Genomic DNA, 70,569 nt, shown 5'->3' with positions numbered 1-70,569 from the left:
TAAGAAAGTCTCGCAGGCATTCATACCATGCTCTTGGGGCTTGCTTGAGCCCATAAAGCGCCTTTGAGAGCTTATAAACATGGTTAGGATACTCACTATATTCAAAGCCAGGAGGTTGCTCAACATATACCTCTTCCTTTATAGGGCCATTGAGGAAGGCACTTTTCACGTCCATTTGATAAAGCTTAAAGTCATGGTAAGTAGCATAGGCAAGTAATATACGAATTGACTCAAGCCTAGCTACGGGTGCATAGGTTTCATCAAAATCCAAACCTTCGACTTGTGAATAACCTTTTTCAACAAGTCGGGCTTTGTTCCTTGTCACCACACCATGTTCATCTTGCTTGTTGCAGAATACCCACTTGGTACCTACAACATTTTGGTTAGGACGTGGAACTAAATGCAATACCTCATTCCTTGTGAAGTTGTTGAGCTCCTCTTGCATTGCCACCACCCAATATGGATCTCTTAGTGCATCATATATCCTGTATGGCTCAATAGAGGACACAAAAGAGTAATGTTCACCAAAATGTGCAACTCGAGATCTAGTGGTTACCCCCTTATGAATGTCACCAAGAATGGAGTTGACGGGGTGATCTCTTTGAATTGTTTGATGGACTCTTAGGTGTGGCGGTCTTTGATCCCTAATTTCTTGATCATCTTCCTAGTCTTGATCATCTTTATCTCCCCCTTGATCAATGTCCTCCTCTTGAGGTGGCTGATCGTCTTGATCTTGATCTTCATCTTCTTCTTCTTCTTCTTCCTGAGCCTTGTCCTCATCTTGAGTTGGTGGAGATGCTTGCATGGAAGATGATGGTTGATCTTGTGCTTGTGGAGGCTCTTCGGATTCTTTTGGACACACATTCCCAATGGGCATAATCCTTAGTGCGACGCACGGAGCCTCTTCATCATCTAGTTCATCAAGATCAACTTGCTCCACTTGGGAGCCATTAGTCTCATCAAACACAATGTCACAAGAAACTTCAACTAATCCCATGGACTTGTTGAAGACTCTATATGCCCTTGTGTTTGAGTCATAACCAAGTAAAAAGCCTTCTATAGCTTTAGGAGCAAATTTAGAATTTCTACCTCTTTTAATAAGAATAAAGCATTTGCTCCCAAAAACTCTAAAATATGTAACATTTGGCTTTTTACCAGTAAGGAGTTCATTTGATGTTTTCTTGAGAATTCGATGAAGGTATAACTGGTTGATGGAGTAGAAAGCGGTGTTAATCGCCTCAACCCAAAACCGGTCCGGTGTCTTGTACTCATCAAGCATGGTTCTTGCCATATCCAGTAGAGTTCTATTCTTCCTCTCCACTACACCATTTTGTTGAGGTGTGCAGGGAGAAGAGAACTCATGCTTGATGCCCTCCTCCTCAAGAAATCCTTCAATTTGAGAATTCTTGAACTCTGTTCCATTGTCGCTTCTAGTCTTTTTGATTCTCAATCTAAACTCATTTTGAGCCCATCTTAAGAATCTCTTTAGCGTCTCTTGGTGTCGGCGTCTCGAGACCGGGGGGTCCCTCAGGCCGACGAGTGAGTGTGCCGCGTGCCCCAGCCCAGATGGGTCGAGCGCGTGGGCGAGCGCGAAGGGGGGAAGCGAGGTGGCCGGAGACGGGCGTGAGAGAGGTGGAAATCTCGCGGCCTTCATGTTCGTCCCGCGCCCAGGTCGGGTGCGCTTGCAGTAGGGGGTTACAAGCGTCCACGCGGGTGAGGGAAGCGAGCGGCCCCAAGAGAGCGCCTGCCCCGTCCTCGTCCCCGCGCGACCAACCTTCTCTAAGAAGGCCCTGGTCCTTCCTTTTATAGGCGTAAGGAGAGGATCCAGGTGTACAATGGGGGTGTAGCAGAGTGCTACGTGTCTAGCGGGGGAGAGCTAGCGCCCTAAGTACATGCCAATGTGCCAGCCGGAGAGATCTTGGCACCCTGCTGGTGTGATGTCGTGGCTGTCGGAGGAGCAATGGAGCCTGGCGGAGGGACAGCTGTCGGAGCGGTTGAGTCCTTGCTGACGTCCCCCTGCTTCCGTAAGGGAGCTGAGAGCCGTCGTCGTCACAGGGCTAGCGGGGCGCCATCATTGCCTATCTGGTGGAGACAGCCAGATGGGACTCCGGTCTTGTTCTCTGCGGCCCGAGTCGGCTCGGGGTAGGGTGATGATGGCGCTTCCTGTTGACGTGGCGGGCCTGTGCCCTAGGTCGGGCGACGTGGAGGCTCCTCCGAAGCCGGGGTCGAATCTGTCTTCCATGGCCGAGGCCGAGCCCGAGCTCCTAGGTCGGGCGAGGCGGAGGTCGTTCGGCAGAGGCCAGGGCGAAGTCCGAGCCCTGGGGTCGGGCGAAGCGGAGTTCGTCGTCTTCTGGGGCTGAGCCCGAGTCCGAGCCCTGGGTCGGGCGGAGCGGAGTTCGCCGTCTTCCGGGGCCTTAGCCTGAGTCCGAGCCCTGGGTCGGGCGGAGCGGAGTTCGCCGTCTTCCGGGGCCTTAGCCCGTGTCCGAGCCCTGGGTCGGGCGGAGCGAAGTTCGCCGTCTTCCGGGGCCTTAGCCCGAGTCCGAGCCCTGGGTCGGGCGGAGCGGAGTTCGCCATCTTCCGGGGCTTAGCCTGAGTCCGAGCCCTGGGTCGGGCGGAGCGGAGTTCGCCGTCTTCCGGGGCCTTAGCCCGAGTCCGAGCCCTGGGTCGGGCGGAGCGGAATTCGCCGTCTTCCGGGGCCTTAGCCCGAGTCCGAGCCCTGGGTCGGGCGGAGCGGAGTTCACCGTCTTCCGGGGCCTTAGCCCGAGTCCGAGCCCTGGGTCGGGCGGAGCGGAGTTTCCTATGGCGCCTTTGGCAAGGCCTGACTGCCTGTCAGTCTCACTCTGTCAAGTGGCACTGCAGTCGGAGTGGCGCAGGCGGCGCTGTCCTTCTGTCAGACCGGTCAGTGGAGCGGTGAAGTGACGGCGGTCACTTCGGCCCTGCCGGGGGGCGCGCGTCAGGATAAAGGTGTCAGGCTACCTTTGCGTTAAATGCTCCTGCGACTCGGTCGGTCGGCGCGGCGATTTAGTCAGGGTTGCTTCTTAGCGAAGGCAAGGCCTCGGGCGAGCCGCAGATGTGTCCGCCGTTAAAAGGGGGGCCTCGGGCGAGACGGAAATCCCTCGAGGTCGGCTGCCCTTGCCCGAGGCTAGGCTCGGGCGAGGCGTGATCGAGTCGCTCGTATGGACTGATCCCTGACTTAATCGCACCCATCAGGCCTCTGCAGCTTTATGCTGATGGGGGTTACCAGCTGAGAATTAGGCGTAATGAGGGTACCCCTAATTATGGTCCCCGACAGTAGCCCCCGAGCCTCGAAGGGAGTGTTAGCACTCGCTTGGAGGCTTTCGTCGCACTTTTTTGCAAGGGGACCAGCCTTTCTCGGTTGCATTTTGTTCTGGTGGGTGCGCGTGAGCGCACCCGCCGGGTGTAGCCCCCGAGGCCTCGGAGGAGTGGTTTCACTCCTTCGAGGTCTTAATGCCTTGCGTAATGCTTCGGCTGGTCTGGTTGTTCCCTCATGCGAGCAGGCCGTAGCCCGGGTGCACGGTCGGGGCCCAAGTTCTCGGGCTGGTATGTTGACGCTGTCAACGGTTCGGCCGGAGCCGGGTTTGCGAGAGCAGCCCCCGAGCCTCCGCACAGGGCGAGAGGGCGATCAGGGACAGACTCGGCTTTTTTACATACGCCCCTACGTCGCCTTTCCGCAAGGAGGAGGGGGGAGAGCGCCATGTTACCCTCGATGGGCACCGAACATGGTGTCTCCGGTGAGCTGCAAGCGGGTAATCCGAGTGGACGTCCGTGCCCCGTTCGTTGGGGGTCGGCTAGGGGCCCAGAGGCACGCCCAAAAGTACCTGCGGGTGATCTGCCGGACCCGGTCCCCTGGCGACGGGGTCCGAGGGCTTGATGCCTCCCTCCGATGGGATTCCGTTACAAGATCGCTCCCGCTGGTCTCGGAAATGTCCTAGGGTACCTCGGGAGCGCAGCCCGAGCCTTGGTTATGTATCGAACGTACCCCTGGTCATCCCTCGCTCGGCGTCTGAGGCGACTGTGAACCCTTCGGGGGCCAGCCTTCGAACCCCTGATCAGTAATGGGCGCGGAGCCCGAGTAGCCTGAGGCGGCCGTGGAACCCTTCGGGGGGCCGGCCTTTGAACCTCTGACCAGTAGTGGGTGTAGGGCCCACGCGATCTGAGGCGGCTGTTGAACCCTTCGGGGGGCCAGCCTTCGAACCCCTGATCAGTAAGGAGGCTCGGAGCCTGGTTCCTTCACGGGGAAGGATCCCTTTCGGGGTATCCCCCTTTCCCGGTCCCTGTCGCAAGAGATAGAGAAAGAGGAAAAAAGGAAAAAGGATACGAAACCGAACGACGCGGCGTACCTTTTTTGGCGCGGTTGTTTCGGCGAAGGCGAAGCGTCGCCCGCTGCTCCTGCCAGAAGCGCCGCCTGTCCAGCCGCGGAGTTAATGCGACGGGGCGAGTAGTTGGCGGGGCAGCCGTTGCGCGTGCGCGAGCCGTTCGAGGAACGGATCACGGGCGCGTTGTCTTCACGCCGTGAGAGGGGGTTCTCTTGCTGCCCCCGGATGGGACGTGAGCTTGGCTGACGACGTGACCGCTGCTCCCGCGCGCCTGCCACCGTCATTACTGCCGGCCCACTTTTGGGCGCGTTGGCCGCCGCGTCAGGTTGGCGCTGCTGGGTCGCGCACTGGGTCGCCTCGAGTCGCGGTATTAGTTCCGCAATCGAGGAGGCGCGGTGGTGGCGCAGGCGGTGCGGTTGCTTGCATGCAGCATCCGGCGCGCCGGTTGCGCGACGCGTGGGCCTGGGCCTCCATGCTGGCGTGTCGGGAGTCGGAGAAGCGCGTCCACTTGGCGCGGTTGCATGCCGCCTGCATGGCTGCCTGCCCCTTTCGCCCGTTGGTCTGGGCAAAAGTGGAGGGTCACTTGTAACCGCTGGGCGGTTGCGTGCACCACGTGCGGCGGTTTGGCTTCTTCTGCTCGGAGCCGGTCTGCATGACATGTGGGATCCAGCCCCCGCGCCGCAGGGGAGGGCTTTGGAGCGTGTTGGAGAAGACTCAGCCCGTGACGGTTGGGGGCGCATGTAGGGAGAGTTGCCTTTAAAAGGAGGGCGACCCCTTTCGGAAGGCGACCATGTCTTCTTCCTTCCTTATGTGTCGCGTCTTTCCACCTTCCAAGCCCCCGGATGGGGGATACCCGCCGTCTTTTTGCCTCGTCGTTGGAGGGACGCGACTCCGTGGGAGTTGGTACCTTTCAGCCATCGTTCGGCTTCAAGGATTTTCATCACACAGCCCGGTTGCTCCCCTCCGCTGGTGGTCACCCGAGACGGTGACCACCAGCTCCTGGGTGGGGAGGAGCAAGCCGGGCTGCGATCTTGGTCCCACCCTCAGCTTCAAGGATGTTCATCATCCTCGCTAGGGTGGGTGTCGGGCTGAGCCGGCGCTCTACCTCCCGCGCGGGTTCGTGGGTCATCCTCTCCCGCGGCATTCGAGGGAGAGGGCGCTCACTGGCCCTGCGGGCGGCCCGGACTTCAACAACGCGGGGCTAGTCGACGGCAGGCGTCGTCACCTCCAGCGTGTCGGGTTCGTCGGCTTGGCTCCCGGCGGCCCCTTCTGCAGGAGGGCGGCTGCCGCGCCGTGTACACGGGAGGACCACCCTAGATGCCGCGCGCTGCTAGGGCGGCGTTCGTGTTCTGGGGTGGTCCTGCCTTTGCACCGGGACGGCGCCTTCACGCGGAGGCCGGCACCCCACTCGTCCGGGAGGATTTGAGTGGGGATCTGCCGGAGGGCTGATGGCTCCTGCCGTCGGTGCCGAGGCGGAGGTGGCTCGAGAAGTCCCCGTCGCCGACGGGATCACCGCCACCATCCGCGCTTCGGGCCTCCGGCTCTTTGTACTTGTCCTCGCCCCTCAAGCGTCGGCGTGGGCGAGGGCAAGACTGCAGCAGTGCCTACCCTGAGGCCTGCGCTGCTGCGGTTCGGCCATCCGGAGTGGGGGCCGTTGTCGTCGTAGTCAGAGCGGGCGGCGGCGAGCCGCTCGTCAGTCTTCTGTAGCCCTGCAGGCCCGCCCCTATCGAGTGGGGTTGTTCGTACCTGCGGAGGGGGAACCGGAGTTCCGTTTGTAATGGCACTTCGAATGCCAGTGTTTTTGTTCATTACGGCTTTCGGGGCCTGAACACGTATGTAATTACGGCACGGAGCCGCGTTTTTTCCTCATTTTTGAGCGCTAAGACTCGTCTGTTGATTATCTGAACCGCTTCACCAAGCATGAGTCGCCCCGTGTCAAGGTGACGAGTGAGGTATCCGTATCCCGGAGGCGTAGGAGTCCCTCGGCTCGGTCGGCCTTGCTGTCCGAGGCTTCTCTAGCTTAGTTAAAGAGACCCCTCGACCGCTCTTCGACGAGCCGAGGCCAGGGGTAGCGATATCAGTATGAACAGAGGCGGAGTCGGCTCGAAAATGAAACCTGGTTGGCCGGAGCCTAGCCGGGTTGTCCGTTGGCGGGACCGACGTCGGAGTTGATCAGCCGAGGCCTCGGACCGGGCTGGCGCCCTTGGAAGATGGTTGGCCGAGGCCCCAGGGGTAACCGGCCGAGCCGCCTGCTCGGGCCGGATTCCCGGAGAAGTCCCTGGCAGCGATTGCCCGGGCGTGGTGATGACGTCGTCCTTCGGAGCGGAGAACCTCGGACCGCGTCGCCGTCCGAGGCTAGGTCGGGCCTCGCCGAAGGTGTCGTCGATGCCGAGGGTGTTGCTGCCCCCTTCCAGCGTCAAGACCCGAGCCTGCAGGATCAGATTGTCTTGTAGCGTGTGCCTTGTGCGGCCGCCGAGGCCAGAACACACACCCTCGCTGCGTTGTAAAGCTGTGTCTCTTTTCCTCTTGTTTCGAGTATCTGGACTTTTTGTCGGTAACAGGGATGTTTGTGCGAGCGAGAGTTGCTTCTCGCGGAAGGTGATGAGTGAGGTATCCGTATCCCGGAGGCGTGGGAGTCCCTCGGCTCGGTCGGCCTTGCCGCTTACGCGTACTTTCACCCGTCCATGAGGCCCTGTCACCGACTCGGTCGAGAAGGCTCGAAGGATCGCTTCGGCAGAAGGGCTTCCGAACGTAAAGACTTGTTCGATCCGCGGAGCCACTTTATCCGAACGCGAGTTACTTATCGCAGAAGGTGATGAGTGAGGTATCCGTATCCTGGAGGCGTAGGAGTCCCTCGGCTCGGTCAGCCTTGGCTGCTTACGTGTACTCCGTCGTTTCCAGGACCCACTTTTCGAAGTAGTCAAAAAGCACGAAAGATATTCTGGTAAAAGAGATCTTTTTTCGAGGAAAATTTTGACGCAGAGGGGGTTTCCCCCCTTTTAGCCCCCGAGGGAGGGTCGGGCTTTGCCGAGGCGAGGCCGACCCTTCCTTGTTGACTAAACTTTGTGTGGGTGCGAGGTATATGAACAACTTGGAAACATCTTAAGGGTAGAAGCGACGTAGCTGTTGGATGTTCCAAGCGTTGCCGTAGACCTCGCCTTGACTGTTGGCCAGCTTGTACGTTCCGGGCTTCAGAACTTTGGCGATGACGAATGGCCCCTCCCAGGGGGGCGTGAGCTTGTGCCTCCCTCGGGTGTCTTGCCGCAGCCGAAGTACCAGGTCGCCCACCTGGAGGTCCCGGGGTCGGACCCCTCGGGCGTGGTAGCGTCGCAGGATCTGCTGATACCGCGCCGAGTGTAGTAAGGCCCTGTCCCGAGCCTCTTCCAGCTGGTCCAGCGAGTCTTCTCGGCTAGCTTGGTTGCTTTGATCGTCGTAGGCCCTCGTCCTCGGGGAGCCGTATTCCAGGTCAGTGGGCAAGACGGCCTCGGCCCCGTAGACCAGGAAGAACGGCGTGAAACCCGTGGCTCGGCTCGGCGTTGTCCTCAGGCTCCAGACCACCGAGGGGAGTTCCTTCATCCATCGCTTGCCGAACTTGTTGAGGTCGTTGTAAATCCGAGGCTTGAGCCCTTGTAGAATCATGCCGTTGGCACGCTCTACTTGCCCATTCGTCGTGGGATGAGCCACGGCGGCCCAGTCCACCCGGATGTGGCGATCCTCGCAAAAATCCAAGAATTTTCTGCCGGTGAACTGGGTGCCGTTGTCGGTGATGATGGAGTTTGGGACCCCGAAGCGATGGATGATGTTGGTGAAGAACGCCACCGCCTGCTTGGACCTGATGCTGTTCAGGGGTCGGACCTCGATCCACTTGGAGAATTTGTCGATGGCGACCAGCAGGTGCGTGTAGCCCCCGGGCGCCTTCTGCAAGGGACCGACGAGGTCCAGACCCCACACAGCAAAGGGCCAGGTGATGGGTATCGTCTGCAGAGCCTGAGCGGGCAGGTGGGTCTGCTTCGCATAGAATTGACACCCTTCGCAGGTGCGGACAATTCTAGTAGCGTCGGCCACCGTCGTTGGCCAGTAGAAGCCTTGCCGGAAAGCATTCCCGACGAGGGCTCGGGGCGCTGCGTGATGGCCGCAAGCCCCCGAGTGTATCTCTTGCAGGAGTTCCTGACCTTCGGCGATGGAGATGCATCGCTGGAGGATGCCCGAGGGACTGTGGTGGTAGAGCTCCTTCCCATCGCCCAGCAGGACGAACGACTTGGCGCGTCGCGCTATCCGCCGAGCCTCGGCTCGATCGAGGGGCAGCTCTCCTTGGCGGAGATATTGCAGGTACGGGGTCTGCCAATCTCGATCAGGCGTGGCCCCGCTCCGCTCCTCCTCGATGTGCAGCGCCTCGCCCTCGGGGGCCAAGGGTACCTCGGGCTGAACCGAGGACGCCTCAGGCTGGACCGAGGATGCCTCGGGCTGGACCGAGGGTGCCTCGGGCTCGGGCGTGTCGTTGATCTTGACGGAGGGCTGATGCAGATCCCGGGAGAAGACGTCCGGGGGAACCGTTGTTCGCCCCGAGGCTATTTTTGCCAGCTCGTCTGCAGTCTCGTTGTAGCGCCGAGCGATGTGGTTAAGCTCGAGCCCGTAGAACTTGTCTTCCAGGCGCCGAACCTCATCGCAGTAGGCCTCCATCTTCGGGTCGCGGCAGTGGGAGTTCTTCATGACTTGGTCGATGACGAGCTGCGAGTCGCCGCGAGCGTCGAGGCGTTGGACCCCTAGCTCGATGGCGATTCGCAATCCGTTGATCAGAGCTTCGTACTCAGCCACATTGTTGGATGCCGGGAAATGGAGGCGTAGCACGTAGCGTAGGTGTTTCCCGAGGGGCGAGATGAAGAGCAGGCCCGCGCCGGCTCCCTTCTTCATCAGCGACCCGTCAAAAAACATGGTCCAGAGCTCCGGTTGGATCGGAGCCGTCGGCAGCTGGGTGTCGACCCATTCGGCTACGAAGTCCGCCAATACCTGGGACTTGATGGCCTTTCGAGGCGCGAACGAGATGGTCTCGCCCATGATTTCCAGCGCCCACTTTGCGATCCTGCCCGAGGCCTCTCGGCACTGGATGATCTCCCCTAGGGGGAAGGATGACACCACAGTTACCGGGTGAGACTCGAAGTAGTGTCGCAACTTCCGCCTCGTCAGGATCACTGCGTACAGCAGCTTCTGTACTTGTGGGTAGCGGATCTTGGTTTCGGACAGTACCTCACTGACGAAGTAAACTGGCCTCTGATCGGGCAATGCATGCCCCTCTTCTTGCCTCTCGACCACAATCGCGGCGCTAACCACCTGAGTGGTCACGGCGACGTAGACCAAGAGGGCTTCTCCATCAGCTGGGGGTACCAAGATAGGCGCCTTGGTGAGGAGCGCCTTCAGGTCCCCGAGAGCTTCCTCGGCCTCAGGGGTCCAAGTGAAGCACTCGGCCTTCCTTAACAGGCGGTACAGAGGCAGACCTCTTTCGCCGAGGCGTGAGATGAACCGGCTCAGGGCCGCGAGACATCCCATGACCCTCTGTACACCTTTTAAGTCCTTGATGGGCCCCATGTTGGTGATGACTGCGATCTTCTCCGGGTTGGCTTCGATGCCCCGCTCGGAGACGATGAACCCCAAGAGCATGCCTCGGGGCACCCCGAAGACACACTTCTCGGGATTGAGCTTGACGCCTTTCGCTTTGAGACATCGGAATGTCACTTCAAGGTCGGAGAGGAGGTTGGAAGCCTTCCTTGTCTTGACTACGATGTCATCGACGTAGGCCTCGACTGTGCGACCGATGTGTTCGCCGAACACATGGTTCATGCACCGCTGGTACGTCGCGCCCGCATTCCTCAAACCGAACGGCATGGTGACATAGCAGTACATGCCGAAGGGCGTGATGAAAGAAGTCGTGAGCTGGTCGGACTCTTTCATCCGGATTTGGTGATACCCTGAGTAGGCATCGAGGAAGGACAGGGTTTCGCACCCAGCAGTGGAATCCACGATTTGATCGACGCGAGGTAGAGGGTAGGGAACCTTCGGACATGCTTTGTTGAGACCAGTGTAGTCTACACACATCCGCCATTTCCCCCCTTTCTTTCTCACAAGCACAGGGTTGGCAAGCCATTCGGGATGGAATACCTCTTTGATGAACCCTGCTGCCATTAGCTTGTGGATCTCCTCGCCTATCACTCTGCGCTTCTCCTCGTCGAATCGGCGCAGAGGCTGCCTGACGGGTCGGGCTCCGGCCCGAATATCCAGCGAGTGCTCGGCGACATCCCTCGGTATGCCGGGCATGTCCGAGGGACTCCACGCAAAGACGTCGGCGTTTGCGCGGAGAAAGTCGACGAGCACTGCTTCCTATTTGGGGTCGAGCCTGGAACCGATCCGGATCTGCTTGGAGGTGTCGCCACTGGGGTCGAGAGGGACGGCCTTAACCGTCTCCGCTGGCTCGAAGTTGCCGGCATGTCGCTTCACGTCCGGCACCTCTTTGGAGAGGTTCTCCAGGTCGGCGATGAGGGCCTCGGACTCGGCGAGGGCCTCGGCGTACTGCACGCACTCCACGTCGCATTCGAACGCGTGTTTATACGTGGGGCCGACGGTGATGACCCCGTTGGGGCCCGGCATCTTGAGCTTCAGGTAGGTGTAGTTGGGGACGGCCATGAACTTCGCGTAGCATGGCCTCCCCAGCACCGCGTGGTAGGTTCCTCGGAACCCGACCACCTCGAACGTCAAAATCTCCCTTCGGAAGTTGGAGGGCGTTCCGAAGCAGACGGGAAGGTCGAGCCGTCCGAGGGGCTGGACGCGCTTCCCAGGAATGATCCCGTGGAAGGGCGCAGCGCCTGCTCGGACGGAGGACAGATCGACACGCAGGAGCCTGAGGGTCTCGGCGTAGATGATGTTGAGGCAGCTGCCCCCATCCATCAGGACCTTGGTGAGCCTGACGTCGCCGACGATGGGGTCGACGACGAGCGGGTATTTCCCCGGGCTCGGCACGTGGTCGGGGTGGTCAGCTTGGTCGAAGGTGATGGGCTTGTCGGACCAGTCCAGGTAGACTGGCGCCGCCACCCTCACCGAGCAGACCTCCCGGCGCTCTTGCTTGCGATGCCGAGCCGAGGCATTCGCCGCATGCCCTCCGTAGATCATGAAGCAGTCGTGGACCTCAGGGAACTCTCCTGCTTGGTGATCTTCCCTTTTGTTGTCGTCGCGGGCCCTGCCACCCTCTGCGGGTGGCCCGGCCTTGTGGAAGTGGCGCCGAAGCATGACGCACTCCTCGAGGGTGTGCTTGACGGGCCCCTGATGGTAGGGGCACGGCTCCTTGAGCATCTTGTCGAAGAGGTTAGCACCTCCAGGGGGCTTCCGAGGGTTCTTGTACTCGGCGGCGGCGACAAGGTCTGCGTCGGCAGCGTCGCGTTTCGCTTGCGACTTCTTCTTGCCTTTCTTCTTGGCGCCGCGCGGAGTAGACGCCTCGGGAGCCTCTTCCGACGGGCGGCCCTGGGGCTGCTTGTCCTTTCGAAAGATGGCCTCGACCGCCTCCTGGCCAGAGGCGAACTTGGTGGCGATGTCCATCAGCTCGCTCGCCCTGGTGGGGGTCTTGCGACCCAACTTGCTCACCAGGTCGCGGCAGGTGGTGCCGGCAAGGAACGCGCCGATGACATCTGAGTCGGTGATGTTGGGCAGCTCGGTGCGCTGCTTCGAGAATCGCCGGATGTAGTCCCGAAGAGACTCTCTCGGCTGTTGTCGGCAGCTTCGAAGGTCCCAGGAATTCCCGGGGCGCACGTACGTGCCCTGGAAATTGCCGGCGAAGGCTTGGACCAAATCATCCCAGTTGGAGATCTGCCCCGGAGGCAGGTGCTCCAACCAGGCGCGAGCAGTGTCGGAGAGGAACAGGGGGAGGTTGCGGATGATGAGGTTGTCGTCGTCCGTTCCACCCAGTTGGCAGGCCAGGCGGTAGTCTGCGAGCCACAGTTCCGGTCTCGTTTCCCCCGAGTACTTTGTGATAGTAGTCGGGGGTCGGAACTGGGCCGGGAACGGCGCCCGTCGGATGGCCCGACTGAAGGCCTGCGGACCGGGTGGTTCGGGCGAGGGACTCCGATCCTCCCCGCTGTCGTAGCGTCCCCCACGCCTGGGGTGGTAGCCTCGGCACACCCTTTCGTCGAGGTGAGCCCGACGGTCGCGACGATGGTGCTCGTTGCCGAGGTGGCCCGGGGCCGCAGGCGCGGTGTTGCGCGTGCGCCCGGTGTAGACCGAGGCTTCCCGCATGAATCGGGAAGTCGCGGCATGAGGTTCCGAGGGGTATCCCTGCCTTCGGGAGGCAGAGCTCTCGGCCCGTCGGGCCGCAGCGCCTTCCAGAAGATTCTTGAGCTCTCCCTGGATTCGCCGACCCTCGGTGGTTGATGGCTCCGGCATCGCGCGGAGGAGCATCGTCGCGGCTGCCAGGTTCTGACCGACCTCGCTGGATGCGGGTGGCGGCCTGACCCTGACGTCGTTGGCGACGCGGTGCTGGAAACCCTGGGGCAGGTGACGTATTTCTCCGGCCGGGGGCTGGCCCGCCCATACCTGCCCGACGTCCCAGCGGATCGACTCGAGCGCTCCTGCTCCCTCGTCGAGCCTGGCCTGCGCACCGCGGACTTGCTCGAGCTGTGGGTCGTGACCCCCCGCCGGAACGGGGACCACAGCTAGCTCCCGTGGGATGTCGGCGCGAGGCACCGGCCTAGGGAGATCACCGTCCTCCGGCATGCCGAGGTGGTTGCCTTTGGAGGGATCCCCTAGCTCGACGTGGAAACATTCACGGCTCGGGCCGCAGTCCTCGTCGTCAAGGCTGCGGCTACCGTCGGAACAGTCGGAGAGGCAGTAGTCACATGCGGTCATAAAGTCCCGCATGGCACTGGGGTTGCCAAATCCAGAGAAATCCCGACAGATGCTGGGATCGTCACCTTCCTCGGACCCAGAGGGTCCGTAGGTCGAGACGTCCGTCAATCAGTCCCAAGGCGACCGCATACGAAACCCCAGAGGGGTTGCACTCGCCTCAACGAGAGCGCCCGCCAAAGCGAGGTCGCTAGGCGGGTTGAGGCCGAGTCGAAATGACGTAGGATGGGAATCAGTCAGTACCTTTTGGTTGACGAGGAGCGACATAGTCACGTCGGGGGCTGATCGCGCCGTCGTCTTAGGTACGAGGGCGACGTCCTGCAGGCCCTCCGCGAGCGCGCTGGCGTCGTCCACTTGCTCGGGATTGGCGTGTCGCGGGGGGACGGCGCTCGCCTTCGTCTCAAACGCGAGGTCGACGCCCGACGCGCCCCCCGTTGGGGCGCTGGGGACGTCGATTCGCTCGACAGCCGACGAAGCACGGCCTCCCGCTTGGCCTTGGTTGCCCCGCCTCCTCCTCCGTTGGCGGGGGAGAGGACGGGGCGAGCTCGAATGTCGTTCTTCCACCATGCGGGGAAGATGTCGTCGATTCCGCCGCCGGCGGGCGGGTTGTCGGCCGCCATTGTCGTCGTCGCGCGGCGGTGGAAGGAGTATCATGTCGTAGCTGCCGTCGAGGGACATGAACTCAAGACTCCCAAAACGGAGCACCGTCCCGGGTTGGAGAGGTTGTTGGAGACTGCCCATCTGGAGCTTGACGGGAAACTGCTCGTCAACACGCAGCAGGCCCCTACCTGGCGCGCCAACTGTCGGCGTCTCGAGACCGGGGGGTCCCTCAGGCCGACGAGTGAGTGTGCCGCGTGCCCCAGCCCAGATGGGTCGAGCGCGTGGGCGAGCGCGAAGGGGGGAAGCGAGGTGGCCGGAGATGGGCGTGAGAGAGGTGGAAATCCCGCGGCCTTCGTGTTCGTCCCGCGCCCAGGTCGGGTGCGCTTGCAGTAGGGGGTTACAAGCGTCCACGAGGGTGAGGGAAGCGAGCGGCCCCAAGAGAGCGCCTGCCCCGTCCTCGTCCCCGCGCAGCCAACCTTCTCTAAGAAGGCCCTGGTCCTTCCTTTTATAGGCGTAAGGAGAGGATCCAGGTGTACAATGGGGGTGTAGCAGAGTGCTACGTGTCTAGCGGGGGAGAGCTAGCGCCCTAAGTACATGCCAATGTGGCAGCCGGAGAGATCTTGGCACCCTGCTGGTGTGATGTCGTGGCTGTCGGAGGAGCAATGGAGCCTGGCGGAGGGACAGCTGTCGGAGCGGTTGAGTCCTTGCTGACGTCCCTCTGCTTCCGTAAGGGAGCTGAGAGCCGCCGTCGTCACAGGGCTAGCGGGGCGCCATCATTGCCTATCTGGTGGAGACAGCCAGATGGGACTCCGGTCTTGTTCTCTGCGGCCCGAGTCGGCTCGGGGTAGGGTGATGATGGCGCTTCCTGTTGACGTGGCGGGCCTGTGCCCTAGGTCGGGCGACGTGGAGGCTCCTCCGAAGCCGGGGTCGAATCTGTCTTCCATGGCCGAGGCCGAGCCCGAGCTCCTGGGTCGGGCGAGGCGGAGGTCGTTCGGCAGAGGCCAGGGCGGAGTCCGAGCCCTGGGGTCGGGCGAAGCGGAGTTCGTCGTCTTCTGGGGCTGAGCCCGAGTCCGAGCCCTGGGTCGGGCGGAGCGGAGTTCGCCGTCTTCCGGGGCCTTAGCCTGAGTCCGAGCCCTGGGTCGGGCGGAGCGGAGTTCGCCGTCTTCCGGGGCCTTAGCCCGTGTCCGAGCCCTGGGTCGGGCGGAGCGGAGTTCGCCGTCTTCCGGGGCCTTAGCCCGAGTCCGAGCCCTGGGTCGGGCGGAGCGGAGTTCGCCATCTTCCGGGGCTTAGCCCGAGTCCGAGCCCTGGGTCGGGCGGAGCGGAGTTCGCCGTCTTCCGGGGCCTTAGCCCGAGTCCGAGCCCTGGGTCGGGCGGAGCGGAATTCGTCGTCTTCCGGGGCCTTAGCCCGAGTCCGAGCCCTGGGTCGGGCGGAGTGGAGTTCGCCGTCTTCCGGGGCCTTAGCCCGAGTCCGAGCCCTGGGTCGAGCGGAGCGGAGTTTCCTATGGCGCCTTTGGCAAGGCCTGACTGCCTGTCAGTCTCACTCTGTCAAGTGGCACTGCAGTCGGAGTGGCGCAGGCGGCGCTGTCCTTCTGTCAGACCGGTCAGTGGAGCGGCGAAGTGACGGCGGTCACTTCGGCCCTGCCGGGGGGCGCGCGTCAGGATAAAGGTGTCAGGCTACCTTTGCGTTAAATGCTCCTGCGACTCGGTCGGTCGGCGCGGCGATTTAGTCAGGGTTGCTTCTTAGCGAAGGCAAGGCCTCGGGCGAGCCGGAGATGTGTCCGCCGTTAAAAGGGGGGCCTCGGGCGAGACGGAAATCCCTCGGGGTCGGCTGCCCTTGCCCGAGGCTAGGCTCGGGCGAGGCGTGATCGAGTCGCTCGTATGGACTGATCCCTGACTTAATCGCACCCATCAGGCCTCTGCAGCTTTATGCTGATGGGGGTTACCAGCTGAGAATTAGGCGTAATGAGGGTACCCCTAATTATGGTCCCCGACACTTGGGTTTGAGATTTTTCCTGCAAAAAGAATACCCAAGTGAAGCGAGAATAGTCATCCACAATTACAAGACAGTACTTACTCCCGCCGATTCTTATGTAAGTGATTGGGTCGAATAGGTCCATGTGGAGTAGCTCAAGCGGCCTGTCAGTTGTCATGATGTTCTTGTGTGTATAATGGACTCCAACTTGCTTCCCTGCTTGACATGCCCTACAAATCCTGTCTTTCTCAAAATGAACATTGGTTAGTCCTAAAATGTGTTCTCCCTTTAGAAGTTTGTGAAGATTCTTCATCCCAACATGGGCAAGTCGGCGATGCCAGAGCCAACCCATATTAGTCTTAGCAATTAAGCAAGTGTCTAGTTTAGCTTTGTTATCATTAAAATCAAATAAATATAACTAACCAACTAACACTCCCTTAAATGTTATTGAATCATCACTTCTTCTAAAGACAGTAATACCTATATCAGTAAAAAGACAGTTGTGGCCCATTTTGCATAATTGAGAAACAGAAAGCAAGTTATAATCTAAAAAATCTACTAGAAAAACATTAGAAATGGAATGGTCAGGGGATATAGCAATTTTACCCAAACCTTTGACCAAACCTTGATTTCCATCCCTGAATGTAATAGCTCGTTGGGGATCTTCATTTTTCTCATATGAGGAGAACATCCTTTTCTCCCCTATCATGTGGTTTGTGCACCCGCTATCGATTATCCAACTTGATCCACCAGATGCATAAACCTACAAAACAGGTTTAGGCCTTGTTCTTAGGTACCCAAACGGTCTTGGGTCCTTTCACATTAGAAACAAGCACCTTGGGTACCCAAACACAAGTTTTTGGATTCTTGTGTTTGCCCCCAACATATTTGGAAACTACTTTGCCTGATTTGTTAGTGAGCACATAAGAAGCATCAAAGGTTTTAAAAGAAATATTATGCTCATTTGATGTACTAGGAATTTTCTTTTTAGGCATTTTGATGAGTGGTATGCCTAGAACTGGAAGCCTCATTTTTATACATAAAAGCATGATGAGAAACATTGTGAGGCTTTCTAGCATGAATTTTCCTAATCTTGTGCTTAGGATAGTTTGCAGGATATAAAATGTAGTCGTCTCTATCCTAAACCATGGGAGTCTTACCCTTAACCAAATTAGATGATTTCTTGGGGGCATTAAGCTTGACATTGCTTTGGCTCCCATGTTGGAAGCCAATGCCATCCTTAATGCCAGGGCGTCTCCCATTATAGAGCATGCTTCTAGCAAATTTAAACTTTTCATTTTCTAGCTCATGCTCGGCAATTTTAACATTCAATTTAGCTATGTGATCATTTTGTTCTTTAATCATGGCAATGTGATCATCAATAGCTTCAACATTAATATCTCTATATCTAGTACAAATAGTAACATGCTCAACAGAAGATGTAGAGGGTTTGCAAACATTTAATTCATCCATCTTAGCAATTAAATTATCATTCTCAATTCTAAGACTAGAAATTGAATCATTGCACATGCTAAGCTCCTTAGACAAATTTTCACATTTTTCTACTTCTAGAGCATAAGCATTTTTCAACTTAACAATTTTTTTGTTTTCCTTGACGAGCAAGTCCTCTTGGCATTCCAAGAGATCATCCTTCTCGTTAATGGTTTCTATTAATTCATTTATTTTTTTTCTTTTGGTCCATGTTAAGGTTGGCAAAGAGAGAAATTATATCATCTTCATTATCGCTAGAGCTACCCTCATCATCGGATGTAGTATATTTAGGGGTGGCTCTAGAGTATACCTTCTTCTTCTTATCGTCCTTAGCCATGAGACACTTGTGGCTGGTGTTGGGGAAGAGGAGGCCTTTGTTGATGGCAATGTTGGCGGTGTCCTCGTCGGTGGAGCTCTCGTCAGAGTCCCATTCCCGCACCATGTGCGCCTCGCCACCCTTCTTCCTGTAATACTTTTTTCTCCATCTTCTTTTCCCCTTCTTGTTGTCGTCCCTCTGATGTGACTTGATGGAGGAAGAGGATTCCTCCTTGTACTTGTTGCCGGACTCCCTTGATGGAGTCTTCCCCGAACCCGTGGGCTTGTCGTCGGTCACGATCTCCCTCTTGGCGTGATCTCCAGACATCACTTCGAGTTTGTTAGACTCTTAATGAAGCACTGGCTCCGATACCAATTGAAAGTCGCCTAGATGGGGGTGAATAGGTGAAACCTGAAATTTATAAACTTAAACACACACTAAGGTCGGGCTTAGCGTTAGAATTAAATCTAAGGCGGAAGATTGTTTCTCTTGCCACGAGTTGCTCAAATGATGCGAATGACGTTTGGGAGCAAACTCAAATCAATATTGGCAAGGAAACTTTAGAGAGAGGAAAGAGGACAAACAAATCAAATGGAAATCAACACAAGTGGACACGATGATTTGTTTTACCGAGGTTCGGTTCCAAAGAACCTAATCCCCGTTGAGGAGGCCACAAAGGCCGGGTCTATTCCAACCCTTTCCCTCTCTTAAACGGTCACTTAGACCGGATGAGCCTTCTCCTTAATCACATGGGTCACTAAGACCCCGCAAGGATCACCACACACTTAGGTGTCTCTTGCTAGCTTTAAAAAGCACTTAAGAATAAGAATGGGGAAGAAGAAAGGCAATCCAAGCAACAAGAGCACAAATGAACACAAATGACCCTCTCTCAAGTTTCTAAGCACTAGAGTTGATTTTGGAAACTTGGAGTGGATTGAATGCTTTGAATGTGTTTTTGAGTGTTGGCTTTGCTCTTGTATTGAATGGGAAGTTCAGAATACTTGGATAGCTTTGAATGAGGTGGTTGGGGGTATTTATAGCCTCCAACCACTTCCTAGTCGTTGGCTGTTTTTGTTGTCGATGGGCGCACTGGACAGTCCGGTGGTGCACCGGACACTGCACTGTTCATTGTCCCGTGTGCGCCACGTCAGCTATCCGTTAGGGTTTGGAGCAGTTGACTGTTGGCATCTTTTGTCTTCAAACGACACCGAACAGTCTGGTGGCACACCAGACATGTTCGGTGACCTCTGACTTCGCTGCTCTGATTTCTGCGTGGCACTGTTTATCACTGTACACTTCTGTAGTTGACCGTTGGAGCGCAGGGAGTCGTTGCTCCGCAGGCTCACCAAACAGTCCGGTGAATTATAGTGGAGCGCGCCTCGTGAATACCCGATAGTGGCCGGTGCACCACTTGGCAGCACACTCTCTTGTCTTGCTCCAAATTTGATTGTGCCCCCAACTGAATTTCTTTCTTGGTTTGTGTTGAACCTTATGCGCCTGAGATAATGGACATCTAGACAAACTAGTTAGTCCATGTGGTTTGTGTTGGTCGTCAACCACCAAAATTGATTATAGGAAATGATTAAGCCCATTTGCCTTTCAAAATCTCCTTGTGTTGTTGACTTGTGGATGACTTAAAGGACTACTTCAATTCTAGATTTACGATCGATTCAAGTAAGATTGGGTCATTATCTATTGCATAGATTGAATTCTAGAGAGTCACAACCTAAGATTATTAGACCGTATCCAGTACACCCATATGGTCACCCAAAACACTGTTTTGCACATTCTAGATTGCTTATTTGCATATGTTTTGCTCTAGGGATTTAATTGTGGGCTTGTTTGGAGAATAGTTTTTAGAAGTCCTCATTCACCCCCTCTTAGACGTCATTGTTTCCTACATTGACTAAGACGGGTGTAAGGATTGCTGTTAATAAACGGCACCCTATTCTACGTACCCCGTGCCGGACGCTGTAGTATAATACGAGGGTGGTCCGGTCGTAAAGTCAGACGGTCCGACGTGATATGTTGATGGTCCGAGCATGTTAGTTAGACCTTGCATGGAGTGTGGTGGTCTCGACACAGATCTCGAGGCCAACCGTCACTGGCCCAGACGGTCCGGTCGTGCGTAGGCTCATGGATTTATCCCAAATTGTTGGAGGCGGATGTGGTTGCCGGGTATAGGAGTTCAACGCTATACCATACGATGGTTGGGGATATTAACACCCATTTGCAGCCGATGATTTTTGTGTATCGTACCTAGCATCAACATCATATGATGGGAAATTAGGAATGGGAGATTTTTCTAATGCAAACACTAGTCTCCTGTAATCCTCTTGCATACCCTTAATGCTTGTTGCATTTGCTCTTGATGCTCATCTATGTAAGATATAAGAAATTGGTCGTCATCTATGTTACTAACATTAGGGGTTGATGTAGTAGGTCGGAGCGATGCCTGGTTAGTCTCCCGTTGTCGGACGACTTTCTGATGCCTGTCCACCTTGAAATTGGCTAGGTACTTCGATTAGGCCTCCTTGATTAACTGCTTCTTGTGCTCCTCAAATTCCTGCTGATCTTTAGCCGATAGTCTCTCCATAGTCGGCTCGATGATGACGCTTGGAGAGATGTGAGAGTGATCCTTTGAATCGGTCATATGGGGTTGATCTCTACTAGGCCACACCTCTTGTCCCCAACGAAGTCACAAAAAGTGTGTTGGCTCCAATTCGAGGCCAAACATTAGGGGTTGTACCGCCTGGTGGTATTCTCTGCGGTGGCATGGATGATCGCCTCCTGAGAGGGACCCCGTCAGGGGAGGAGAGTTCTAGGGGTGCCCCGTGATCGATAGTCCACTTGGGACGTCCCTAGACGACATGCGAGGGATTAAGATTTAAGATTAAGGAAAGCTAAGCTAGATCTAAGTTACGACTACTCCTAATGTGATGAAGAACAAAGGAAATAAAGTAGATAGATTGATTGGTTCGATTGGTGATGCCCGCAATCGGTCGTACCCCTTCATATATATAGGGAGAGGTATGGACCCGTTCCTAGACAATCTCCAAGAGAATCCATATATTTAGTTGGATAAACACGCATGAAAAAAGGGGCATTCTTTCCTGATCTGATTTAATCGCGGACCATTCGAGCTAACCCGAGGCCCTTCTGAGACGCGGACGGAGCGTCCAACCTTCTCAGGTGCCACATAATGTGCTCAACGGTTTGTATCTACAATACAAATGTACATTAATCATTATTATTTACAACCTTATTGACTATGAATTTAATTATAAAGTTACTGAAAGGGAAATGTGCCCTTGGACTATTTCTATAAGTATTTTGGTGATTAGATGTCCAACACATATTGAGTGAGTTCTTATGTGCCAAATGAGTGAGAAGTGTGAAATCAAGAACAAGGTATGTTTCTAGACTTAGTGAATTGTTTTTGAATACTAACATGGCTATCTAAGTGCTAGAAACAGTGCCAAGAAAAAGAAGATTTGAATTGGAGAAGAGTTAGCAAAGTACAGCCAACACCAGCTCGGGCCTGGCACACTGGACTATGATAGGTTCATTACTTTATCTTTGTGCTAGTAGACGGGACATTATGCTTAGTGTATGCATGTGTGCTAGATTTCAATCCGACCCCAAGGAGTGTCACCTTGTGGTCGTTAAGCGAATTCTTAGGTATTTAGTTTCTACGCCTTGCTTCGAGATTTGGTATCCAAAGGGGTCTACCTTTGACTTAATTGGATACTCAAACTCCGACTATGCCGGGTGAAAGGTTGATAGGAAGACCACATCAGGGATGTGCCAATTTCTAGGAAGGTCCCTGGTGTCCTGGAGTTCCAAGAAACAAACATCCGTTGCCCTATCCACCGCTGAGGCCGAGTACGTTGCCGCAGGACAGTGTTGCGTGCAACTGCTTTGGATGAGGCAAACCCTCCGGGACTTTGGCTATAATCTGAGCAAAGTCCCACTCCTATGTAACAATGAGAGTGCAATCCGCTTGACGGATAATCCTATTGAACACAGCCGCACTAAGCACATAGACATCCGGCATCACTTCCTGAGAGACCACCAGTAAAAGGGAGATATCGATATTTATCATATTAGCACCGAGAACCAGCTAGCCGATATCTTCACCAAGCCTTTGGATTAGAAAACATTTGCAGGTTGCGTAGTGAGCTAAATGTCTTAGATTCGCGTAACTTGGATTGATCTATAGCATACATGTGTTCTATGCCTTGATCATCTTACTTTGAGCATTTAAATCAATTATTGTTTGTTTGTGGTGCTCAAGTTGTACAAGTCATCCCCGGACCTCAGAAGTTCGTATGCAATGATGCACATGTTTAGGGGGAGATGTGCTACAACTTGACTCCTTTGAGACTAACTTGTTTGCTTGAGTACACTTGAAGTAGCCTCGAAGGACCATTGAAAGGGAAAATGAACTTGGACGATGAAAAGACTTCCACCGCACTCCAGTATCAGTGTATTTCATTCCAAGTTCATACTAATGTTCTCGTTGCCTTTCTGCTCTTAATTGACATTTTGGTGAGGCAATGGGTTAAAGGGCCAAAAGTTTTCCCGTTTTGGTGCTTAATGCCAAAGGGGGAGAAATTAAGGGCCAAAGCAACTGGATAGCCAACCACTTGTGAATTTCAAAAATAGTAGAGTTAGAATTTGTATTTTGCACAAATGACTCTTATTGCAAAATTTGGTCTCTTATGGGGGAGAATTTTGATTATGGGAAAAGGGGGAGTTTTTGACACTTGATCAATTTTACTCTTGGAATATCTCTCGATTTGCCCAAACAAGTGTGTTTGACTTAGAGATAGGAAAAAGAATTTGATTTGCAAAAACAAACCAAGTGGTGGCAAAGAGTGATCCAAATATGCCAAATCTTAAGTAAAAAGAATTTGGTCTTCATTTGCATTGATGTTGCACTTTTATGGCTTTTTTGATGTGTTGGCATAAATCACCAAAAAGGGGGAGATTGAAAGGGAAATGTGCCCTTGGACCATTTCTATAAGTATTTTGGTGTTAGATGTCCAACACATATTGAGTGAGTTCTTATGTGCCAAATGAGTGAGAAGTGTGAAATCAAGAACAAGGTATGTTTCTAGACTTAGTGAATTGTTTTTGAATACTAACATGGCTATCTAAGTGCTAGAAACAGTGCCAAGAAAAGAAGATTTGAATTGGAGAAGAGTTGACAAAGTACAGCCAACACCAGCTTGGGCCTGGCACACCGTCGTCTGGTGCCCCAGGATGGTCAACGGTGAACCGGCTGTTATTGGGAAAAGAGAAAGGCGACATGGCTATAATTCACCGGACTGTCTGGTGATGCACCAGACTGTCCGGTGAGTCAACGGCGCCAACCGCCAACGGTCGTCCGCGCGATCAACGCACGACACGTGGTTCGCGCCAATGGTCGGTTGGGCACACCGGACTGTCCGGTGTGCATCGGACTGTGTCCGGTGCGCCAACCGGTCCCATGGACCAACGGTCGGCTGCGCCCGGTATGGAAGGAAATCGAGCACCGGACTACTACAGTGGTTGTTCGGTGGTGCACCGGACTGTCCGGTGCACCACTCGACAGAAGGCAAGAATTGCCTACCAAATTGATGTCCAACGGCTCCTAGCTGCCTTGGGGCTATAAAATAAACCCCTAGGCGCATGGAGTAGCATCCCAAGCTTACGAGAAACATCCTAAGACACCTAAACTCTGCATTCACGCAATCGGATCATCGTTCTTGAGATTTGAGCACTGTTTGAGTTGTAAACTCCTTGAGCTGTGTTTGTGTGCTCACTTCTTCACTTGTGTGCGTGTGTGCGCTACGGATTTGGGTCTTGCGTGTGTTGCTCTCCCATCCTTACTCTTGTGCTTTCTTTGTGATCATAACTTTGTAAGGGCGAGAGGCTCCAACTTTTGGAGATTCCTCGCAAACGGGAAGAATACTCAAGATAAAAGACTGTGGTATTCAAGTCGATCATTGGATCAATTGAAAGGGATTAAGTGCAACCCTCGTCCATCGGGACACCACAACGTGGAAGTAGGCAAGTGTTACTTGGCCGAACCACGTGATAAAAATCGTGTGTCTCGTGTGTTGCTTTTCTGTGATTGTTTTGTTCGCACGAGCTCGCTCCATAGCCACTTGGTTACACTAACACTTTAATAATCAAGTTTGTGGTTATTTAGAGTTTGATTTTACAGGATCACCTATTCACCCCCCTCTAGGTTCTCTCAGTTACTAATAGAAGTTTCTAGCATACAATGAAACGCCAACACAAAATTCAAAGCATCTATCATATCATACATTGAATTATCTTCTGATCTATCAAAAGGTGTAGAAAGGAAAAGAAAATAAAAAGAAAAGAAATGACAACATGGACTTTTATTGGTGGCCCATGTAACACCCCATTAATTCCGGACAAACCAAGTTCCACAAGACCCACGCGTTTCTTTACCCTAAGCTTTCCACTGCTCTAGCGAAGGCACTCAGCCTCCGCCATTTCTTCATCTCCAATCTCCATCCTTCCATCTTCTGCTCCCTCCCCTGCTTGCGCTCGGCAGGCAGGCGGTGGTCCCGACACAGATCTCGAGGCCAACCGTCGCTGGCTCGGACGGTCCGGTCGTGCGTAGGCTCGTGGATTTATCCCAAATTGTTGGAGGCGGATGTGGTTGCCGGGTATAGGAGTTCAACTCCATACCATACGATGGTTGGGGCTATTAACACCCATTTGCAGCTGATGAATTTTGTGTATCGTACCTAGCATCAACATCGTATGATGGGAAATTGGGAATGGGAGATTTTTCTAATGCACACACTAGTCTCCTGTAATCCTCTTGCATACCCCTAATGCTTGTTGCATTTGCTCTCGATGTTCATCTATGTAAGATATAAGAAATTGGTCGTCATCTATGTTACTAACATTGGGGGTTGTTGTAGTAGGTCGGAGCGATACCTGGTCAGTCTCCCATTGTCGGACGACTTTCTGATGCCTGTCCACCTTGAAATTGGCCAGGTACTTCGCTTAGGCCTCCTTGATTAACTGCTTCTTGTGCTCCTCAAATTCCTATTGTTCTTTAGCCGATAGTCTCTCCATAGTCGGCTCGATGATGATGCTCGGAGAGATGTGAGAGTGATCCTTTGAATCGGCCATATGGGGGTTGATCTCTACTAGGTCACACCTCTTGTCCCCAACGAAGTCACAAAAAGTGTGTTGGCTCCGATTCGAGGCCAAACACTAGGGTTGTACCGCCTGGCGGTACTCTCTGCGGTGGCATGGATGATTCATGGCACAGGGCCGGCGCGAGCCATGACCATGTTGTAGGAGCGGGTCTCCTCTGCTCGTCGGCTGGATGGTCCACGCTATGGTCTGGACGACCCGCACGTGCGTAGAGGGTCGAAGAACCCTATATATCGCCTCCCAAGAGGGACCCCATCAGGGGAGGAGAGTTCTAGGGGTGCCCCGTGATCGACAGGCCACTTGGGACGTCCCTAGACGACATGCGAGGGATTAAGACTTAAGGTTGAGGAAAGCTAAGCTAGATCTAAGTTACGACTACTCCTAATGTGATGAAGAACAAAGGAAATAAAGTAGATAGATTGATTGGTTCGATTGGTGATGCCCGCAATCGGCTGTACCCCTTCATATTTATAGGGAGAGATATGGACCCGTTCCTAGACAATCTCCAAGAGAATCTGTATATTTAGTTGGATAAACACGCATGGAAACAGGAGATTTCTTTCCTGATCTGATTTAATCGCGGACCATTCGAGCTAACCCGAGGCCCGTCTGAGACGCGGACCGTCCGAACCACATGGTCGGAGCGTCCAACCTTCTCAGGTGCCACATAATGTGCTCAACGGTTTGTATCTACAATACAAATGTACCTCAATAATTATTATTTACAACCTTCTTGACTATGCAATTATATTATAAAGTTACTAATATAAGTTTCTAGCATACAATGAAAGGCCAACACAAAACTCAAAGCATCTATCATATCATACATTGAATTATCTTCTGATCTATCAAAAGGTGTAGAAAGGAAAAGAAAATAAAAAAGAAAAGAAAGGACAGCATGGACTTTTATTGGTGGCCCATGTAACAGCCCATTAATTCGGGACAAAACAGGTTCCACGGGACCCACGCGTTTCTTTACCCTAACCTTTCCACTGCTCCAGCGAAGGCACTCAGCCTCCGCCATTTCTTCATCTCCAATCTCCATCCTTCCATCTTCCGCTCCCTCCCCTGCTTGCGCTCGGCACGCAGGCGACCTCGGCGGCGCTCGGGCTCGGTCTCTCAGCGACGGCGTCAGCAGATTCCCCTCCTGCCTCTCGCCAGTCCCCTCGCCACTGGTCCTCTGCGAACCGGCCGGTGACTCTGCGTGCGTGCCCCTCTCTCTCTCTCTCCTCCCGCCTTCGGTGGATCGTCAACGGCGCCCGGCCCCGGCGGCTACGCCGCGCGCGGTCTGAGGGCAATAGGAGCGAACGGCCGCTGCTCCACCAAGGCGGTCGCGCCGCTTTCGGAGCCTTATGCCCCAATCCCAATGCGAAGCGTTACCCGTCCTCTTAGCGCTTCCGCTTAGTGCCGCTTTTTGGAACCGTGGTATAGTGTAGTATTCAGGTTAAGGTTATCAGGGACTTCCTCCGTTCTAGATTATAAGACATTTTGACATTTCTAGGTATATAGATTTTGCTCTGTACTTAGATATACACTATGTCTAGATATACGTATTAAAAGCAATATATCTGCCAAAACATTTTATAATTTGGAACGGAGGAAGTATGTATAAGTAATGTTCATGTTATTGTCCAGTGAATGGTGTGTGCAAACCGTTCTATAACTCATTTAATCTTTATATGAAGTTGGCCCACTATTTAGAATGAGTGTAGTACCCGACGGCCGACATGATAGTGTTACTTATTGATCAATGTTTCTTCTAGGGAGATTATAGATTAATGGTAAATTCTTACTTTGATTGTAAAAGAAAGCACCATATGTCTATATAGAGTGTGGCCCAAACATTTAAGTATTGAAAGGTAGAGCTAGTTGCAGTTCTAACCATCTTGCATGGCAAGTTGCTAGCAGATCTAGGGAGTTGAGCCACTATTTGATCGTGTCCAGCATTTATATGGAATGTCGTACATGATAGTTATGCTTTTACTTTCCATTTTTGCTCCTTTGACTTCTTGGTTTGCTTTGTTTTCTTGACCCTAGATGGAAAGCATTGCTTATTGATGCATGGTCATGTTTTGTTTTTATTTTTTCTATTTCTCTTTTGCCTATAAATGTTGATATTGCAAACATGGCAACCAATCCCTCTTTGTGCAATAACTTGAGGTCTATTTGGCATAGGACAACAACTTACATGTTAACTAAGATGCTATTATGTTGCCTTTTTCGCAATAGTATTCTGTTTGGGCCTCGATCAGGTCCAAAGTAGACAATTTTTTTAGTGTAGCTTTGCTGAAAAATCACAAGTAAAAGTGTAAAACACAAAATAATACATGCTTCAGGATATCTCACAATGTGAATTTTAGTTAGCCTGAGATGCATGCCCAAAGCTGCATTACTGCAAGTAGGATTCTCTCTCTCCCAAGACATGTTTATGGCAATAGGGCAGTTTGTAGATAACAAAACATGTATCTGTGATGCACACAAATAGAGATCTGACTTACTATATAAGTATGCCAGATAAAGATGCAAGTATGAACCCTAGTGAATATAATTTATGTGACCAATTGGTCTCAACCAAGGAATGTATGATGTGGATGGATGCTATGAATTATGAAATCTTCTTGCTGTATGGCAGCTTTGTATATATGATATGGTCGACACAAACTCTTTCATGATTTACAGATTTAGTCCCATGGTATTTTTTTAATCCCATTTCTAAATTCGTATATTGCAGGAAACTATTCCAGCACAGGTACCCAAGTATGGCGGCAAGACGCAATGTTCGGTACTCGCCTCTTCCTTCAGAGGACGGGGATGACAGCAATTTTATTAAAGAAGATGTTGACCTCCGATACACTTACACTCCGAAATCGTACAGAAGGATCCCATGGAAGTCAATTGCCCTGGCATTGTTCCTCCTCCTCCTAGGAACTTCACTTCTCTTTCTTTCTTACTTCATATTCACAGGTCACATGGAGGGTGATAGTTCTCAGGCATATGGTCTCTTGTTCCTGGGTTTCCTTTCCTTTCTTCCTGGTATGTTGATTTAACTGCTTTTATGAACGTTTTTTTATTTTGTTATTTCACTGTCTTTTAGCTTCAAAAGTCGTGTAGCTATTCTCCAGTTGCATCTCATACATGGTTTTTAAGGCGTTGTGGCGAGGCAGTGCCCCCCCCCTCCCCCTCACAACACCTAGACGTTTATGGCAAACGCCTAGGCAACACCATATGCATATTTTAGATCCTAGTGCAGCACATACATACCTTATTTATTTCCAATTTTTTTAGGCCAGCACATACTAGTACTGCTAAGGGAGTACTACTAATCAAAGAAAGATATCATACTAATCTATCTTTATGCTTTGAGCTATGTAATTGTCAAAGAAAATAATAACCCAAGCACAATCAGGCATTAGTCTACTCCATACGTGAGTACGTGACAGTCCAACATTAAAATGTAAAAGCAGCACACAGTATTGAGAGCAGAGTACATGTACCCGTCCATCCATGAGCAAAGGCTGAGCAAACAAATATGAAAAGCGGCAGGCAGCTGAGAGATTCATGTGAGCCAAAACACGAAAGGAGGCAGGGGCGTATAGGTGCAGATAGACCTGAAGCGAATGGACAGGTGTGTATATCACAAAAGGAGGCAGGTGCGTATCGTATGTACTTGTGGATGGCGACGGCGATTTGAAGCACGAGGACAACTGCAGTGCGGGTGGCTGACGGTAGCGGGTCACAGGTGTGGATGACCGGCAGTGAAATGGACTTGAGGAGGTGTACTTCAATAGAGGAGCGCCCAAGCGGCGAATCAGGGCTGCTGCCTTTGCTGCCTGCCACCAAGAGCTCCAGTTCTGCCCTCCACCTTCTCGTTTTCCCTCCTCCTCTCTCCTTGAAGTTGCGTGAGCTCCAAGCGGTCGATTTCCTGTTCAAAAGAGCACATATGTGGTCAGTCCTTCAGTTTTCCCTTGGCATGGTCGATTCCTGCCCAGTTTTCTTACTTGCGGTCAATTCGGTGCATACTGATTGACTCCTGTCCCCATGCAGATTCATGTCTGGCGTCCGCTGCAGTTCTATAGGCGTCTTCCTGACGCCATTTCATGCCTAGGCAACACCTAATCATATAGGGCGGATGCATCCCGAGGTTGTGGCGATCCTGACGCCCAGCACCTGCATCATAAATCATGATCTCATGCCTTCAGAGTGAATTTTATTGCCACTGATAAGGCTGGAAAATTTCATATAAAAATAAGGCCTATGCATCATTGTTATTTGATCAATTGGTTTCTTGGTCGCTTAAAACAATGCTGGTCTGCTGTTCACACTTTTGCATCACAAGGAGTTATGTGCTATGTTGTGGAAAGCGAAAGCTTTACCCTCTTTTTTTTACATACTTGCAGGTTTCTACGAGACTCGAGTTGCTTACTATTCATGGCGGGGAGCACCAGGGTACACTTTTGCATCCATACCAGATTATTAGCCTTTCAGTTTGCGCTGCTGATGCAGTAAGGATAATGAACAAGCAAACAACTTCAAACTTTCCTTGGGAACCAATTTTAGTGATAAAAGAGTTAAGCATGCATATGTAGTGGCTCAAATGATTGTTGTGTTTATAGGATGTTATTGCTTCGTCGGTCAGTAAAAGAATAATTCCTTGTGATATTGTGTAAGAGCAAAGGTTGATTTTGCAATTTCTTGGTATTTCCTTGTCAAATATAACAGAAATTAGTGCCACCAGTATGTGTTTGTGTGATGGTATCTGTTGATGAAGATAGACTATGTACTCCATTTGGGGCTTTGGAGTATGTATATAATGTGGCTGCACCAGAACCAAGTCCAAGCCCTTTTTTAAGGGGGGTGGTGTGCATACTTCTGTCATGCTTAGATTGTTGTGTGCAATACTGGATTGAAGAGAAGGGCCAGTAACGGATCACGTAGTCTAGAATTCAAATGCAATATGTGCTCAGAATGTATTCGTTATGTATGGATTCGTCAGGCATGAAGTCCTCCGGGTAGGCCAGTAACTCGATTAGAACTTAAAATTTGATATTTTAGTAGAGTGTATAATAGAGCACAATAAAAAAAATTTATGTGTTGGGACGAAGGTGAACACGCCCTCCTCGAACGAACATCCCACACCAGCATGTTAAAGACCGAAGGTCGAGCCGCACAAGCAAAGTGCCCAAGGTCGACGCCCACGCGAAGGCTCCAGCACTATTTTTGTCGTGGCGAACCGGAGTGAAGACCATTAAAGACTTCGGAGCTCGGACATCAAGACTTCGAAGACGACCATATGTTGTGATCTTCCTCATTGTAAAAGGGGATCCGTGTATAGTCCGGCCCATACTGCAGGGTCCTGCCTTTAGGCCACCGTGCCGACAGGGTTAGTAAAGGGTTGGCCCACGTCTGTAATTAAATACATTGTAATGACCCGTCATAATCCCTCAAAGAGAATATTCCGAGGATAAACTAGGTAACTGAGGGTCTAATTGTCTTTGACAAGGCCGGACAGTCTCTCGGTTACTTATAAATACCCCTGCACTGTATCATTGCGAGGGACGGAGAAAAAACACGGTTGCGAAAGTAAACCACATATACTAGCATGAAACCAGTTGTCACTCTCCCATCGTTTGAGCTTTTGAGCTTGCCAGACTGAGTTTGCGAGTTCCAACACAATGATATTTGGTAGTTTGACTACACGATGAACGCATGGTAAGGCTATCTCTGTGCTAACGGCCCGTGCAGATAGTCTAAACTTGATTGCACAACAAATTTGACCCCGTAGTTAGACCCTATTTGACACAGCTTCTGGTTGTTGGAAAAAAAAACAGTCTATATGAGAAGCTGATGAAAAGCATAAGATTCTGCTTATTGTCTTTGTTTTTTTAAACAAGGTTTTAGTGCAGCGTCCCAAACTTTTTCAAAAAGAAAAAATTTGTTTAAATATTCTCCTCAAACAGAGCATGTTTCCAACTTGCTTGTATACATGCATGCACCGAGGGAGGGACTAAACAAGGTGATGAAGAAATTTGGAGGGCGCACACACACACGTACACCTTCCTCGTTCCCAATAATAATGCAAGGTGGGAGAAGAGTGCTATACTATTACTATACATAGGCGTTGCTAATAATTCTAGCACAAGCGGCGGTGGCGGTGGGCATATGCATGCATGGCCCCCGTTATCTGACTGGCCGGCCGCTCCGATTATTCGGTCCGTGCGCGCTTCTCCTCCCGCTAGCGTACGTCCTCCCCCACCCCGGACCGCCTCAACGACGGCCGGCCGTGCGGAAGGGAGAGGCGTGGCCATTGCATTGCCCCTCGTCAATAATGGCGCGGCAGATGCACGCGCGCACGCACGTCGCCGTTGCTCCCAGCGTTCAGAGGTTGTGATCCCGTCTCTCCATTTGCTTCGCCTTTTTTGTCCCCCTCCCCTGATTCTTTCGTTCGCTGCATCGATCGGCTTGTTTGTTGGTGGTGTTTACAAAATTACATTTGATTCTGCTGCATGGAGGGGGTAGATAGAGACAATGGCTATTTTTTTTTCCAGATCCTCTAAAAATGACTCAGACTCTGGTTTCTCTTTAAGAACAGCTCATCTATAAGCTATATTTTTTTTTAATAAATCATCAGACAAAACTGCTCATCTTGACATAAGATAAAGGAAGTGACAGGAGAAGCCACTAAAAACATTTTTTTTTGCTCCGGCTCCTCAAGAGCCAGAGCGGCCGGGAGTCCTCCCAAACATACCCCTAATTAGAGACAAAAACATCATATGCGCCGCATGTGCACGTAACCATAATAATCAGACGAAGATCTGTGGACGTTAAGAGCAAGCACACGTTCGCAGATCGGCAGCAACAGGTCTAACAACCACTCTGTTTCGTACTCGTTTCTACAGAGGACTACTAGTGTTCATGTCATTATATAAAAAAAAGGATGGAGGTAGTATTTCCTAATTGATTTGGCAAACCTATAATTCATCTGTTAACATATCGATTCTTTCCAGCTCATTGCTGGCTGTCAGATTGATGATTCTCGAATATCTCCTTTTTTTTACCCTAAATCTTTCCATAAAAAAATTTGCAGATACACCTGCAGATTAAACACGGTATCCACTCATTGCACAATATCCCCCCTCTACCGACAGCACAAGACAACCTGCTTAACCATATCAGCAAGATCTTTCTTCGTTATGCATATAATGAACAAGAACCTTCCCTGAAGTTCAGAGCGGCCTAATTATCTCTCCAGGAACATTTGGTGTGATTTAGAACAGTTCCTGCAAACTGCAATGCACAATGCCAGCCTACCGACGTCCGACGACGAGCACATACACTCCATAAACTAGCACACCCGGCCCCCAATCACGAGCCTATAATGAACACTATATATAGCAGAACAATCTGCATGTTCTTCCGTCCGTCCAACGCCACTGCCTCTCCTCCTCTGTAGGTCTGCTTTTTTTTTCTTTCTTGGATTCAACCTGGTAAGTCTCCAATCCATTGTGCAGCTTATCCAGATTTCTTGGTACATACATCGCCCTCACTTGTGTCTGCTTATTGTGATTGCAGGTCGTTAGGTTTTCATTTGTAACTCCACACCGTGTTAGGGCGATCTGGAGGTGAATCGCTGAAAAAGTAGCAGAAACAGCAGCCGCACACAGGTGTCCGCCATGGGTTCCTGTACCTCCAAGTCCGCGCTTGATCACAGGAGGCCGGCGAGGTACTACACCAGGGGGCGGCGAGTCCACAGCCGCCGGTCCATCATGCCGGAGGCGCCCCAGTCGCAGCAGCTGGGCGATGCCAGCAGAGGCCGCATGACCGGCTTCTCCATGAGCGAGATCGTGCACGTGGAGACGGCCAACCGGGGCAAGTCGGAGCACTCCAAGACGTTCCACCTCACGCAGATGGAATGGCACCACAGCCAGAGGGACTCTAAAGGTAAGAGAGAGAGAGAGAGAGAGAGAGAGAGAGAGAGAGAGAGAGAGAGAGAGTTTAATTTAAGCTGATGAGCGAGAAGGCGACAGATCAACCAGAGTTCCTCATACCGTTGTAGGGTGCAGCAACGAAGACGCCTGGTTCGATTCTGTCAGCATCCTCGAAGATGATTCTGACGACGAATTCAAGAGCGTCGATGGAGGTAACAAGAGTAGTGCTAGAGCTAGAAACATCTAATGCCTAGTATGAACCAGGAATGGCCACACTGTGACTGTGCTACCCCTCCCCCTCCTGCAGACAGCGACGAAGACGAAGAGCAGGCGGAGAAGCAGCAATACGCGAGCGTGTCCAGCTTCGCCGACGCGCTCTCTCGCATCGGAGACATATGCCGCGGCGTGCCTTTACCCGACATCCTTGCGCTGAAAGGCGACGGACGTCGGAGCCAGCAGAGCATGCCGTCCTCCTTCGGCCTCAAGGCGGTCCTCATCAAGGACAAGAGCGACGCCGCAGACGACGACGACGACGACGGCGACGGCGGTGGCGGCAAGGAGACCTCCACGCCGTCCCGCCTGCGCAAGCTGCTGCAGTCCATCAGCTTCAACGAGAGGGTGCAGCAGCTGACGGGCGGCAGCCCCGCGAAGAAGAAGTCCACCGTCATTCGCCTCTCGTACAAGACGACGTCGTCGTGCGGCGGGGACGACTACGAGGACGGCGGCGGCGGCGGAGGCGGCGAATGCGGTAGATCTAAGAAGTACGTTGTTCGTCCGAAGGTAGGGCAGACAGTCCCGTGCGGAGGAGAGAGGCCGGCGACGGGATGCTGGTCGCGGATGGACCCGTCCCTCTTCAAGCTCAGGAGCGACACCTTCCTAAAGTACCGCCAAGAAAAAATATATATATTCACAAGTATATTTGTTTTTTTTTCTTCTTCTGGTAAAGCATGCATGAGCTGTACGAACCGAACCTCTGGTCTCGTTTTTGTTTTTGTTTTTCTCTCCCAGAGACAAGAAGAAATGCGCGGCTCCAAACTACGCTGCCTACTATCCGATAGGCGTTGACCTGTTTGCCTGCCCCAAGAAGGTCCATCACATCGCCCAGCACCTGGACCTTCCGCAGATCAAGACGCACCCCAAGATCCCGTCGCTCCTCATCGTGAACATCCAGGTATATTGCCCAAGAAGACCATAGCTGGCTACTTTCTTTTTATTTTTCTCATGTGACAAGCTTTTCAATCGCAGATGCCTACCTACCCCGCTGCTATGTTCCTCGGCGACAGCGACGGGGAAGGCTTGAGCCTGGTCCTGTACTTCAGGGTGTCCGAATGCTACGACAAGGAGGTTTCCGAACATTTCAAGGAGTCTATGATGGTTAGCCGTTTTTTTCAATCAATCCGCCATCTTTAATACTTGCACTTCCTGTGGTTTAAGTCTAAGGGCTAGTTTAGGAACCTCAATTTCCCATTTCCAAAGGATTTCTTTCCATGGAAAAATAGAAATCTTTTAGAAACTAATAACAGACTCTTTCCTGACGACAACAGAGGTTTTTCGAGGACGAAACCGAGAAGGTGAAAGGGTTCACGTCAGAATCCACTGTGAGCTACAGAGATCGGCTGAAGATCATGGCCGGCCTGGTCAACCCGGACGACCTCCAGCTGGGCTCTACGGAGAGAAAGCTCGTCCAGGCGTACAACGAGAAGCCAGTCCTCTCGCGGCCCCAGCACAGCTTCTACGAGGTACCCGAACCACGTCGTTCCTTATTCGTATCGATGCTTCAGATAAACCACCTACCTACCTTCGCATCTGCCATCTTTGCATCGCCAGGGAGAGGACTACCTTGAGGTGGACCTTGACATCCACCGGTTCAGCTACATTGCTAGGAAGGGGCTGGACTCGTTCAGGGCACGCCTCAAGAACGGCATCCTCGATCTGGGGTTAACGATCCAGGTCAGATTCCATTCAGATCCTTCAACAGAGAAGAAGCAGAAGCTATCTATCACAGTCTTCTTCAGCTTCTCCTTGTTTGTCTAAATTCCAGTTGAACGCTGTGATCTTGCAGGCCCAGAAGCAGTCGGAGCTCCCTGAGCAGGTCCTCTGCTGCGTCAGGCTGAACAAGATCGATTTCACTGACCAAGAAGTTCCAACAATAGTCACCGTTGATGACAACTGACGCATTTGATCAAAATGGTCATCACACGTGCGAGCTATTATTAACTGCTGCAAGGCTAGATCCATGGGATTCAGAGGCGACACAACAACTGATGACTCCACGCCTTGGTTTCTGCCTAATATGTTCGCCGATCTGCCTACTTTTAAGCACGGGCTTTTTCTTGTCTTCCCTGTAACTATAATATAATAATGTATATTATATACAAGACGATACAACCCTGCGGGTGTTGGTCATGTTCCTAACCTTTTTGCACACTCCACTTGCTGGTTGCAATATGCCTGCTTCCAGATGCAGAAAGACATTGAACCTGACAATATTCAAATGCCCATGCATCAGACGGACATGTACATCCATAATAGGATTTTGACAGAAATTGCGGCGGGTGCGCCTGTTGTAAGCTTTTGTTCCGGACATTCCGGTATTAAAAGCAAAGGTAACCTGTTTCCGGAAAAGCGAAACAAAATAAAGGATCCAGACAAATCAGTAGCCATACATACCTCGACGAGACACAGATTATCATCAGCAACTGTACCTTTATATATCCTGTAGAAATAACATTTACGAAGAACAGGAAGGAAGCCGTGTATCTACAAACCATGTCTCATTTACAGGTTTTTAATCGAGTATATACACTTGGGCAGGTGAAAGTTGTCATCTACTATAGTTCTCCAGGGGAACGACTGTTGGCATTTACAACCAATGGCCTTAATGACAACATAATATACGCCACGCAGCCAGCAGGGTGCGCTGGCTTTTGGAAGGGCACAAACAGAAGAGCTCGCCCTTGCTACAACCAATGACTGCTTGCTCACTGCTACTGGAAATGAGTGAGAGAACAGAAATGATTTACCCTGCTACGCACTCTAAAATTTTACGTTATTTCATCTTCCTCTTTTAGGTGCATAGAAGAAGCTGAGGATGTGTTTTGTAAGTCTGCCATTCTGCGACTACTGGATGCTGAACTCTGGACCCTGTGTGCTACGCTGGTGGAACATGACCCATTGGCATTGGCAGCGGCATGGCTACTGTTCCTGGCTGCTGGAACATCATGGCTGTGCTTCCCTTCGTACGTTGTTATGATGGCATTTGGGTCTTGGGATGATCTTTCAATATGCTTCTTCACATCGCACCCTTGATACGTGCATTTGTAGTAACTCCTACATAGTGCAAACAAGGTAGGTAGGTGAACGATGAACAGAAATAAAATTGTTTCTCCATGCAAATTCCCCAAACAAATTATCATCAGATAGAACCGATGACTAAATAGATCAATATATTATCTATACTTCATCATTTTGAATTTTCACTGCTATTGGTCAAGCCATATATTTTAATTGTGTTGTGTTATTTTTAACAAGTACTCTATCCATTCAAAATTATAAGACGTTTTGCCTTTCTAGGTACATTGCTTTTGCTATATATTTAGGCATACATTATAGCTAAGTACATAGCAAAAACTATAAATCTACAAAAGCCGAAACATCTTATAATTTTGAATGGAGTATGTGTAAAGGATTAAGGTAAAATGTACAATGACTATATTGCCCATCAATCATTGCTATGGTTAAGATGGGTGGCAGTGTAAGATGCATTTGAGTTATTTGACTTATCTGCTCCATTTAGGGAAAACGCCAAATGGAATTATATTTGGGGTTGGACAGAGTAAAAAAATTCAGGTCTTCCAGCTAGTGTCTACCGTCTAGCGTCCACAAGTCCCATTTGGCGAACATGCACAAACCTCAAAATAAAGAACTCAAAAATGCTCAAAAAGTAAAAGTGATAAGTTAGCATACATGTTTTTTTATTCTTTCTCTTGTTTGGTATCTGTCAGAGCGTATTTGTAGTTCCTAATTGGTGATGATTTGAACATGAAATTTGATATTTTGAGCAAAGTAGTTACATAAGTACATCAACAAATATTCTTATCAGAACTGTTCATGCACGAGGTTTGTTAAGAGATCTAAATCAGCACTTTTAACAAGTCGCTGAGCCCATAAACCTAGTTTATCCTATCCACTTTTTACCAAGGAACTACAGTACAATAAAAATGTTAGACTATGTGTGTGAGTGTGTGTGGGCCGGCACCACTGTTGGGTTGCCGGCCATTAGGGTTAGGGTTGAGTCCCTATAAATATGTGTACCCCATCTCCTATCAATACATCCACTTTACACTTCTACATGGTATCAGAGGACTAGGGTTTCCTCCCAACGCCCACAGCTAGCCGCCGGCCTCTTCCACCTCCTGTTGTCGCCTCCCAACTTCTGTGCCGCTGCCCCCGGGAGGCTCAACCTTCCCTCCCGGGGTGGCACCCCGTCCCACATGCTGGTCCCTCTTCTAGGCCGACAGCCACCTCCCCTTCTCTGCTCGTCAACGCCGCATGCCGAGGGCGTGCTGGCGCACAGCCGCAGGGGCCTCGTCGCCACGGGAGCGCGCAGACGCTGCCGCCGCCTCGCAGCCCAGGGCGCGGACGCCGCTGCCATGGGCGCAGGCGCGGGATCCGCCCGCCGCCACGCCGAGCCTCTGCCCCTCCCCGCGCGGCCACCTCTCCCCCGTCCGGGCCACGTGCGAGCTCCCCGACGCGCCGGTCATCTCGCCTCAGGCGGCCCTTCCCCTCCCTTCCCCCAGCGACGTCGGCCGCCCGTTCCACCGGACCGACGCGCGGGCCCGAGCCACCGCCGTCGCGCGGCCGCGAGCCCCCTTCCCCGGCCACGGCGCGGCATGTCCTCGCCGGCGTTGAGGAAGCCGGCGCCTCCCTCCATGTCGCGTCGTCCACCTCTCCCCTGCTCTGCTGGCGCGGACCCTGCACTGGCTGCCCCAGGTGGCCGCTCTGGCGGCGCCCTTCCCGACCGTCGCCCCTCTCCTCTGGACGGTCACATCTAGGCCTGGCGGTGCCCCCCAACTCGCCCCCTGCCCTGTGGCCCACGCCTCTCGCTGCTCGGCTCTCCCGCCAGCTCACTTCGCCTCTTCCCCTTCCTCGTCGGCGGCGTGGCTGCCCCACCCTTGCAACTTACCGCTGCGGCCACGTGGGAGCATGTGCAGCAGCTGCCGCGGGACGCAGGGGAGCAGCAGCCGCCACGACCTCACGGGCGCTCCCTTCCCCAACAGTCATCGTCCTTTCCTCAGTGCGACATCTCTCCCACGCGCAGGCCTTCTCCTCCTCGCGCGTGCTGTGCAGCCACCGCAATGCTTTCATCGTCGGGCCTAGTGCAACTTCGCCCTTCGAGCTTCTCCCGTCGCCGGTGCCGTCAACACCCTTTGCCAGGTCCGGCGCAGGCCCCTGCCCGGCTGGACACGCCCCGCCGACCACCCCTTCATCGCCTTCGCTGGATCCGTCGCTGTCGCGGCCTTCCCGGCCGGATCCACGTTGCTGCGACCTTTCTGGCTCGATCCGCCGTCCCCTTTGGCTGGATCGCGGCTTCCCGGCTGGATCCGTCGCTGTCGTGGCCTTCCCGGCCGGATCTGCCGTTTCCCCTTCTATTCCGCCGCGGGCGCGGACACCATGACCGGCGTAGACGCGTGCGCTGCTGTCGGCCTCCCTGGCGGGGCTCCTTGATGCCCGGACGATCGAAGAAGCAGGAAGGTCGGCCTGCCGGTGTCCTTTTGCTGTGTCGCCCTGCCGATCATTGACGCTCGAACGTCGACCCCTCCCGAAGAGCAGGCTTTTGCTGCGCGTCTTCCGACCGCGACCACCTCGACTTCGGCTACCTCGGCATCTAGGGGCTATCGTCTTCTTGGAGCACACAACGGTCTCTACTCCAGCCGCAACATTCGCACCATCACGACGCTGCGACTACGGGGGGATTTCAACCCGTCGGCTCCTACCTTCGGCCTCTACTCCAGTCTCATCGTGTGTGGTGCCCCCGTTGCGACTGCGGGGGGATGTTAGACTATGTGTGTGAGTGTGTGTGGGCCGGCACCACTGTTGGGTTGCCGGCCATTAGGGTTAGGGTTGAGTCCCTATAAATATGTGTACCCCATCTCCTATCAATACATCCACTTTACACTTCTACAAAAAAAACTTCCAATTCAACTTCAATACGAGAATAGACAACTGAACGTATGGCAAAATTTCATCAGTGCAAAAATAATGTCCTGCAGAAAATTTTCAGTCAACAGGGCAGGGAGTGGGAGCTAATCCGATTTGTTTGAAGATAGAGTGATGCACAAGATGTTGAAGAGCATGGCATGTTGGATTTGAATCCAACTAGCTCAAACCGTTGGATTTGAAGAAAGAGCATGTCATGTTAGACAGCTGATAGACTTGCCAAACAGGGACTTCCCCATCCTTCGGTGTGTCCTCTGTGATCACTGATCAGGAAGACGTGTGTCTTTGGTAGACAAGTGTGGGCTACTGTCTTTCAAAAACTGGGTTTCTTAACTTTGGTACCCCAGCCCACAGATATCTGTATTTCTTCCTGGTGGAGCAAAGCAATCATGGAAGTTTTCTAAGGATAAAAGAAAAGGAATGAATTATATCGTTATTCTTGTTGCTTGGGAGCTATGGAAACACATAAATAGTTGTGTCTTTAATGGTTTAAAACCTACAGTTTCAAATGGCGATGCATCTCATCTCCATGCTATGTGGAGTGCTCATCTCCATGCTATGGGTTGTTGTAGGTTGTGTCCCAGTGTCCCTAATGTAGCAGGAGTATACTCCTTTTGTACTTCTTCTCTTCTCTTATTAATAAAACACACAATTCTCTTGTGGGTTCGAGAAAAAAAAACTAGCTCAAGCCATTCACTGAAGTATTCTCTAATTCCAGTCAACTGAGAGGGGCAAGGCCGCAAATAAATCCATTGACACGGTCTCCAAGGGTGAAAAACATTTTTTAATAAAAGAATGACATATAGTGAAAAGTAGTTTTTACTGATGGGCAAAGCTAAAATTGTTTGGTAACACAGATACTAAAACGACATATCTTGGATCAGAGGGACTAACTGAGCATCGAAGAAATGGACTGAAGGTAAATGTAGCGAAAATCAGAAAAAAGTCTCAGTTTTTCTCAGCAGCTGCAACATCGCCTACGACTTTTATGGGTTATTGAGATTAACTTTCAAAAGATGCATGCAGTCTTGATGTGACATTGTGTCAGTCCCTACGAGCTGCGACATTGAGCAGTGATGTACATGTTTGGGCTTTACACGAGTATCAAATGACCTCATTTGTCACTAAAACAATGGGTGGATTCGTGGAAGGCTATCATAGTTCCATAACTTGAGTTCTGTGCAGGAATTCTTAAAAACTAATAACAAATTCAAGATTTACCCCTACCGACTAAGAACTAGTAATTCTTTAATATGCATTTTTTCAAGAAGGCTGAGGAAGCAAATCCTTGCATATAATAATCAGTAACACTTAATGTAAGACAATTAATGGATGAAAAGATAAGTCATAAAGATTGGAGACTGCGCGCAGGAGAAAACAGAACATCTGAGCTGGCTACTAACAGAGGATTTAGTGAGCTCTCTTGACCATGTGGAACTAGAAAATGAGATCTATTTGAGTCCAATAAAAGGAGGAACGGAAGTGGACAGATTAGTATCTTACCAAGGAAGTAAACCTATCGTTAGTAATAAGTGCAGTCAAACCTTTTATGGCATATATAGGTACACAAGGCACCTTTTGATGACATGCAGCCAATTCTCACGCAGCAGTTCTCCAGTAGCTTCTCAATTACCCCCACCCCTCCTCTTTTTTTGGCTAGAATCAATTGAAACATACACATGTACAAAAGATGTCTTGGCCAAACAATTTTTCCATCTTCCTCTTGATTACTTTCTTTTCAAGACAATGTCAATTTTTTAATGAAGATGTTAGTCATAGAATCAAGGCAGGGTAGATGAAATGGCGTCAAACATCTATCATTCTATGTGACAAGAGAGACCACATAAGCTAAAATGCAAGTTTTAAAGACCTACTATGTTGTATGGTACAAAGCCTACAAAAAGACAACATTTTCAACAAACAAGTGTTGTGGAAATCAGGAAATGTGCATGTTATGTTGGATTTGGGGCCATACAAGTGATCATCAATGATTTCAAGTCGGCCAACTAGCTAGCGATTCACCTGGGCGACCATGCGACTAATCACGATTAGGACGATGATTAGGTCGACTAATCGGGTCCTAGTCGACCTGGGCATTCATACAGTCGTCTTGCATATTTATAGGACCTATATATATAGGTAAAGATCAACGAAAAAGTAACTACAAAAACGCTTTAGCTGATCTGTTGGAAAAGGAAGTAGAAGAGGAGGAAGAGTTAGATAGCTTCATTTTAAATAACTTGTGCGGGGATAGTATGCAAGATGTGATGGATGGTAATGATGAGCTGATTATTTCAGCACGTACAAAACCACCTAGTCACGGCCCACAGCTTTCAAAGAGGAGGTCGGGTTCGAACATTTATTAATTGTTTCCCAATGAAAGGAATCTTTTGGAATAGTAATGGGTTTAAAGATGTTAAGAAACACAGATTTATTACAGATCTTACCAAGGAGCATAATCTTTGTTTCATTGCGATTTCTGAAACAGGACGCAAAACCTTTTCAGATCATCTACTAAGGAATTTGTGTGCTGGGAAGAATTTCCTTTGGCACTGCAAAGAACCTCATGGTAGATCTGGGGGGATGCTTCTAGGAGTTGATCTTGATGTGTTTGATATAGGTGCCATTGAGGAAGGTGATTTCTTTATAAAGTTTAAATTACTTAATAAGGAGGATGGTTTCAAGTGGGCTCTTGTTTTTGTATATGGACCTGCTCAGGATTGCCTCAAACAAAGCTTCCTATCAGAGGTAGTTCGTTTGAGTAATACGGAGACATCACCTATTCTCATTGGGGGAGACTTTAATATTCTAAGATCTCCATCTGAGAAAAATAATGATAGATTTGACCATCGATGGCCATTTCTATTCAACGCCGTAATTGATGGTCTTGATCTGAGAGAGATGGACATGTCTGGGCGAAGGTTCACTTGGGCTAACTCTAGGGATAACCCGACTTATGAGAAATTGGATCGGATCCTAGTAGCCACAGAGTGGGAGGAAAAATATCCTAGAGCCGCAGTGCTTGCCCTTTCTAGAAATATCTCTGACCATACCCCTTTGCTTCTTAGTACGGGAATAAGATCTGTTCAAACAATACCTCCTTTCAAGTTTGAATTAGGATGGTTCTTTCAGGATGGATTTGTGGATATGGTTAAAGATATATGGATTAACGAGGCAGGGGGATCGAATCCGTTGGAGAAATGGCAAGCTAAGATTAGGAAAGTGCGTCAGTACTTAAGGGGATGGGCGTAGCATACCTCTGGTATTTTAAAAAAGGAAAAGAAGGAGATTATTTCCAAGCTTGATGAAATTGATAAGCGAGCTGAATCGGTTCCATTGAGTACATCAGAGTTAGATCTTCGCAATTTCCTTCAGAGTAGGCTAGCTCAGCTTCTCCGTGAAGAGGAAATAAAGTGGTACCAAAGGGCGAAGGTCAAGCAGCTCCTTGAGGGCGACAGTAACACCAAATATTTTCACATGGTCGCCAATGGGAAGCATAGAAAGAATCGTATCTTCCAAATGCATAATGGTGACCGTATGTTATATGAGGATAGGGAGTTAAAAGTCATATAACTAGGTATTATAAAGATCTATTTGGCCCACCAGAAAGGTCGTCTTTTACTCTGGATGAGGATCTTAGAGATGATATAATACAAGTCACCCAGGCCGAGAATGAAGAGCTCATTAAGACTTTTTCAGAGGAAGAAGTCAAGGCGGCGGTGTTCAGTATGGAACATAACAAGGCACCTGGGCCTGATGGATTCCCAGTGGAATTTTATCAAGTCTGTTGGGATGTTATAAAAAATGATCTTATGGCTTTGTTCCATCTGTTCCATGTTGGGAACCTTCCCTTGTACAGTCTTAACTTTGGGACTATAGTCTTGCTTCCTAAGAGTAATGAGGTGATTACTGTTCAACAATATCGACCGATATGCCTCCTAAATGTTAGCTTCAAAATTTTCACAAAAGTGGCGACTAAGAGGATCACGGTGGTTGCGCAAAATGTAATCAGTCCATCACAGACGGCTTTTCTTCCTAGAAGAAATATCATGGAGGGTGTGGTGGTCCTGCATGAAACCTTACATGAGCTTCACACCAAGAAAAGAGATGGGGTCATTTTCAAAATTTACTTTGAGAAAGCGTACGATAAGGTGAAGTGGAGCTTCGTCCAGCAAGTCCTTCGTATGAAAGGATTCTCAGATACGTGGTGTAGTTGGATTAAGACTTTTATGGAAGGGGGTCATGTGGCGGTTAAAGTTAATGATCAAATGGGTCCGTTTTTTCAGACTCAAAGAGGGGTTAGACAGGGTGACCCGTTGTCACCTATAATCTTTAATTTGGTAGCAGATATGCTTGCCACTTTGATTAAGAGAGCAAAGGTGAACGAGCAAGTAGTGGGTTTGGTACCACACTTGGTAGATGGAGGGCTTTCCATTCTACAATACGCAGATGATACAATCTTGTTTATGGAGCACAACTTGGACAAGGCAACGAATATGAAACTCATATTATGTGCCTTTGAGCAGCTGTCGGGTCTGAAAATAAATTTCCACAAGAGTGAGGTCTTCTGCTATGGGAAGGCCAAAGAGGAGGAAGGGAGGTACACAAGATTGTTTAGCTGTAAAAGTGGAGGCATGCCTTTCAGATATCTTGGAATCCCTATGCACCATCGAAGGTTGGCTAATGGTGATTGGAAAACAGTGGAAACCAAATTCGAGAGAAAGCTAAGTAGTTGGAAAGGAAAGCTTATGTCCGTGGGAGGGCGGTTAGTGTTAATTAATTCTGTTCTAACCAGTCTTGCGATTTTTATGATGTCTTTCTTTGAAGTACCAAAAGGGGTGCTAGAGAAAATAGATTATTTCAGATCACGTTTTTTTGGCAAGGTGATGGCCATAAGAAAAAATATAGTTTGGCAAGATGGGATGTAATTTGCCAACCTAAAGAGTTAGGCGGGTTAGGCATTTTGAATTTAGAGATTCAAAATAAATGTCTCTTAAGTAAATGGTTGTATAAACTTCTCAATGAAGAAGGAATGTGGCAATCGTTGCTGAGACGGAAATATTTGGCCAATCGAACTCTTTCCCAAGCACAACGTCGGGCTTCGGATTCTCACTTTTGGAGTGGCCTTATGAAGATTAAGGATCTATTCATGAGTAAAGGTACCTTTCAGGTAAAAGATGGGTCCCAAACGCGTTTCTGGGAGGACAATTGGCTTGGGTTGGGAGCGCTAAAATTCCAATTTCCTCTTTTGTATAATCTTGCAAGGATGAAGAATTCAACTGTTGCCTTTGTCTTCTCCACAGTACCCTTAAACATATCATTCCGTAGGGGATTGGTGCACCAGTTGAGGGCTCAATGGTTTCAACTAGTGACGTTGGTGGCGTATACTAATTTGACTACTAACAGGGATTCATTCAGATGGGACCTGACTGCTAATGGGTTGTTCTCTGTTCAGTCCCTGTATCAGGCAATTCTTAACAATGGGGCGGTTAGGGATAACAAGGACCTTTGGAAGCTTAAGATACCTCTGAAAATAAAGGTTTTTATGTGGTACCTCAAAAGAGGTGTAACTTTAACAAAGGATAACTTGGCCAGGAGGAATTGGCCTGGTAATCAGACCTGTTGCTTTTGTAGCAGACTGGAGACAATAAATCACCTGTTTTTCAGGTGTACTTATGCGTCTTTCATCTGGCGTTTGGTTCAGATAAGCACAGGGTTGAGACCACCTCGGGATGCAAACGATTTGTTTGGGGACTGGGCAAGGGTGCTATCAGTCAAATCACGTCGTTTACTACTAACTGCAGCATCTGCAATTTGCTGGGCCATTTGGTTAAGCAGGAATGATGTGACTTTCAATAAATCTTCTCCTAAATCTTGTCTGCAGGTAACCTTCAGGGCAACATATTGGTGTCGCTTCTGGGCACAGCTACAGCTTAAGATGGAGGACCAAGAGTTAATAAAATCTTCATGTCGCAAGATGGAGATGGTGCTACTAAAGTTTTTTCGCAATTTCGGATGGGGAGCTGCTTGGCGATTAACGTTGTAGTACCTTTGGTCTTGTCATAGGTGGTCTTGGGTGCAATCGTGTGTTTTGTCAAGGCAGTAAGCTGCCTTCAGTTGTAAACGTTGGCCGTAGCCTCTCTAGAGGTCAAGGTCGGAATATGTTTCCATTATCTAAAAAATATATAAATATATATAGCAATATAGCATATAGGAGGCAATACCAAACATAGCAAATTTAAATATTGAATACTAGAACTGGACAAATCAGAATTCAGATTTCAGAACATCAGTCATACCAGTCACCAACACAAAGAATGAAAGAATGAAAGAAATTGAGGGTTGTGCAGGTGCAGTGATGTAGAGAGAGATGAACAGAGGGGAACAGATCACAGAGTGGTGCAGCGATGAAAGGTACCTTCAGAGTTCAGACAATGTACTCATCTTGCCGCTGTGCAGGCTGCTGGCCGCTGCCAAGGAGGCTGCAACCGTTGAGGAACAAAGAGAGGGCAGCCGCCATTGAAGAACAAGGAGAGGGCATCCGCCGTTGAGGAACAAGGAGAGGGCAGCCGCCGGAATCAAACAGTCTGCTGGTAGAACAGGGAGATGGGCAGAGGGTAGCAGCAGGTTTTACTAAACCCTAACACTAATGGGCCCTATTACCAGCCCATTGGTCGTTCCCACCCAAACTGGGCCACAACCAGGAGTCCACGGCAAAAACAGATCCTAGTTGTCCCCACCCAAATTGGACAACTAATCGCGCTCAGTCGACGATTAGTCAAACAACCAGAGCAGATCGGGTCAGACTTCCTAGTCGCATCAACAAAACCAACTTGCCCGACTAATCGCGATTAGTCGGACGACTTGAAATCATTGGTGATCATGTCCGAAATAATGATATACATGATAGACTAGGGATAGCACCGTGAAGAAAAGTTTATCCAACACCGGCGGAGATAGTTTGAACATGTCTAACAGCTTGAAAGGATGAAATATAACTTAAGATTTAGTAATGAATAGGAGTGCATAAAAACAGCTATCCATATGCTTGAACCTTGACTTGTGGTTTATAATGGGTTTCAACTCTAGACTATCTCAACGTGCTTGGGACTAAAAGGCTTTGTTGTTGCTGAGTTCTTACCTAGCTAACGTCAGTTATGTTCCTGACTAGTTTTGGTCGTATCCCTATTCTCTCAATATGAACCAGGGTACTGTTCAGTGACTGCTAACTTGGTGCTAGTGTTGTACTCTATATGACACTTCTGCACCCACTGCCTAAATCACTGGGCAAACCCTTTAAATTTGCAGCATATCATGTATTGACATAATTACATGATTATACCATAAAAAACCGGACTGGACAGTTTACAGATGTATTAAAAGCAGGTATGTTAGGCAACAGCCCAATGATTTCAAGTCGTCCCACTAATCGCGATTAGTCGGGTTGGTCACGACTAGCTAGATGACTCGATTAGACTGGTCGCCCTAGTCATCCGACTAGTCGTCGATTAGGGCGACTAATCGCCCGATTTATAGGATCTTTTAGCCTGGCCTCTCCTCTGCCAATACATAGCCGCCAAAACCCATGCTGGTATGTGCCTCCTCTCTTTTGCCCGACGTCCAGCACCGGCGGCTGCACCCCAGATCTTCAGCACCGGCGGCTGCGCCCTAGATCCATTGTTATTAAAACATCGCTTAAACGTCGTTTAAGCGTCGTTTAAACAACAAAACGTGGTTAGAGTTTAGAACGTCCGGTCGTTTTAGCAAAAACGCGTAGCACGTCCGTTTATCACGTTTAAACGTCGCTTAAACGTCGTTTTCTCGTTTTCGGATGTTCTAGGCGTGATCAGGACGTTCTACGTGCTATTGGGCCTTTCACAGGCCAAAAAATACATAGGGCTGCCAGGCGTCCAGTGCCGACAGCCTCCCTCCTCTCCTCTGCCCCCTCCTCCCTCTCCATCCTCCAACAGTCCAGCGCTGCCAGGCCAGTGAAGTGCCACCCTCCCTAGTTTTAGACTTTCAATCATCAAGAGTTCCAGGTTCAGTCTTCCAGTTCAGACAGTGACGCCCTCCCTAGTTTCAGACTTTCAGTCACCAAGAGTTTATGGTTACCGATCATATATACAAGTTGTAACTTGTGTGGTTGAACTTGATCTGTTTCATTTTGTTTTGTGAACTCAAGTACTTAACTTATGTATGAACACATTCTATAATTGAAATTTTAAACTTTATGTAATGTCTGAAAAGACGTTTCAACGTTCGTTTAAACGTTTAAATGTTAAAAAGGTGGTTCATAACGTTTTAAAGTTTTACCGCTTTAAGAACCATGCCTAGATCTCCATCACCGGCAGCTGCTCACCTGTGCCCCCTGCTGTCCTGCTCCATTCAATGGCGCCTGCGCCCCTCTGCCTGCTTGGCAGCTCGCCTGCTCCAGTCCAGATACCGGTTGCGCCCCTCCGCCTGCTTGGCTGCTCGCCTGTTCCAGTCCAGATACCGGTTGCACCCCTCAGCCTGCTTGGCTGCTAGCCTGCTCCAGTCCAGCTACCAGCGGCTACTGCAACACCATTGACGAGATGAGCTCGTTATCTCAAGGTTCCTCCTGCTCCCCCCTTCTCCCCCATCTATGTAGTTCTGCCAGTGCCGAACTAGTGGATGGTTGCTGTTGTAATCCTAAGCCAGTGATGAGTAGTGACTTGTACCTATTTTTGTGTTTGCAAACTGCTATTTTGTTTATTCTAGCTGTTTATTCTAATTTATATAATGTATATATAGGTATATTTATATATGTATATACCTATATAAGTTATTAAGTATAACTACTAGTCTAAAGTCTAGGACGACCAGGGGTCGACTAGTCGCCCTGGTCGCCGCCTAATCGTGATTAGTCGCCTAATTGTGATTAGTCGCCTAATCACAATTAGTTGCCTAATCACTATTAGTTGCCTGGTCGTTCCCAGGGATCGATCAGGCGACTTGCAATCATTGCAACAGCCCTATGGTTTCACACTAAAGAACAAATTACACTTATACACCAGTTGTGTTATGATGTATTCTAATAAAAATAGAACACTAATACAAACTGTTAAGAGTGCTTATGCATATGGGCCTGGCCCATTAGGGTTCTCTATATTTGTATCCCTGTAGCTAGGGTTTTCCTGTACACAATACACTCCCACATGGTATCACAGCCTTAGGTTTTCTCTCTACCTCCCTACAGCCGCCGCCTCCACCATGGCCGCCCGGCCTCCGCCCCCTCCCTCCTCCGTTGCCGCCGACCCCTTCCACCCTCTCCCTCTCTCCTACCGGGCGGCGCTCGCCGCGCCCCTGGCGGCCGTGTCCAGCCCTGCGCGCGCCACCCCCGCTGCCAGCGCGCGTCTTCGCTGCCGCCGCCGTGCCCTCTCCCCCTGACGTGCCTCCTCTGCCCGCACCACCGCCGGATTTGGCCGTGCCGGCCTTCCCTCACGTCTTCGTCGCCGCTGTCGCGCCTCCTCTGCCCGACGCGCCTCCTTCGCCCGCGCCACCGCCGGATCCGGCCGCGCCGGCCTTCCCTCCCCCACCCGACCCGCGCCGGCCGCCCCTCTGTCCGCCAGATCCGCGCCGACCCCATCTGCCTCCCTCGCGGTCGTCCCTGGCCCCGACGGGTCTCGGTCGGCCCCTGTTGTTTCCCTGCCTGCCGCCACAGTCCTCTCCCCCTCCAGCGTGCTCTCCCTGCCGGATGCCGCCCTGCTTCGCACCCAGTTGTTGGCGTCGGGTTTTCCCCATGTCCCGCTTTGCATGACGGTTGGGGCCCACATGCGTGACTGCCCACCGTCGATGACTGTCTACATCCAGCTGTCTGTCATCACCTCATCCTTGTGCGCTCCTTCGGATGACGCTGCAGCCATCCTCGCCGCCACCCAGGCAGCCATTACGGCGGCTCGCCAGCGGGCCCAGGACGCCGCCCGTGGTCTTGAGCAGGAGCAGGCGGTTGTTGACGCCATCGAGCGCCAATACACCGAGACCTACCGACGTCTAGCCGACAAGGACGTGTCGGATGGCTCCCCCACGTCCGCTCGTCACAACGCCGACACCTTCGAGCCCACGCCCGCCCCAGCCTCAACTCTTCGCGCCTCTCTTCACGCTCAGGCGGCGTCCCTCACCAGCATCTGAGCAACCGTCACCGACGTTCTCGCGCCGGACTCCACTCAATACCCTCAGTGGCGCGACCAGGTCCTGCAGACCCTCCACCGCTACGCCCTCGCCGACCACGTCCTCTCCACGGTCACTGACCCGACGGAGGATTGACTCTTGATGGATGAGGTGGTGCTTTCTTGGATCCATGGCACCCTCACGGCCGAACTTCAGGACATGGTTCGAGTGTCGGACGATACTGCTCACCGGATCTGGGGTGCCCTTGAGGCTCAGTTTCTCGGCAACCGCTGGACTCGGATTCTGTACCTTGAGACCGCTTTCCGCCAGCTTGCTCAGGGCGATCTCTCTGTGGACGAGTACTGTCGTCAGATGAAGACGATGGCTGACACTCTCCGCACCCTCGGGGCCCCATCACCGATGAGAGCCTCGTGCTCAACCTCCTTTGCGGCTTGAGCCCTCGCTTCGATCGCGTGACGCCCATCCTTACCTGCATGAAGCCGTTTCCCACTTTTACGGAGGCCAAGAACAATCTGCTTCTCGAGGAACTTCGCCTCTCCACCACTGCGATCACTGCTCCCGCCATGGCGCTCTATAGCGCACCTCAGGCTGCCCCCACTGACTCCGGGGGTTCCTCTTCACCGCACTCTGGAGCTCTTTGGCAGCCTACTGGCTCTGGGGGGGCGCGGTAGCAAGAGTGGACACGGTGGCACGTCGGCGGCCGAGGTAGCTCTCCGGGTGGTTCTCAGTGGTCATCCTTCTACAGCCTGTGGACTGGCACCATCCACATGTGGCCTGGGCCGTCTGCGGGTGACTCGGTCCCTCGCCCCACCACCTCTCAACAGTCTTCTTTGTCGCTCCACCTTCGGCGGCGCCCTCCCTAGCCTCAGCAGGGGCTTCTTCCACTCCCGGGACCTCCGACCCAGCCCGTGTGGGACGTGCAGTCTCTCGCCAACTCCTTCTCCACGATGACGCTGGCCCTGCCCACCTCGGTCTCTGACTGGGTGGTTGACTCCGGCGCCTCCTACCACACCACCCCGGACGCAGGTATTCTGTCTTCCACCTACCCCCCCCCCGCCCCTCCCTTCCTTCTTCCATCGTTGTTGGAAACGAATCTGCCCCACTCGTCACCTCAGTAGGTGATGCGGTCCTTCCCCGCCCTTTCCGTTACCAACGTCCTTGTCGCCCCCAACATCATTCAAAATCTTCTTTCCGTCCGTCAGTTCACTACTGACAACTCTTGTTCTATAGAGTTTGACCCGTTTGGTCTGTCTGTGAAGGATCTTGCCACCAGGACCCTTCTCGCTCGGTGTGACAGCCCTGGTCCCCTCTACACGCTTCGCCTGCCTGCTTCCCCTACATCGACCTCTGCCCCCGCCTATTCTTGTAGCGGCCGCCTCCTCTGTGACTTGGCATCGTCATCTCGGTCACCCCGGGTGTGATGTGATGTCCAAGCTCTCCAGTAGTACCTCTGTTTCTGGTTGTAGGGGTCTTTTGAGCACCTCTGTCATGCTTGTCACTTTGTCAGTTAGGTCGCCATGTTAGGCTCCCATTCCCCACCTCCTCTTCTAGGGCAGCAGGCATTTTTTATCTGATACACTGTGATGTATGGACATCCCCTGTAATCAGCATTTCTGGCTATAAGTACTATTTACTCATTCTCGATGACTTCTCGCACTATTTGTGGACTTTTCCTTTACGTCAGAAGTCGGACACTTATCCCACCCTGTCTCACTTCTTCGCTTGGGTATCCACTCAGTTCGATCGCACCATCCGGAGTGTCCAGTGTGACAACGGGCGCAAGTTCTATAACAATGCGTCCCGTGACTTTTTCCTCTCTCGCGGCTTCCACCTCTGTGTGTTGTGCCCCTACACGTCTCCTCAGAACGGCAGGGCTGAGCGCATGATTCGCACAACGAACGATGTCATGCGCTCTGCTCTTTCAGGCTTCCCTTCCTACTCACTACTAGGCTGAGGCCCTCACCACTGCCACCTACCTCCTCAATCGTCTGCCCACAAAGACGGTTGCCCACCCCACTCCTTACTTCGCTCTTTTCGGCATCCACCCCTCCTATGATCATCTTCGTGTCTTCGGGTGCGCTTGCTACCCTAATCTCGCCTCCACTGCTCCTCATAAATTAGCGCCCCGCTCCACTCGTTGTGTCTTCCTCAGATGCTCCCCCGACCATAAGGGGTACCGGTGTCTCGACCTCACCTCACACAGAGTCCTCATTTCTCGTCACGTCATTTTTGAGGAGTTGGATTTTCCCTTTTCCACTTCTTCCACTGCCTCTCTCACCGAGCTCTATGTGTTCCTCGATCTCGACCTTGTGTCTCCTACGGTCGCCCCCCTTCCTTGCAGGTCAGTCCACCGCGCCACCCCGCGCGGCCCCGCCTGCGACGCCCTCCCCCGCACAGCCTCGTGCGGCCTCGGCGTCCCCTGCGTCGCCTCGTGCGACCCCACCGGCGCCACCCTCCCCCGCACAGCCACGTGCGGCCTCGGCGTCCCCTCCGTCGCCACGTACGACCCCGTCGTCTCGCTACACCGACCCCATACAGACGTAGTACGTACCAGCGCCGCGGTGCACCGGTTCACCCTCGCGTCGAGCCCGCGGCCTATCACCCTGTCATCGTCCATTGGGATCCTCGCCACATCCACCCGATGGTCACCCGGCGCGCGGCGGGTGTCCTCCGGGCCCCTGATCGGTTGATTCTCTCCGCGACCTCTTCTCCGGCCCTACCGTCGGTGCCCACGATTGTCCGTGGTGCGCTTGTCGACCCGCAGTGGCGGCGTGCCATGGAAGAGGAGTACGAGGCTCTCCAGGCTAACCACACCTGAGACCTGGTGCCTCGTCCCCATGGCGCCAACGTGGTCACCGAGAAATGGATCTTCAAGCGGAAGTTGCACGCCGACGGGTCCCTGGAGCGGTACAAGGCCTGCTACGTGCTCTGGGGCTTTACCCAGCGTCCTAGGGTCAACTACGACGAGACCTTCAGTCCGGTGGTCAAGCCTGCCACCCTCCGGACTGTTCTGACTCTCGCTCTGTCCAGGGACTGGCCGGTCCACCAGCTCGACGTGAAGAACGCCTTCCTCCACAGCACCCTGACAGAGACGGTCTACTGCACTCAGCCCGTTGGGTTTGTCGACCTTGCTCACCCCGACATGGTCTACAAGCTCAACAAGTCCCTCTACGGCCTCAAGCAAGCCCCTCGGGCTTGGTACAGTCGCTTCGCCACCTTCTTGTGTTCACAGGGCTTCGTCGAAGCCAAGTCGGACACGTCCCAGTTCCTCCTCCGTCGCGGCCCGGACACTGCGTACCTCCTCTACGTTGACGATATTGTGCTCACCGCCTCCTCCCCTGGGCTCCTGCGTCGCATCATCTCCTGCCTCCAGCAGGAGTTTGTGATGAAGGACCTGGGGGCGCTCCACCACTTCCTGGGGGTCACCGTCGAGCGTCGTCCCAGGGCATGTTCCTTCACCAGCGGCAGTACACCGTCGACCTCCTTGAGCGCGCTGGCATGGCCGAGTGCAAGCCCTGCGCGACCCCGGTGGACACGCAGGGCAAGGTCTCCGTCGCCGGCCCCCCGATCGCTAATCCAACCGGCTACCGGAGCATTGCCGGGGCACTTCAGTACCTCATCTTCACCAGGCCCCACATCGCCTACGCTGTCCAGCAGGTGTGCCTCCACATGCACGACCCTCGGGAGCCGCACCTCACCGCGATGAAGTGGATCATGTGGTACTTGTGTGGCACCCTCGACTTCGGGCTCCTTCTACGTCGGTCCTCGACCAAGGAGCTTCGCGTCTACACCGATGCCGACTAGGCGGGTTGTCCCGACACGCGTCGGTCCACCTCGAGCTATGCCGTGTTCCTCGGAGATAGCCTCGTCTCCTGGTCGTCAAAGCGCCAGCTGGTCGTCTCCCGCTCTAGCGTCGAGGCCGAGTACCGCACCGTGGCAAACAGCGTGGCTAAGGCGGCCTGGCTCCGTCAGCTGCTCCAAGAGCTCCACAGTCCGCTGGCAACGAGCACCCTGGTCTTCTGCGACAACGTCAGCGCCGTCTACCTCTCCACCAACCCCGTCCAGCACCAGCGCACGAAATATGTCGAGATCGATCTTCATTCGTCAGCGAACGGGTCGCCTGTGGAGTTGTTCGTTCTTCACGTCCCGACCGCCTCCCAGTTCGCCGACGTCTTCACCAAGGGGCTTCCGTCGATGGTGTTTGCGGAGTTTCGGTCCAGTCTCAACATCTGCAGTGGCTAGAGTTTCGACTGCGGAGGGGGGTGTTAGAGTGCTTATGCATATGGGCCTGGCCCATTAGGGTTCTCTATATTTGTATCCCTGTAGCTAGGGTTTTCCTGTACACAATACACTCCCACACAAACCATTTGTTCAACCATATAGAAAGAGCATGCATATTCCTATATTATATCTGTGTATTAATCTGCAATGTTGGTAATCATTTAAGTAATAGCACAACACTGGTATTATCATGCATCGACAATTAAATACTGGCAATGAATCATGAACAGATCAAAGGTGAATGGCACCACTCAGAATTTCTCCAATTAAAAGATGTTGTTTTCAAAGCAATTTCTAACTCACAGAAGAGTAGATCCAGTCAAATAAGACATAACAAGTCAAAGTAAAAAAAAAGTGGTTACCTCGGGTGGGGATTCCCCTTTACCACTTTCTGTCCATACTTGCGCCATCGATAACCATCATCCAGAAGATCAACCTCACTATTTGTTTGCACAATTATCCTTTGAGCTGGAGTTGGCACATGTCTGCTCAATAAAACTAGTGATTGTAGTTCGAATGTTGAAAAACTTATTTCAAAATTTTTATGATAGATAATACCTTCTGTTTGCATTTGTATAGCCAGGACATCCATTGCCAGCCCTTTGTTCATCATCTCGTTCCTCCTCACTATCACTTGAGCCTGACAATTGCTCATATACCTCTCCCCTTCTTGACACTGAAGGCCCTGGTATGCCATCATTTGACCCCTCATGTTTTCCAGAGTGATCTTGAGAGCCAGGTTCTGATCTAGTAGAAGTGTCTTCATTCTCATGGAAATCATCTGCTTCATTTAGTTGACCACCACCATCTTTGGACCTCCTTTTTGGTGGGCGCTGGTGGTTGTGCTGACCTCTATAAATTATTTGGGTGATGTGTCCTTCTGCTGAGCGCTCCACTTTTTTCTTAACTGCACAACTCGTGTGGGTACATTTGTAGTAACTCCTTGGATACTCGCCACCCTTAACTGCCTTCTGGCCATACTTCCGCCAGTTGTATCCATCGTCAGCAGGTTTATCAAAAGTGGGTGCAGAAGTTTTGAGTCCTTGTGAAACCTCATTTGATTCAATGTTGCTATTGCCTGTATGTGACGGCAGAGCTGGTTTCTCCTGTGCTGATGTCAAATTGCCAGAAAAATTGGCATGCTGTGCTGTGACCAAAGCTGGTGTTGTCGTCGACGAAAAAGAGATAGTGTAATCTGCATGATTGATCATATTGTACTGAGAATGGACTGCTTGTGCTGTTACTTGTGCTAAGGCTTGTTGATGGGACATCTCAAAACTTGCCTGCAGAAAAATTTTAATACCACTCATGATCCAAAGCATTAACATATTTTTTTCATAAATGTAATACCTCATTGTTAGCAAAAACAGTAAAAAAAACAGACATTCAAGGACTTTAAACACAGGAATAACATGGAAATGTTTGATGCAACAGAATACAACAATTTCTTCTTCCCTGCAACTAAATTGTTAGTTAGCCAAGTGGCATTTGGTGATCTCAGATCTGTAACAATGTGCTTATCAGAGTTTGTAGATCACTATAATTTTACCAGAACACAATTACTGGCAACAAACACTTTAAACCGTGTGGTCTAATTACAACAGAGTATTTCTTTGAGATTGTTTCAAGTGTGTAGCAGCAGCATCAAAAACTTGAAAAATGGATATACCTTTTTTTACTACAGAAACTCAAACATTTATATCCTCGAGATTAGCAAACAAAATTATTTGCCATATATACTGTTTGCTGACGCAATTACGAAATAAAACTATATGACAATGTTGTGATGGCATCAAATGAGTGAGCGCAAAGCATTTGGAGCTGTAGACACTCGTGCACAGCATCCAAAATCTGAATTCTTGGGAAAGAGAATTGGAGTATGCAAAACGCATTTGGAATTTATTTCCCGTCACCAAATATTGCATGCTTCAAAAGCAATGCATGCTTACTGAGCAACATAACCTTATGTTTTGCAAGTAAGGTTTAACCCGATAACCCAAGACTAAGAAGACTGCTTTCCCTCAAAAAATCAACCAAACGAAAGCTTGCTCTTTTGTTAAGTTGATTCCAATAGATTGTTTTTAGATTCAGATTTGTTTTAATTTCATACAGCCTTCCACAGCATGGACATGAAGTTCAAAAAATCAGACTCCATGAAAAACTGGTATCGTGCTTCGAAGGTTGCAACATGTAGGCGTCAGTAGCAGGACAATGTGGCAAATAAAAAAATAGAAGCAACAGCTCCTCTCGTCTTCCTCGCAAGCACCAGCTCTACTATTCTGCTCTTCTCCCAACAATCCATCAAAGCCAGCTCAGGTTCACCACTACTATGGGCTGTTTCTGAGTTTCCACCAGAATAGGACTCCTACTTGCATGTATGAGAGCCTTGGATAGGACTATACAAACAAGGGGATAAGGCCACAGGAATCAACCAAACCAACACAAGGGTCTCATCTAAGACTTGTAAGGGTCAATTAGAAGCGTTCAAGAGAATCACTAGACAATTGTATTGACTATATTCTTGTATAGAGCAAGAATAAGAGGGTCCTAGAGGAGCAAGTAGGGTTATGAGAGAGCAACAATCATGCAGTTGTGTTTATAGAATTTGTGGTCGGCTTCACCAAATTCTAATATCTTATTGTGGTTGTTTCAATATGACAACATCGTCATCTAGGGTTTTCTACAAGATCCGTCTATGTCGTTCTAGATACAGCGCAATCTTGTGACATACTGACAATATTATTTCAAAGATCCAAACACAGCACCACCTTTGACAGGGATGGTGGCCTAGGTAGCCATGCAGAGCCATTGTGGCGCTAGGAGGACAAGCAGATGCCGATCAGGAGCGCGACCTGAAGCTCTTACACAGCAGCTTTGAGCGCCCGCCGTCAAGGGCTCTATGGCCACGCTCAACATTGATGACTATACCTAGACAGCAGCATGGAAAAAAATATTTACATAGATGGCACCGGCGGGCTGTGCCAGCGTTAAAAGTGATACCGCAACCCTCACTGTATTTTGGGCACATTTTGCGGAGGGCCTAAGCAGTAGAGGGAAAAGTTGTTAGCTGCATAAGTTGGCCACTATTCACTAAATGTAAATAACTAAATATAACATCTGACAATCTTCAATTATCCCTGCTTCAAAGTTTATAAATCTAAGGGTGTTCCGAAAATCACCTACCTATCAATTATATGACCTTAAAACATAGTTTTGAACCACTGGTTTCAAGTCGGGCGACCAGCTAGTCGACCGACAGGACCGACCAGGCGCCTAATCGCGATTAGGGCGACGATTAGGTCGACTAATCGGTTCTGGTCGGCCTCTGGTCGTCCCTAGTCGTCCTATGTATATTCCTAGGCATATAAGCCATATAGAACTGAAATTAAATTGGAAGTTTGGAACTGAATTACTGAAATATAACAGTAGCAGGCTAGCAGCAATGCAGCATAAGTGAAACCAGTGAATGAGCTATATATAAGTGGTCGCTGCTATGAAACTAAGACATGTGCTACTGCTGGACTGATGGAAACTGGTAAGAATAAGATCATTGGTGCTGCTGGACTGGTGGGATAAACTGGTCGCTGCTATGAAGCTAAGAACTATTGAAGTAAGACAATAGAACATAGAAGTATAGAACACTAGATGAGCAGGGCCAGGGCAGACTGCAAACAAATGGGTACTGTTGCGCAGAATGCAAAACTGCAGAGTGCAGAAAAGGGGGAAGGAGGGGAGCAGGGATGACCTTCGGATGACGAGCTCATCTTGTGCCTTGTAGATGAGCAGGGGGCAGGGACGACCTTCAAGGATGAGCTGCACGCCGGCGCTGGTGGACGGTGGAGAGCCCTGGAGGCTGGAGCAGCCGCCGGCGGCAGAGGACAGAAAGTTTAGGAGAGGGGCGCAGGCACAGGGGAGGCTTTAGGGTTTAGGGGCGCCAACAGATTTATGCGGCTACTGGGCCCAAAAAATCGCGATTAGTCAGACGATTTGTAAACAGAGTTTTGAACCAAGTGACACGAACTGGAAGTTGTATAGGGCATTTTTTGTTTTATTTGATTTAGATAAATGGATGATCCTTTTAATAGCACCCATTTTCCACTTTTGAGCGGAAGGTGCCAATTTGCTCACCACACAACAGCATATATCACATGATCAGAAGAGCGTGGCAGCCCATAAAAAGTTTTCCTAGTCGAATACCAAGTTCCTGAGGCACCTACATTTTTCCGTTGGCTTATACCTGAAAGAATTTTAAAAACGCAGTGAACTAAAAAAACCATGACATAAACTATGTATACATTCAAGAGGAAGCAAAGTGGCAAACATGAGCAATAAACGTAACCAGGTTACAAAATTCTTAAGCAAAAAACTACTGAGGCTCCATTTCCATAACTGCTCCTGAATGAGATATTATAATTTTCATGTCAATTAAAGTAAGGTCCCGTTTGTTTCCTTTCATTTTGAGGAATTAGAATCTTACTAATGGAATAGGCTATTTTTTTAGAATGTGACATTCCACCACTTTCCAAAGTTATCATATAAGCCTATCTCAAATTCATGGGGTGAGAAATGGAAATTGATTCTATAGATTTACATGCTATTTTTCCGATGCACAACTTATAGCACACTCTTCTACTTGCTTCGCTACAACATAAATGTAGTATATAACTATCTCTCTCATATGATTTAGAATAATATACAAATATATTACATATATAAATATATGAACTTAATTAGTTTTGTATAAATTATAAATATTAAAATGGAATTCAATTCCAACGAAACAAACGGGGCCTAAGTGATATTGCAAGGGGAGAACAGGACTCTTCCACCGACATCAACTATGTAAGGAAGAGTAGTATCTGAGCGTAATCCCAAAAAACAATTTGAAGTCCAAAGTAGTGCACAGCATTCCAAAGTAGTGAGTACTGAGCAGGACCACGGGTAATCGAGCTTGGCCTTTCCAGTCCTGAAGCACATCTCCCAGGGCGGGTCCAAGGTAGGCACCCTCCACGCCGTACAACCCTCACGAATCCGCAACACTATTAGGATACAGTAAATAGTACGTAGTAGCAAGCATATTCCCTGCGGCTTTTTATTAAGCTACTGGTACAGTGGTACTGGTGCAGTGATGAGGGCATCTGGTGGTCCAATTCGTAAACGGAGTTGAGGGAATGCCGTGGGAGAGAAGAAGCCGGGGGAGCCCAAGAGCGTGGCAGGGCTGAGCCTCGGCGGGACAGCGAACGGGGAGGGCGACGAGGGTACGGCCGGGGAGCCTATGGCGCCGACGAGGAGCTGGGTGAAGGAGCCGTGGAAGGCCGGGGAGGGCGCGTCGGGGAAGAGCGCGGCGGCGAGGGTGAGCGGGCCGGGGCTTGTCTCGGCGGCGCCGGCGGCGAAGAGGGACTCGATGACGGAGCGCGGGGGCAGGGCGAGCGTAGGCCGCGGCGGGCGGCTCACCCCGTCTCCAGCGTGGGGCGTCGACGGGGCCGGGGCGGAGGCCTCGCGGGCCGCCATGCGGAGGGAAGTAGGGGAAGAAACGGAGAGGGAGAGGCAGCGAGGCGCTGTGGCCTGTGGCTTTGTGAAGCGCTTCGTCCCGACTCCCGAGCGGGCGTGGGCAGGCAGGGGACCACACGTATCGGCCGGCTCTGCAGTGGTCGGCGTTAATGCTATCCGCACTCATACTACTCTAAGGGGTGTTTGGTTACACCCCGCTAAAATTTAGCCTCTGTCTCATCGAATGTTTGAACCTCCGTTTCGGATATTAAATGTAGTCGGATTATAAAACTAATTTGTCAGCCGAAGATTAAAAGACGAGACGAATCTAGTCCAGTTGGTTGGGTCTATATTTCATACTCTTATTTAAAAGTCAAACGCTTGATGTGACTCAGGTTAAACTTTAGCAGGAGCAACCAAACACCCCCTAAATTTCTACTCTAAAAGGAATATTCTATCCCCGTCAGCAGTCATATTTACTCTATACCACAATCCTCTGCAGTCATGTTTACTCTATATCTCAACTCTATACCAACTATCACATATTATATTATTTTTTTATTTCTCTTTCATTCCACCCAACTACCCAAGCAGTGCATAGGGTTTATGTCGTACTACTCTGCATATGCCGTTCCAGCACTACTACTGGGAAATAACGTAGCTCAAAAGGTAGGCCACTGCAGCAGGTAGAGTAAACCCTATCTCTGTAGCGTAGCGTGCCGAGTCCTTCAGTGCGGACAGCCTAATTCGCATATCCAACTATGTGGGTGTTTGGTTAGAGGGACTAAAGATTAGTCTCTAGTTTTTAGTCTCATTTAGTCCCTTTTTTGTCAAACACTAGGACTAAAATATGGACTAAAATGATTTAGTCTTTAGTCCTTGACATAGATGCTAAAAGAGACTAAAAGCCCACATGAGTGTATTCTAAGGGCATTAATGAGTATTTGGACAATGTATTTAATGACTATAATCTATTTAGTCCATAGAACCAAACAAGTAGGGACTAAAGTTTAGTCCTAGGACTAATCTTTGGTCCTAAGACTAATTGAAACCAAACATGGCCTATATATATTTTATTCATCCATAACTATCCTCTCTAATTAAAATATATATTTTAATATTTCTATTGTTCCGTGACAATGTGGCATGCACACGGAGTGCGGAAAGTTTTTCAGAATTAGTTGTAATCGTTTTTTTTTCGGATCAAATAAAACTGCGGAACAGTCAACGCAGCGTAAGGCCCCCTTTGTTTTGGCTCCTTAAGCAGCTCCTTCATTGGCTTCTCCTAATTTTCAACCAAACGAGATGCTTCTTAAAAGGCTTCTCCTCAAAAAGAGGAGGGAGCTGGGAGTGAAGCACGGAGCCACAAAAACGTAACTTCTTCGGCTCCTCTAACCTATTGTGACCCCACATTTAACTGTTAACCAATAAATAAAAAGAAGTTATATAGAGAGCTGTTTTGCCAAACATTTTGGAGAAGCAACCACTGCCGGAGCTAGTGAAGCCAATTCCTGGAGCCACAATCGGAGCCAACACAGGTGGAGCCCAACCAAAGAGGGCCTAAGTGTGGCCCCAGTCCGTGAATCTCGTTGCATCCTCTTAAGCTTCTTGTCACAAGGTGCATTTGGGCAACGTTCAATGCAGCACAGCTTATTAGCGGACGCGTGTGCATGCAACGTCCGCTATTTGTTGCTTTACAATTTATTTTTGGACGTACAGTTGGCAACGGATAAAATAACCACGGATACAAGGTTTTGCCCATGTACGTGTCTGCATCCTACACCCTCTATGGACAAAATATCATGTCTGTATCTTCTATCCGCGGGTAGAGGATATCCACGGGCATGCCCGTTTACCCGCCACATTTACACGCACAACAAACCTTAAAGACATCAATAACAAAAGTCAATGTTTCAATAGGCATTGGATCTTCATGTTGCTATTAGACGGGGAGGAAGCTGGAGCAGCACGAACCTTGTTGATTGCGGGGAGATTAGGGATGGTCGCTCCGCACGGTGTCACGACCATGCTAGTGACGGGCTGGTCCACATGGGGCGCGCCAAGCACCAGGGAGCTATGGCAGTGGGTGGCCAGACTACCACTAGGGCTCACGAGTCACGACTGTAACTAGGAGCAAACGAGAGATACTTGGGGTGGCGGCTGAGACTTGGGAGGCTATAGAAGATGCTTGGGGAGATTCCCTAGTGGGTGGAAAACCTAAACTTATATATATATAGTTTAGGTATTAGGAGCCCTGGGCTCTCAATAATTAGAGGAAGCCCTGGTCTAATAATAGCTTTCGTTCTAACCGCACCATATTAAACCTTCTTAACCGGCCCATTTAAAAGCCCATCGATTCAGCGCAAACCAAATTTCCAACTAACCGGCAAACCCTAACATTTTCACTGCTCCAGCGAAGGTAACATAGGCGTTGTCGCCGTTTCTTTGTCTCCCATGTTCATCTTCCTCGTAGCGCCGACGCTCCATCTTTCGTTCCCTCCCTACTCACGCTCGGCACTCAAGCGACGGTAGCGACACTCAGGCTTGGGCTCTCGGCTATGGCATCGACAACTTCATCTCCCGTCTTAATGTCGTCGGTGGCTTCCTCTCCCCCCTCGCCTCCAGCCCTCCGCACACTGGCCGGTGACCCTGAGTGCGTGCCTCTCTCTCCTCTCGGCTCCCACCGTTCCGATGGATCTGTTTTGTGTGTGTGTGCCTGCTTCTATATTTTTAGCTTCAAATCCTGTTTGCCCTGCTGCTTCTATGTTTTCAGATCCAACTATGTTCGCAAGCATTAGCCTTCCTCCCACAGATGGGAAATCAGGATATGGTTATTGGCTTAGAGTCTGGAGAAGATGATTTGGGACTGCACCACAAAAGCTAAAAGCTTTGATTGCTACATACGGTCTGTGTGAAGAAGGTTTGGCACTAGCGATGTTTTTTTGCTACGCACTAGTGACCTACTCACCTACCTGTATGTACATACGTTTGACATGTTCATCATGTCTGCAGATAGAGCGTCAGCTTTAAATTAGGCCTTACATCAGGTTGTAGAACTAAAGAACTAGTATAAAGCGGTCAAGACATTTTTCTCGATTGAAAATATAGTCTGTATTTTTGGTTTCTCAACTCATTTTGCCTGAGTAAAAAAGACTATAAGACAGGATTTAATGCAACAAAGGGGAGGGGATTTGATTGGTTATTGATCCTCCTTTTTAAATTTTAGATATCATGCTAATAATATTTTAGAACATAAGTTTAATTTCAGCTGGTGACTACAATCAACAATGCACTAATCTTCTTTTACTGGAATGAATGCACAAATGCAAACGATGTAGAACTGAATACACATCATGGCCCTCTGTATTTGTTTTTACCTAGGAAGTCCTTCATGGCCCTCTGTATTTGTTTACCCAGGAAGTCCTCAATGGCCCTCTGTTAGTTTGTTAGATGATCGAGTTAAGCAATGTCTAGGAACATCTATTTGTTTGCATCGTCTGAAACTGAAATGAACTTAGGTAAGCAAGGGATTCAGTGTAGTATGGCTTTAGATTAAGGATTCAATTGAAAAGAGAGCTGAGTTTTATTGTAGCAGGGTATGTATTTTTGCTCCTTTTCGTCGTAATCTGATCTTCTAACTCAAGAGATCTTTCTTTTGGTAATCTGATCTTCTAACTCAAGTTTGCATTCAGTTTATACTTTAGGTTATGTTAGCCATAACAAACTTGAAAAGACATATTAACAAAGAAAGATCATATTAACAGTTCATGTTACGTTTGCAGATATAGACCTTGGTGGTTTTCTCCACATTAGGAAAGCTGGAAGAGCCTTTTGAACTCAGTTTTTTTGCTAACAGTGGTGTTATGATGAAACAGAGTTTTGTGTGTATGTACCAATAGCTAAAATGTAAACACGACATTATCATAGTTGAGTACAGGAATAATTATCTCTTATATCTTATTGTAAAATCTGAAACAGTTCTCCTCTAGATGGTTAGCTTGCATTTTACGCTACAATTACCTCAGATCACTTCTTGTTGTATCTTACACCAATTTACAAAATTTCTTGATGCGTTTTATGACAACCTCGTGTGCTGAGATATACATTCGGTCTACATTCGTTATTATGAAACAGATGAACGATTTACGCTAAAATTCGTACTCATTTACGTTGCTTTGGTTCACGATCTACGCTTAAATCCGTCCGAGCCAGAACCCGCGCACGACCGGTGGCGCGCGATTTTCGCGCGCGTAAATTTGGGCTCCATTCGCCATTACGAAACAAATATACGATTTACGGTAAAATTTGTACTAATTTACAATGTTTCGGTTCACGTTTTACGCTGAAATCCATTCGAGCCAGAACCTGCGCTCAATCGACCGCACGCGATGTTCACGCCGTAATTCAGGCCTCATTTGCTGTTACAAAACAGATATACGAATTACGCTAAATTGTGTACTCATTTACGCTGTTTTAGCTCACAAGCCATGGGAAGGCTCCATCAAGGGAGTCCGGTGCCAAAGGAAGGGAGAAATCACCTCCCCGCGTCAAGTCGCATCGGAGTGGCGACAAGAAGAAGAAAATGAAGAAAGTGGTCCACTTTGAGACCGATTCTTCGTCGCCCTCTACATCCGGCTCCGACGCGCCATCTGTCACTTCTAAGCGCCATGAGCGCAAGAAGTTTAGTAAGATCCCCTTACGCTATCTCCACATTTCTAAACACACTCCTTTACTTCCCGTCCCATTAGGCAAACCACCGGTTTTTTATGGTGAAGATTATTGTATGTGGAGTGATAAAATGAGGCATCACCTAACCTCACTCCATGCTAGCATATGGGACATTATTGAGTTTGGAGCGCAGGTACCATCCATAGGGGACGAGGGCTACGACTCGGACGAGGTCACCCAAATCCGGCACTTCAACTCCCAAGCCACTACTATACTCCTCGCCTCTCTATGTCGAGAGGAGTATAATAAGGTGCAAGGGTTGAAGAGGGCCAAGGAGATTTGGGACGTGCTCAAGACCGCACACAAGGGAGATGAGGTGACCAAGATCACCAAATGGGAGATGATCGAGGGGGAGCTCGGTCGTTTCGTCCTCAACCAAGGAGAGGAGCCACAAGCTATGTACAACCGACTCAAGACCTTGGTGAATCAAGTGCGCAACCTCGGGAGCACCAAATGGGATGACCATGAAATGGTCAAAGTTATTCTAAGATCACTCGTTTTTCGCAATCCTACGCAAGTTCAATTAATACGTGGTGATCCTAGATATAAGCTAATGTCCCCCGAGGAAGTGATAGGAAAATTTGTGAACTTTGAGTTGATGATCAAAGGCTCCAAACTAATCGTCGAGCAAGGCGGCACCTCCACACCCGAGGTGCAACCCGTCGCATTCAAAGCGATGAAGGAAAAGAAAGAAGAGTCTACATCAAGTAGGCTCCCCATCGACGCCTCCAAGCTCGACAACGAGGTAATGACGCTCATCATCAAGAGCTTCCGCCAAATCCTCAAGCAAAGAAGGGGGAAGGATTACAAACCCCGCTCCAAGAAGGTGTGCTACAAATGTGGTAAGCCCGATCATTTTATCACTAAATGCCCTATGTCTAGTGATAGTGACAGGGACAACGACAAGAAGGGAAGAAAGAAGGAGAAGAAGAAATACTACAAGAAGAAGGGTGGCGATGCCCACGTGTGTCGGGAATGGGACTCCGACATAAGCTCCACCGTCTCCTCCGACGAGGACGCCGCAAACATCTCCGTCAACAAGGGACTTCTCTTCCCCAACGTCGGCCACAAATGCTTCATGGCAAAGGACGTCAAGAAAAAGAAGGTACAAGCTAGAACCAACCCCAAGTATACTACATCTAGTGATGAGGGTAGTTCTAGTGATGATGAAGATAACTTGCTCAGTCTTTTTGCCAACCTTAACATGCAACAAAAAGAAAAATTAAATGAATTGATAGGAGATATTCATGAGAAGGATGAACTCTTGGATAGCCAAGAGGAATTCCTCATTAAGGAAAATAAGAAACATGTTAAGGTAAAGAATGCTTATGCTTAGGAGATAGAAAAATGTGAAAACTTGACTAAAAAGCTTAGCATTTGCCATGACACTATATCCAACCTTAGAACTGAGAATGTTAGTTTAACTGCTAAGGTTGAAAAATCAAATATTTGTCATGATTCAATTGTCAATCTTAAAAATGAAAATGCTAGTTTGATTGCTAAGATTGATAAACTGAATGAATCAATTTCTAGCCTTAGGGATGAAAATGCTAGATTAATTTCTAAGGCTAAAGATTTAAATGTTTGCAATGATGCTATTTACAATCTTAGAAGTGAGAATGCTATTTTACATGCTAAGATTGATGAATTAAATGCTTGCAAACCATCTACATCTATTGTTTCTATTTGCACTAGATGTAGAGATGTTAATGTAGATGCTATAAATGATCACCTTGCTTTAATTAAACAACAAAAATGATCACATAGCTACATTAACTGTAAAAATTAATGAGCATGAGATAGAAAATGAAAAATTTAAATTTGCTAGAAGCATGCTCTATAGTGGGAGATGCCCTGCATTAAGGATGGCATTGGTTTCCAACAGAGAAGCAATGTCAAGCTTAATGCCCCTAAGAAATTGTCTAGCTTTGTTAAGGGTAAGGCTCCCATGGCTCAGGATAAGGAGGGTTACATTTTATATCCTGCTGGATATCCTGAGCATAAGATTAGGAGAATTCATGCTAGGAAACCTCATAATGTTTCACACCATGCTTTTATGTATAAGAATGAGACTTCTAGCTCTAGGCAATCAACCCATGTAAAATTGCCTAAAAAGAAAACTCCTACTGCATCAAATGAGCCTAATGTTTCATTTAAGACTTTTGATGCTTCTTATGTGCTTACTAACAAATTAGGCAAAATAGTTGACAAATATGTTGGGGGCAAACACAAGAGCTCCAAGACTTGTGTTTGGGTACCCAAGGTGCTTATTTCTAACATCAAAGGACCCAAGACTATTTGGGTACCTAAGAACAAGGCCTAAATTTGTTTTGCAGGTTTATGCATCCAGAGGCTTAAGTTGGATTATTGATAGCGGATGCACAAACCACATGATAGGGGAGAAAAGGATGTTCTGCTCCTACGAGAAAAACGAAGATCCCCAAAGAGCTATCACATTCGGGGATGGAAATCAAGGTTTGGTCAAAGGACTTGGTAAAATTGCTATACCACCTGACCATTCTGTAACACCTCAGGTGTTACCAGGGCAATGGCTTCATTTATGCACTGATGACTTATGATCATATGTGGTTAAGTGGAGGAGAAGAAGCACCTAAAACCTTGGAAGCATGGGTTTGCTAAGAGGGGTTAATGACAAAAGCTTCACCCACACATTTTGAGCAATGGTCATTTTGAGCCAAGGAGATTAAACCCTAAAGACACCTAAAGGCACTAGACTTCCAAGCAAGGGATCAGGGAATAAGTTAATCAAATTGCCAAAACATGATTCTAATCCTTAACCAAAGTTTAAGTAACATTGTAACATACCAAATGCAGAGGGGAAACATTACAAAAAGACCCCTTGAAGACCCCAAATTCACCCCTTAAGTAGAGAGCACACTAGAGCTCTCTAATCTTTTCTAAGTCAAATTTTAACCCTAATCTAAAGAACCACCGTGTTCACTTAGTAAATGGCGCCAAAACCACTTGGGTTGAATACCAAAAAGGTGCCAAACCACCTAAGGCACCCATTGGAAAAGTTTGAAACCGAGCCGATTTCATTTGACAAGATTTGGCATCATTTTTGTCGCGAGGTGGACAGTGAGACAAGCCAGAATTGGCGTCCGCAAATCTCCCTACCTAGGGCATATCTGTCATTGGAACTCACATACAAGAGACAACCCTAGGTGCTAGGAGGTGGCCTGCGCCGGATTTTTGCCAAGATTCGCACGTTTGCGATCTCGGCGAGCTGTTGAACATGGGCAGAAAAACACTTCCACGTGTTCGACGCGCCCTGAACGCGCCAGAGCACGCCCAGCGCCCGACCCCGCATGCCCCGCGCCATGCCGCGCCCGTGTCTCCTGCCCACGCCCGTGCCTATAAAGCCAGCCGAAGTTTCAGCCGTACTCCCCCGCGCGCTCTCGACCTCACCCGAGCAAGAGATCACCGGAGCTTGCCCTGTAGACGGCGTGCCAGCGGCCGCCCGATCCCCCGCCACCGTAGACCGACCAGCAGAGCCATCCCTAACCCCGTCCAACCCTTGGAATAGATTCTACGTGCCTCGGTGAAGCTCCTAGAGCGAGGAATCGAGCTCTGCCTCGCCGGAGACGCCGGATCAAGATCACCGGACTTCACCCGACCGCCGGCGAACGTAGACCGAGCCCCACAGTGAGTTATTCTTCGATTCCTTGCACGGGTCGACTCATTAGCACCCCGTGAAGCTCCCCGTGCTCTTGAATTGACCTGTATCGCCGTGGTTAGGCCGGAGCACACGCCGCCAACGAGCTCGCCCGCCTGCGCACGTGGATCGGCCAATTCCGGCCATCACCGTTGTCGTGCCGCACCTCGTTGTGACCGCGAGAACCTCCCGAAGCCAACCCCACCCTTCGCCGGACCTCCCTCGCCGTCGGTAAGCCGCGCCGCCCTTATTCCTTTCGCAGGTACTGTTCAAAAGGGGGGAGGGACCTCGGGGAAGAAGGAATAGAAGTCAAGGGGTTTTTTTTGAACTGTCAGAGACTCAGAGGAATAGTTGTGCAGGGGTATAGATTAAAGAAATGGTTTAGGAAGAACCCAGGGTCCTCGGTGTAAACTGGTTTTCCAGGAAACCTTTTTAATAGTTCTAATTTAAATGCAAACAGAGCTTGTAAAATTCATAACTTCAGTTTTATTCAACCAAATTTGGTCAAACCAATTTTGCCTGATTCTAAATAATGAGAACTACCTAAAAAATGCAAAAACCCCTTAGTATTGCAAAAGAATTTAAAGTTTGGAATTAAATATTGATTTGGCCAAAAGCTAAATAATAGAAGGAAAAATAGTTACACTGTTAGACTGAGGTTAAGAAAAATCAGAGAAGTACTTAATCACTCCCTAATCTGTTTAAAAACAGTAAACCCCTCAGTACACCAAATTAAGGTAGGGTTTGCCAGTTAAATCATTTTTAGCTTAAAGATAAAGAAAATAGAAAAGGTAATTTAAATTAAGAACCAGGGAGCAACCACATTTTTGTTAGCTCTCTTATTTAATGTAGTTCATTGGAAAAATTTATTAGACCTTTGTTTAGTACAAAAGAAATGAGATACCTTTTATTTTATGCAAACAAGGAAAACTTAGGAAAATCTTAGAGAAATAACCCTGAGGAGAAAACACCCCAAACCATGGGATAACTAATACTTTGTTATTATGAACATAAGAAAAATATGAGTTCTGTTGTTTGATATTTTCAAATAACAAGTTAGTTATAAGTACCTTTTTGGCATTAAACCTTAGAAAAGCATAACTAAATAACCACTAAGTAACCCTCTGTGATTTTTGGCGCAGAAGCATGTTATTACCCATAGATACCAGCAAAAATAACTCTTAGTATAGAACCCACACCTAGATGAGAGATGTAGTGCAAAGTGACCCCTCTGCCCCAACTTTTGCTTTTTTGTCCAGGGCATATTCTATTTATTTTTTACCTCAAATTCATAGGATAGACTACAGTGACCAACAATAACCCAATGTAATGTTACAGAATTTTTGGAAATTTTGAAATCACTGTTGTAGTTCGAACCCACCTTAAGAGCATGAAAAGAGAATAAAAGAAAGAATTAAGTAGTGGAGATAAATGTTACCCTGACCAATACAGTAAAACTCTTGAGTACCTACTAGAACCTTTAAGGGCAATCCAAGCCTTAATCCACGATGTTTACCTCTAAGCAAAACCTCAAACCAAAATTGATAAGCATACCACAAGAGCTTCTTATAACAAGGAAACCCTAAGTTATCAACTAACTTAGTTTTTCTTCACTATGCATAATGGTTACTAAATCCTGCATTTCATAGCATACATGTGTCTTATTCATTGCATTCGATAGATTGCAACCTCGCTGACGGAGAGTACATCCTCGTGCCGGAGCAAGGAGTTGCTCAGGAGATAGCCCCGGATCCAGCGCTACAGCCTGCCATCGAGGATCTGCCTGCCCCAGCCTTGGAAGGCAAGCCCCGGTTTTATGCATAACCTACTTATTATGCTATTTTACTACACTTAATGATTGTAGGATTGAATGTGCACTTAAGTGTAGGAGTTGTTTGAAACCCTAATTGCATGATCTCAGGAATCCTTTTGAGATGGATACTAGTATGCTAGGTCGAGTAGCTGCTTTACTAATTAGGGATATCGGTAGAAGTCAAGTGATTTTTCTAGCACTCGCGCGAGGTTAGGAATTGGTTGTATCCATATTTATATCGTAATGATGATGGTCTGTGGACAACGATCCATGGGGATGCGTTGTCTACAAGACGGAAATTGGAATAAGGATTAAGGTGTGGTACCGTTTGTCAAGCGTTTGAACGTACTAAGCACATGCCGAGAAATATGGTAAATCGGTAATCCTAGTACCTGATTGAACCTGGCAGCAGACTTTACCCCTCACGCGACCTGAGACGTGGTCTCCCATTCCGGTTATGGTGGGTACAAGTGCGGTCACTGCACGACGGCAGTCGGGGTCAGTGAGGCATTGTACGCCAAGGCGGTGAGCCCTTATCTGCTGACGGGGAATCGATGGGGACGGTTGGTGTATGTGGGGACAGAGTGCCTCGCCATGTCGTGTGTTTAGGTTTACCTTGCAAGGTTTAAAAACTCGATTCGAATCGTCTGCTTCTCGCAGCTAATGAGACTGCTTGATCCATGCTGCTACATTGAGTAACAAGTGGAAATGTGATGACTTGGCAAAAGTTGTTGATTGCTAAATGTTTGCTACCATGTATGACTAGTTAGGTACACATTTAGTCTTAAGAGAGTCACACTAAAACTTGAAAAAGCTAAACTTGATTTTTAGACTCAGCTAGTGTTTTTGGCAAACCAAACCCCTCATCCAAACAACTGCATGTCTAGAGGTAGAGGAGTAGACTCCTCACACCGGGTAAGTCTAGCTGAGTATTAGTATACTCAGCCTTGCTTGTGGCATAAATTTTTACAGGTTCTCTGGAGGACATGGTTGCTGGAGTGACTTGGTCGTCCATCTTGCCACCAGGTTGGACAGTCGAGTGGGACCCTGCCTCGGCTGAGGAGGAGCATGAGGAGTGATGGGACACGCTTCCCCATCCCTCCATTTATCGTTAGTTTTATTCCGCTGCATTCCGAACAATGATCACTACTTTTGCTAAAACTCCGATGATGATGTAATAAATTTAATACTCCGTAATGAATGGTTTTATGCTTTATTGGATTTGCTCTGTGCCTCACCATCGAGTGAGTACGTGGTACTTGATCATATTAGTGGCCTCGTCGGACTAGATCCGAGGGACTGACGTGTTATTCCCGTTAAGTGTGGTCTAGCCTCTAAGGCGGGACTTAGGCACTTAAGTTGGAATAATTCGGGCGGTTCCGCCACAGCTGGTATCGGAGCTCGTACCACCACAGAGGAATCAATAATCTATAAAAGCCATCCTTTTTAAAAGTAAAACTTGATAAAAACAAATGTTGGATAGATCGTAGGGCGATAAGGA

The 70,569-nt window shown here is 49.8% G+C and overlaps 3 protein-coding genes across 5 annotated transcripts; 2 read left to right on the top strand and 1 right to left on the bottom strand.

Annotated features, from left to right (window-relative positions):
• The first annotated feature begins 25,726 nt into the window (after window positions 1-25,726).
• Window positions 25,727-29,593, top strand: LOC100194113 (uncharacterized). 2 transcript variants are annotated; one of them, XM_008662732.3, is made up of 3 exons: window positions 25,727-25,991; window positions 27,519-27,820; window positions 29,185-29,593. In XM_008662732.3, exons 2-3 carry the CDS (start codon window positions 27,547-27,549, stop codon window positions 29,262-29,264), a joined length of 354 nt encoding a protein of 117 aa, XP_008660954.1. In that variant the 5' UTR covers window positions 25,727-25,991; window positions 27,519-27,546; the 3' UTR covers window positions 29,265-29,593.
• Window positions 29,594-31,006: 1,413 nt separating this feature from the next.
• Window positions 31,007-35,379, top strand: LOC100502215 (DUF1336 domain containing protein expressed). 2 transcript variants are annotated; one of them, NM_001346931.1, is made up of 9 exons: window positions 31,007-31,168; window positions 32,357-32,725; window positions 32,841-32,924; window positions 33,020-33,593; window positions 33,721-33,883; window positions 33,958-34,086; window positions 34,257-34,451; window positions 34,540-34,662; window positions 34,775-35,259. In NM_001346931.1, the coding sequence occupies exons 2-9, from the start codon at window positions 32,458-32,460 to the stop codon at window positions 34,883-34,885; spliced, it is 1,647 nt and encodes a 548-aa protein (NP_001333860.1). In that variant the 5' UTR covers window positions 31,007-31,168; window positions 32,357-32,457; the 3' UTR covers window positions 34,886-35,259. The 2 variants fall into 2 exon arrangements, with proteins under 2 accessions (NP_001333860.1, XP_020394827.1); XM_020539238.3 differs by lacking the exon at window positions 31,007-31,168 and adding an exon at window positions 31,980-32,271 and having other exon boundaries at window positions 34,775-35,379.
• Window positions 35,380-35,398: 19 nt separating this feature from the next.
• On the bottom strand, window positions 35,399-58,943 carry LOC103636617 (uncharacterized). The gene is made up of 4 exons (XM_008658976.4): window positions 58,537-58,943; window positions 53,920-54,644; window positions 53,724-53,846; window positions 35,399-36,042 (listed from the first exon to the last, which is right to left on the bottom strand). Exons 1-4 carry the CDS (start codon window positions 58,870-58,872, stop codon window positions 35,757-35,759), a joined length of 1,470 nt encoding a protein of 489 aa, XP_008657198.2. The 5' UTR covers window positions 58,873-58,943; the 3' UTR covers window positions 35,399-35,756.
• Between the last annotated feature and the right edge of the window lie 11,626 nt (window positions 58,944-70,569).

This window comes from Zea mays, chromosome 1 (assembly GCF_902167145.1).
Source record: "Zea mays cultivar B73 chromosome 1, Zm-B73-REFERENCE-NAM-5.0, whole genome shotgun sequence".
Taxonomy (NCBI): domain Eukaryota; kingdom Viridiplantae; phylum Streptophyta; class Magnoliopsida; order Poales; family Poaceae; genus Zea; species Zea mays.
This window is presented reverse-complemented; position numbering and strand designations above follow the sequence as displayed.

Bases quoted from the DNA above. Each gene is read 5' to 3' on its own strand.
- LOC100194113 (XM_008662732.3), top strand. From the start codon at position 27,547: ATGGCGGCAAGACGCAATGTTCGGTACTCGCCTCTTCCTTCAGAGGAC. The intron at 27,821-29,184 runs GTATGTTGATTT...ACATACTTGCAG, and splicing joins TTTCCTTTCCTTTCTTCCTG to GTTTCTACGAGACTCGAGTT.
- LOC100502215 (XM_020539238.3), top strand. From the start codon at position 32,458: ATGGGTTCCTGTACCTCCAAGTCCGCGCTTGATCACAGGAGGCCGGCG. The intron at 34,452-34,539 runs GTACCCGAACCA...TTGCATCGCCAG, and splicing joins CCCAGCACAGCTTCTACGAG to GGAGAGGACTACCTTGAGGT. The intron at 34,663-34,774 runs GTCAGATTCCAT...GTGATCTTGCAG, and splicing joins ATCTGGGGTTAACGATCCAG to GCCCAGAAGCAGTCGGAGCT.
- LOC103636617 (XM_008658976.4), bottom strand. From the start codon at position 58,872: ATGGCGGCCCGCGAGGCCTCCGCCCCGGCCCCGTCGACGCCCCACGCT. The intron at 54,645-58,536 runs GCATTCCCTCAA...ATTTTTCTGCAG, and splicing joins CCGGCTTCTTCTCTCCCACG to GCAAGTTTTGAGATGTCCCA. The intron at 36,043-53,723 runs GTAACCACTTTT...TGCACTATGTAG, and splicing joins AAGGGGAATCCCCACCCGAG to GAGTTACTACAAATGCACGT.